The 62,866-nt window shown below is 45.9% G+C and overlaps 4 protein-coding genes across 6 annotated transcripts in view; all 4 read right to left on the bottom strand.

Annotated features, from left to right (window-relative positions):
* Nucleotides 1-5,871, bottom strand: part of LOC131266199 (obscurin) — a 22,509-nt gene extending 16,638 nt beyond the window's left edge. Inside the window, exons 1-5 of the mRNA XM_058268593.1 lie at nt 5,793-5,871; nt 3,751-5,639; nt 3,010-3,639; nt 2,049-2,946; nt 773-1,867 (exon numbers count right to left, since the gene is read on the bottom strand). Of these exons, the coding sequence (XP_058124576.1) occupies nt 773-1,867; nt 2,049-2,946; nt 3,010-3,639; nt 3,751-5,639; nt 5,793-5,856 (4,576 nt within the window). The 5' untranslated portion in view covers nt 5,857-5,871. The remainder of the gene's footprint in view (nt 1-772; nt 1,868-2,048; nt 2,947-3,009; nt 3,640-3,750; nt 5,640-5,792) is intronic.
* A 19,595-nt stretch (nt 5,872-25,466) lies between these two features.
* LOC131266200 (uncharacterized) lies at nt 25,467-31,775 on the bottom strand. Its single transcript, XM_058268594.1, has 2 exons — nt 27,012-31,775; nt 25,467-25,610 (listed from the first exon to the last, which is right to left on the bottom strand). The coding sequence occupies exons 1-2, from the start codon at nt 31,773-31,775 to the stop codon at nt 25,467-25,469; spliced, it is 4,908 nt and encodes a 1,635-aa protein (XP_058124577.1).
* Nucleotides 31,776-53,737: 21,962 nt separating this feature from the next.
* On the bottom strand, nt 53,738-58,267 carry LOC131264755 (rootletin-like). The gene is made up of 9 exons (XM_058267024.1): nt 57,924-58,267; nt 57,131-57,842; nt 56,785-56,986; nt 56,207-56,322; nt 55,823-56,126; nt 55,725-55,759; nt 54,876-55,262; nt 54,477-54,627; nt 53,738-54,414 (listed from the first exon to the last, which is right to left on the bottom strand). Exons 1-9 carry the CDS (start codon nt 58,265-58,267, stop codon nt 53,738-53,740), a joined length of 2,928 nt encoding a protein of 975 aa, XP_058123007.1.
* A 3,318-nt stretch (nt 58,268-61,585) lies between these two features.
* LOC131262090 (vigilin) overlaps nt 61,586-62,866 on the bottom strand; it is an 11,397-nt gene continuing 10,116 nt past the window's right edge. For all 3 annotated transcript variants that reach the window (XM_058264010.1, XM_058264011.1, XM_058264012.1), the window contains exon 4: nt 61,586-62,866. This exon is cut by the window's right edge and continues 1,561 nt beyond it. In XM_058264010.1, coding sequence (XP_058119993.1) covers nt 62,797-62,866 — 70 coding nt within the window. In that variant the 3' untranslated portion in view covers nt 61,586-62,796.

Here is a 62,866-nt window from a genome sequence, read left to right as displayed (position 1 = left end):
AGGATGATCGGTAGCGTATCAAATCGAGTGCGTAGAATCAAGTAATTGGTGTTGTGTGTTGGTTTGGCAGATTGTTTGTTGTTGTGGTGCAACATATTTAAGCCATCCATTAGGCAATAAAATATGTGTGTTTGTTTAGTTTTTCATAGACAGATCGTGGTATTCAAATGATTCACATCGAGTGGTGTGGAAGAAGGATAAAAATTAAATAAAAGCATACGATTAGAAAAAGATCGAACATAGATCCACAGAAACAGAGAGAAGGATAGCTGGCTTTGAGCGAAGAGAGAGAGAGAGAGAGAGAGTTTACGGTGCATCATGAAGGATGAAAGGAATGAGTGGTAAAAATAGGTTAGCTAGTAGTTGAGGAGCTTATGTAATTGTTTTATGATACGGATAATAACAACCTAATTTCTAGATTAGCAGGTATCTGACTTAGATTTTCCTTTCCATCGCTGGTTTTGGTGGTTAAGCATATGCTAAGATAGCACAATATTACATGCAGCTGAAATATAATATAGCTTGATTATAACATAAAACAAAGAGTTGTTAAACAGAAAGCCGGAGAATAATTTTTCTCAAGGATGGATAGCCACTAGAAAAATGCAAACTACATCAAAATGCAGAGTAGTACGCTGGTTGAAGGTAACAGATACATTGAATTAGGACACCGACCGCAGATGCACAATACACTGAACAGATTCGGGGCCTCTGTCTAGAGATCCTCAGTAAGTGACGACAGAGAAAAATACCAACAGAATCGTCGCAGTACCTTCAGTGATGTGACTTCTGCGCGAAGAGAGGCGCGAGGAAGTGTACCGCGATTGGGTGGTACTATGCTGATCCTCCATCGTGAGCTCCCGCTCGATCAGCACAACGTTCGGGTCAGCCGTGCAGACACGCGCCCCTGTAACCGGATCCTCGACCGTGTACTGATACTCGTACGCAGGTTCGCGTGGACGCTTGTCCTCCTCCGGCTCCGGGATAACGATACTATCGAATTCGCCCTGCTCTGCCTTGGTGATCGTATCCTCCGCGTACAGGACTGTCTCGTCCGCCTTCTTGTAGATGTGCTTGATACCCTTCAGCTTCCGGTGGGCAGCCGCAATAGAGAAGTCCGGATCCGGTTCGTTGATCTCGCCGTCGAAGAATGCCTGCGTCTTGCGCTCTAGCTCGTCCGTGTTTACGACCAGCTTGCGCGTGATCTTCGGTGGTGGCGGTGGTGGAGGTCGCTCCTTCTTTACAAACACCTCGATCGTGGCGTAGTAAACCGGGGGTGGTGGGGGATCGAAGAAGGTAGGCAGTTGCAGGGGCGGTGGGGTGCGTTTTTTGTCCTCTCGCCCGTCACCGTTGCCTTCGTTGCCGTTACCTTCGTTGGCGTTTCCGTCACCGGATGCAGATTGGTCGGCTCCTTGCTCGGCCCCTTGTTCACCACTGCCGGCGCTGTCTTGGTTTGACGATTGATTGTTCGAGTCCGACTCGGAACCTTGCGCACGCTGTGTATTGCTATCAGCGCCACCGCTGGCCGCCGCCTTGGTTATCTGGGGAAGCTTCGGATCGACGCTCGTCTCCAATACGGAGTGCACGAGATTACGGGTAGCGGCGATCTGTTGCAGGAATTCGGATGTTGTTTCCTTGATTTGCTGGATCTCGCGGTTGCTACGCTGTTCGAACTTGCGCCGGATCTCTTGCTCTTCGAGCTCACGGAACCGCTTTGCTTCCGCTAGGGCGGCCTTCTCACGGGCGTAGATTTCTTCTAGCTTACGGTTCAGCGCCTCCTCGCGCGACTTTTGCTCGACCACACCTTCAACCGACGCGTCAGCCTCGGAGCCCGCCGCAGGTGTACTGTGACCTGTTGTACGGTACGGCATCCGTGGCGGCAGGTGGCGGTAGTTTTGTTTGGCAATGGAGAATTAAAATGGGAAAAATATAGTTCCTATCCTACGTTTAAACAACTAACAACGGTTCGTAACGGGTGATGTGGTGTGAGTAAATGAGAAAGCTGCGAAAAGCGTATAGGAAAGAACGGAAGTCGACAACAGAATTGCACCTACCTTTCTTGGTCGTTGTGGTTGATACCTTACTCACACTCTCACTCACAGCCTTCTGAGTTGTTTGCAGAATTTCAGTCTTCTTTTCCGTTACTTTGACGTTGTCAGTCTTCTTCTCTGACAGTTTTGGATTTGGTTCGGATACCTTTGCAGGTTCTACAGGCTTCTTGGAAGCTTCAGGAGCCTTTGCAGGTTCTACCGGCTTCTTGGGAGTTTCAGGAGCCTTTGCTGGCTCAAGAGGCTTTTTAGGTGCTTCAGGCACCTTAGCAGGTTCGACAGGTTTTTTGGGTGCTTCAGGAGCCTTGGCGGGCTCTGCAGGCTTTTTGGGAGCTTCGGGAGCCTTGGCAGGCTCTGTAGGCTTTTTGGGAGCTTCGGAAGCCTTGGCAGGCTCTACAGGTTTTTTGGGAGTTTCAGGAGCCTTTGCAGGCTCTGTAGCCTTCTTGGGAGTTTCAGGGGCCTTTGCAGGTTCGACCGGCTTCTTAGGAGTTTCAGGGGCCTTTGCAGGTTCGACTGGCTTCTTGGGAGTTTCCGAAACCTTTGCAGGCTCTGCAGGTTTTTTGGGAGCTTCAGGAACCTTTGCAGGTTCGACTGGCTTCTTGGGAGTTTCAGGAGCCTTTGCAGGTTCGACTGGCTTCTTGGGAGTTTCCGAAACGTTTGCAGGCTCTGCGGGTTTCTTGAGAGCTTCAGGAGCCTTTGCAGGTTCGACCGACTTCTTGGGAGTTTCTGCGGCCTTTGCAGGTTCGACTGGCTTCTTAGGAGTTTCATGAACCTTTGCAGGCTCTGCGGGTTTCTTGGGAGCTTCAGGAGCCTTTGCAGGCTCTACAGGCTTCTTGGGAGTTTCAGGAACCTTGACAGTCTCTAACGGTTTCTTGGGAGTTTCTGCGGCTTTAGTAGGCTCTGCTGGTTTCTTTGGAGACTCCGCAGCTTTAGGAGCTTCGCTGGTATTTGGTCTTTGGACTTCCGGAGTTTTGATTGGCTCTTGTGGCTTTGCAACCTCCGGCTTCTTCACTACCTCCGGAATCTTAGTTGTTTCAGGTGCTTTTACTTGTTCAATGTTTACCGTTGTCGGTTTCGGTGCCACGTCAGTCTTCTTTGCTGGTTCAGATATTTTCTTTGACTCTTCAGTCCTAGCAGCTGGTTTTCCTTCTGCTTTTTTGGCCGCTTCCACCAACTTTGGTTGTTCAACAGGTTTTACCGGTTCGATGGGTTTTACATGCTTCTCATCCTTCTTCGGCACATCCGGTACCTTTACCGGTTCAACCTTTTTCGGTTCTTCGGGCTTCTGTTTTTCTACACCCTTAAATGGAGCAGTAGCGTCTTTCTTTGGCGATGGAGATTTCGGAGATTTGGGTCTCTTGGATTTCTTCGGCGAGTCCGGTCCCTTTTCGCTGGCGGTCTTGTTGGCCTGCTCCGGAAGTTTGATCGGTTCGGGGATTTTCTTCTTCGTATCCGCTACCTTGACCTGCTCGACTTTAACCTCCTGGGTTTTTACCGTGTCCACACTCTTTGTTGCTTCGGTGGACTTTTTGGTTGCTTCCTCTAGTTTTTTAACTTCTTTGACGTTCACTTCAGATGTTTTTGAAAGTTGCTCGGCGGTTTTCTGTTTTTCTACAGCGGTGGTGGTCTTGGTAGTCTTGCTGGCTTCTACTTTCACAGCTTCCACCGTCTTGGTAGAATCAACCGTTTTGATCTCTGGCGCCTGTTCTTCTTTCTTCACCGGAACCGGAAGTTTCGATTCGGTTTGCACCTTCACCGCATCATCAACGTTCAACGACTGCAGTCGCTTGAGAGCATATTTCGCTTCAATCTGCGCGATCTTAGATTGCGGCTCTTCGGTTGCTTGATCTGAGGCGGTGGTAGCGGTGGTCTTTTCGGTTTTTACTTCCGCAGCCTTGATTTCCTGCAACTGCTGCTGCTGACGTGCTTTAAGGGCTGCGTACTTGGATTCAATCTGTTGTATCTTAGACAGCGACTCGGGTTGGGGAGAGTCCGGTACTTCTGGCTTCACTTCCTCGGCGGCGATTGTGGTCTGTACAATTTCAACCGTTTCCTTGACAACCTCCTTTGCCTGCTGGCGATGGGCGGTATATTTCGATTCAAGTTGTTGAAGCTTCGAAAGAGGCTCCTGGTTCTTCTCACCGGTCGGCGAGGAGACAACAGTCTGCTGCTGTTGCTGTTGTGATTGCTGCGTCGCGGCAGTTACCTGCTTGGTTTCAATCTGCTTCACAGACTCTTCGCCAGATGGACCACTGAGGGAAGATTTGCGCGCAGCGTACTTGGACTCGATCTGTTGGATTTTCGAGACCGCTTCCTCTTGCTTCTGGGCGGCGTATTTAGCTTCGATCTGCTGTACAGCACTTTGTTGTTGTTGCTGCGTAACGACCGTTACCTGTTGTTGATGCTGCTCCTGCAGTAGCAGCTCCTGTTTCTGCTTGAGTGCGGCAAACTTCGACTCAACGATCTGGAACTTGGCATCGACGATGTCGTTCTTCTGTTCGAGTTGCTTCTGCTTGAGGGCAGCGTATTTCGATTCGATTTGCTTGATTTTAGTTTGCTGATCAATTAGCTGCTGCTGCGTTTGCTGAGTTTCAGTGATTGCCTCCGCGAAGGACGCCGACGACTGAGAGGATACGCTGCTGGATGTTGAGACGGATTTGGACTCCACCTGTACCTTGGAGCTCTTTGATACGCTCTCGAGCTGCGCTTCCTGCTGCCGTTTGACGGCAACCGACCGGTGTGCCTCCTGCTGCACCTGTTGCTGATGCTGCTCCTGCTTGATGACCACGGACGAGGTAGACGAAACCGACTTCGACTCGGACTGCTGCACAACCTGGGTGGACGACTGCACCACCTGCGTGGACGACTGGACGGTGGTGACCTGAGAAGACTGCTCCTGTTTGGTGTGCGTGAGGTCAAGCTTTTTGGCCGACTTCTTCACCTCGAACGCGGCCAAACGCTCCTGCACCGAGGCTGGCTTCTCTTCTTCCTCCTCCGTCTGGACCGCCGGCTCCCCGGTGGCGATTTGCTGGGGCAGATGTTGCTGGTGCTGCTGCTGCAGGTACTGTATCTTCTGCAGCGCCTGGTGCGATTCGTCCCGGCTGGTCTTGTGCTTGAACACCACGTAGCTGTCGGCGATATCGGACGGCTTGATGTTCTCGTCGGTCTTGTGCGCCTCGATGCGCTGCGGCAGCTTGATGATGCTCTCGTCGATGTTCGTCTGCGTCGGATCGATGCGCAGATCGTCGTTGGTGTGCTCCTGCAGCGCGACGGCGTTGCTAGCGTACTCGTCGATCTCGTAGATCCAGCGCTGCTTCGCCTCCTCCGAGTACGCGATCAGGTGCACCGGGTCGCCCTTTGCCTTCGGCTGAAGCTCGAACGCACGCGAATCGATCTCGCGCAGCTGACAGTCCGGCAGGCGCACGATGTCCTTCAGGATGAAGATCGACCGGTCGTCCGAGAGGCGCTTCGACTTGGTGATCAGTATGCGCGATTTGAACAGGAACAGGTAACGCTCCTTGATCTTATTTTCCTTGTCCCGCACGCCAAAGTACTCGTGGGCAAGCACGCGCCCAAGCTTTTGCAGGTTGCCTGGTGAAGTAGCAGAGAAAAGTTTGATATCGATCACCACCCTCGCACATACACGCACACACGCACACACGCGCACACTCATACACTACTCGCTTCCCGCAACGTTTCTCGCGGAGTCGGAGTCCCCCGGCCGCACACGACCTGTTAGCATACCTCTGAATCCTTCGATATTCTCGAGAAACTTGTTGTTCGCCGCTCGACTCGGTACCGAGAGCATCAACTCTAGGGCCTTCTGGATGTCGAGCACGTTCTCGCCAAGCGCGGTCGAGTACTTGAGCAGCTCCTGTTTGTGCGGTAGCGAGATGGACAGCGGATAGTGAATAATTACGTCAACAGGTGGGCTCGCGGCTTCGAGGAAGCAACCAGGGCGTTCGCCTGTGTGCTAAACTTAGAGCTGTGCGGATGTTTACAAACTCCTGCCTCTGGCCATTAGGTGTGTGTATATGTGTGGGTGTGAGGTATGTGAGAATGGGTTTTCTTTCGGTCCATCAAACCTATGTTTTTCGTTGCGCATCCCGCGTTCTACTTATGTCTCCCGTATATCCATCGTTTTCCGCCGGATTCCTTGGGTGTTGGTGCCGTTTTGCGGTAGTTTTTGTTTGCTTTAACCGCGGTGTGTGCTGCTTTTTAAGGATTCTATCGCTCCCTCTCCCTCTGGGTACCACGGCTAGTTGTGTGAGTGTGCTTTTTGATCATTGCAGCAATTTTATTGCCAATTTTGTTTAGTCTTTGTTTCAACGTGAATTGAGTGAAACGAGCTGTAAAGTGTGGTTAGGGATCCTGCTTGCTGTATGCTGATCGTGTAAATTGAAATGAGACATCTGGTGGGACAATAGATCGCACGTAGATGCCTACATCATCTCGGGTTAGGCGTGTATTTCAAGCTAATTTAAACTAAGCGTTATATTAGCTATTGTGTACTCAAGGCCAAGAGAATTTTCTTTTTTTTTCTCTCTCACCGACCCGTTGCACCTACGGGGTGTAGTATGCACGTATACTGTTTAACCTCGTCTCATCAATCATTTTTTACCATCAACGTTCTCCATCATCGTGTGGTTCGTGACTAATGTGTACGCTAGCCGTACGTTACCAGTTTTGCGAATGCGTACGTCAAAGCAGAGCATCTTTACGTCATGAGCTGGGAATAGACACGATGATCGTGCAAATGAAAAAATGAAGACAGCAAAATAACACATCCCGTACGAACACAGTAAAAAGGGGAGAAAAATACAACAAAATCCATTTGCTCAGAAGTGCACTTTTAATTCAATCGTGCCGATTGTGTACGCATGTAAACATATCTCTGCATTAGTCTTTAAAACATACTGGATAGGTCAGTACATTTTCTCTTTCGGCATTCGTGCACATACGGCAACGAACCATCTCTTTAGTAACATCGGCAAAAGTTCATTGGATATTTTTGGAGAAACCATTTTCCAACCGAACAAAACGGAAGGGTTGTGTTTGTGTTATTTAAAAAATGGAGCGTCTACCAAACGTTATGTTTGCTATACCTTCTAAATATAGCTCCAAATGAACTGTACGGTGTTGGTTTTTCCGATCGTTCCCAAACCGGCTCGATCGAAGGTTATCGATTCACATTTTTTTTACTGCAGTCCATTGAAGTGTCTGCTAGTTTATGCCTTTGAAGGTCAAGCGCAGAGCATACAAAACGGTTTCCTCTCAGTTTCAGCTTTTGTTTTTTTAATGTTTGTGTGGTTGAGTTTGAAAAACATTCTGCTGGATGATACAATAGATTTACAGGAGTTTCTGGTGCTGTTTGTGTAACTTATTCCACTTTCTCGCTTGATTTAGTAAGCCAAGTTTCTAATGACATGCTTCCGTTCTGCGCAGCTGATTAGTTGCATCGTGGTTAGGATGAAATATAATGATTTTAAGGTTGATGTGTCTGATCTTCTTCTCTTTTTGACTCTCTGTTTTACAACCAATGAAGCATATTCACCAACGTGATCCTTCCGGGACCTTACCTTGAAGAGAAGCTTGTAATCGTTGATACGCTGAATCGGAAGTTTCAGATGCTCGGTGAGACTTTTATCGTCGTCGATTTTCGCTGAGAGCTCCTGCAGGTCGATCAAAAAAAAAGAAGAAGAAAAACACGTACACATATACACGCACACGCATTTGCTTTAGTAACGGATCACATTTTTCACATTTCAATTGACTTCGAGAAATGTATCGAAATTTCACTTGCAGCACACTAACGCTCTTCGACACCAGATGGAATGTTCCCCAGACTCCATTGAAGCTAACCCGCACTGCCCGTAAATTTCCCGCTTACCAAGGCACAGATTTTAATGCCTCCCCCTCACAAACATATCCGTGGTGGTGCGATTTGTCTAGAAATAAATTTTCCACTGCCATAGATTGTCACTCGGAATGGCGATGTTCAGGGAGCACCGTTGGTTGTTTTCGTGCGTTAGCGGGTGGAAATACGTCGAAGCAACGGATAGGGCGGGGTGCATGTTGGTCGGGGTTGGGGATGTTGTATAAATAGTGGATTTGATAAAACGGATCCCGAAAGACATTTTCGTGCGGAGGTAATCGATCGAAGCGGATTGAGGTACCTTAACGGATATTTTTGGACGGCTTTCCATGGACGGTGAATCGTGTGTGAGAACATTTAAGATCAGAGATCATGCTTGGTTTGCGATTGGTAAATGATATTTGGAAAAAGAGGAACTAAAGCGCTTCAAAAACGAATCAAAAGATCGTAAAATTAAATATTTTATCATCTCGCGATTAATCCGTTTATATTACCATAGCAAAATTATCCAAATTCTTTGCACAGGTGTTGCGAGAAAACTACGTCTGTGACAGGAGCTAAACTGCTTTAAAAAATATCATTACAAATTTGCAATTCCATTTGAAGAACGAAAACTGTCTGTTTATTTTCACGATCACGATCGCAATGATGATCACCATTACCGCCCACAGTTTTCCCGCGCGGCGGTAGGCGGCTTTTGATCACACCTTCACGGAGATCTCGGAACAGACGAATGGGCCGGACTAGGTCATCTGTGACCTTTTCCCCCAACCCGGGAGGCACGTCCAAAGCGGCATTAGTCACCAACATTGGGTAACAGTCGCCGTAGGTGGACTAGTGGGAAGTTGACAAAGAGCCAACGTGGAGGAAAAAAAGAAACAACAAACAAAAAAACGCTAGGCATGAGGTAATGTCAGCTTTACACCGTACCTCGGCCGAATTTCTACTCCGAAATAAGTAACAAGGTTGTTTGGCAAGGGCGGTAAAGAAATAGAAAATTATTCCGGCCAACGTTTTGGTCGGCCCGAGGTGACCGGAATCTGTTGGCCATGAAAAGGTAGAGAAACGACATAAAATAGAACCTTGAGTAATGGAAAATGTGGAGCAATGTCTGAAGAAACGTTTTTGGAACGCCGCTCAGCTTAGGGATGTTCACACCCTCCCACATATTTGTGGAATCTGATGCAGGCTCTAGTAAAAAATTAACAGGGAGAACATTTTTTTAAAGACGAGTTAGTAAATCAAAATCTATCTAACGGACCTGCATATCTTGATTATTTTTAAGTATTATATAATAAACAATACTTTAGTTTGTTTAGAAAACACACTTGCTGTATGCACATGGCCTGATGGAGTTTCAATATGACATTGCACAATACACACGTCATTGTATTTCGAATAATAAATAACAAAAGAATTGACGCACATCGCCTGTTCCAAATGCTATCCGAACTGGTCGATAATGCTATACTTTTTGAAAGTTGTAGGATGGGGGCGCCTGGTTGTTTATTACAAATAACCCAAAAATTATACCCATCTAGTCATCTTCTGATGCATTTCATTATAATCATCATATATACGTCATACGTAATTTCTAATGTGAATCTTGTTGTTTATGTTTGGCAAACTATTTAGATAAGTAAACTGCATTTTTTTAAATAAAACTTGTTTAATGCATAAATAGCAACCACTTTAACAGATTGATTCATCACATTTAATAGATTAAATTTACTTAAGTATTTCTTATATAGTCATCACCGGTATCGTCTGATTATTATTTTTGTAGTGCCCGGTAGTTTGTTATAAATAGTCTTCAAAGCATACATATTTATATTATACTACATTTTCAGACATCAATAATCGACAAATTTAAAATAAATTCCAATTCGATTTATGTTGTTGATTCTTAGTAATATGTTTAGGCCTTGGAAAAGTGATTTCCATATATATTTTTTTAAATTTTCGCCCATTTCCAAAGCCACTTTAAAAAACGTATATGTTTGTACGGTTTTATATACAAATAAATGAAATTGCGGTTTCTTCTATTTCTACACTGAGAACGTCATTGTACTTAAAATAATAAATCTAGCTGAATTGACGCACATCGTCTATGTCAATTGCGGTTCGAAGTGATGGGTATTACTTTTCAAAAGTATGAAAAAACTAAGATGGAGGCGCCTGGTGGTTTGTAAACTAAACTGGAAAGAATGTCCATCTAGCAAGTCATTTCAGAACATTGATACGTATGCTGAAAATGATGAAAGTAATTCCGATTATGACTAATGTTGCCGTTGTGTTGGACTAATTGACATGGTTTTCTTTTTCAGTACAAAGTATAAATTGCACGAGCGACCTGCGTATTGCATTCTACAAGAATTGTTTCAATTTGTACATGAATGACTTATAAAGTGGCTATCCACGTTAATCGGGGACAATTTAAAATAACATTACACACTTGGGTGTTTTGGCAAATTTCTTTGCCTTAGCGATAACGAAAGACGACAAGCCATCTTTTATCACCCCAACCACAGGGATGGTCTAATTTTCCTCCCTCAGGAGCCAACGGTCGGTTGGTTGGCGGGCATTTTTCTGGCGCTTCTTCTGGGTTAGTTAGTTGTTATAAATAAAACCCCATGCCGTCGCCGCTTTGGTCAATATGGTGCAATTAAACCGAACGTGAACACGAACAGTTGCGTTCCGTTTTTTCCTTCCTCAATTCAACCGCCCAAAGGAAAGCCAATTCGCTTCTCAAACAACCGGGTGAAGGAAATATTCCGACGGTGGAGCTTGACGATGAGCATTCAAACGTTTTACTTCAAACGTTCCGGGAGGTGGTAGTTGAGAAAAGTTTTCCTTTTTTTGCAGGAGTAAAAAATCTTAGGCACCCCAAGATCTTATGCGGATCAGAACATATATCTTCCGATGATGATGATTTGTTTTCCTCGGTGCTTCGTCATGAGCCTGGATCCTTCCGGATGCCGCGTGGGTGGAGCGTGACGTAAACGCGGACGAGGTACTTTTTTATCTTCAGTTTTGCGCACTCTCCTTCTCCACACGGACGCGAGACTTTGGAGGGTTAAATCATAGCTCGATTTAGACACACTTCTTGTATTTTTAAACGATAGATCAAGACTTTCAAAAGAGCACAAACATTTGGCATAACACATTTTTCCACAAACTTCACTTTGCATCTATTTTTCTTTTCGTATTTTCTTCTGCAAATTTTCCCCCGTCGTACTTCTCGCACTGCCCGATTTTTCGAAGACCCCAACCTAGGGGTTAAATAAACGTTGGTAAATGTGGTGCAATATATCTTTCCTCTTGTTGGCTCATGAATAAGGCATCGCATACACAAAAATAAAACGAAGCCTTTTGACAATTTTTCCCACGAACTGTACACCACAGACGCACAAACACTGGCGTGTACTGGCAACGCAGACACACGTCTTGTCAGCTAGCGCTGATATGGGCGGTTATGCAATGACTTTTTCTTCTACGGAAGTCACTGGTTAACGATTGACACTCGAGAGGCATTTGTTAAATATTTGATCGTGATATTAATTTGTTTTCCATAGAATTTCACCATACACTTTTCATATATTTTTGAGCTCATTAATTTATGCACAGCAAACTTATTCGGTCACGAATCAAAAAAGACGAAGCGTTTTTCGTACGCTTTGACACTTTATGAACGTCTCCTATACTTTTACAAGGACTTCGACGTCAAGCGTGACCGCGTGGCCTTCGACGCACTGGAAAAGGGGTTGTTCAAAACGCCTCCCACTTGCTGCGGGAACCAACGGTCTTAATCCACTTGTCAATCCCGATCGGAAATCGATCGATACACCAGAGTCGGAGAGCATTGGATGCGCGGTAAAATTAAATTTCAAAAGTTACAACTAACCCGATACTAACTCCGGGAAACCGGGTCCGGCCGGAACAGCACGGATGGCACGATTTCTCCCTCTCTCCCTCTCGTTCTTTCACTCTCACACACTATTCTGACGGGGGTGCGCGCGCGATCACTGGCTTTTCGATCCTTCCGCTGGCAGCTGTGAAGTACGACTGAAGTTCGGCCGGCCCTAGTGCGACCGTGAGCGAAAAATATAGATATTCTAAAATTACGTCCGAACCGAAAATTTTTCGCTGTCCCGCCACTGCCCGCGCACACGTACGGGGCATGGTATGCGTGTGCGCGTGCGGAGAGGGATGATAATTCGGGTGGGCAAAAATGGGTAACGTGGCACCGCACCGGACGTAACGCAGCGTAACGCGCGCACAAACCGGGTGGGCCATTGGCCGTCGTTCGGAAATTTGCAGGGGGTTTGGGCTGCACGTCCCCCTCAGACGACGATTGGGGCCATTTGTCGGCCATTGCCCACACGGGCGGTGATGGGAGGAAGCGGAATTAAAACGGGAGTGTTTGTCGGGAGCGATGGTCCGCTCGGGGCGACGAGTGACGTTTGAGCTTGAAAGCGATTCAGTCCTCCTTTGCACTGTGCTATGGAGCAGATGCTGGATTTGGCGTATTTTTCTTGCCGTTTTTCTTTAGCTTGACACCTGTTTTTGTTTAATAGACGGGCGCCGGCGGGGCGACAAAAATAAGGGAAAACAGGTGGACAAGTGATTTTTCTCGCTGTGGAGCAGCACCGTTTTTACAAGGTTAAAACTGGTTGGGGAGGAGTTAAGAGGGCAAGGGATTAATGGCATTGATTTTTGGGCACGCCTTGTGCACGCGAACGGTCTGACGCCGGACTGACGAGATTTTTGGTGCTCTGCCATGGTGGTAGAAAAAATAGCCAGAGAGATGCGCCGTACGCAAACAAGTGCATCCGTAAGGTTGCAGAAAATTTCTCACCTTGACTTATATCCGTGTCAAAAGGGAGAAGCTAAAGGAAAATAAAAAATGGTCGGAAATGGGAAAGTTATTCGTTGCTACCATAAGGCAGGAATTTATCACAGTTGTGTCCGTGGCAATGGTGTCACACGCCGTAGTGAATTCTGTGTATGTGCATGAGTGCGAGTGTGTTGTTATGCGTTTGTTGTTTCATAAAGAAATCAGTTTCGGCAATTTTGCAACGGTTTATGGCGTAGGGATATATAGCTGAGAGCATAGTGACCACAATTTGTTGCCGTAAAGAGATCAGGAAAGGGCAAACTTGTTTTATACAAGGGAGTTTTTGTTAGTTACTTGCACTTACGTTATGTAAATCTTTACACAATGTCCTCTTTGTGGAAAAATTGTGAAACCAAGATTGTTACACAAAAGTTGTCATATTTAATAGACAATTGTTTGGCTATCGGTATGTATGTATTATCTTATGTAATTAATAGTTTGCTAACATTAAAATTGAAATTTAAAAGTAAACATGGAACGACAGTGTGTTTTTGGATTTAATATGTGTCAAGTAATTAGCAATCGTAATGTCATAATTATAACTTTTTCAATAAAAATTGTTGATTTCAGTGGTCATTTGACTTGTTATATTTAACCATAAATATCTTAAAACAGAAAATTTCCAAAATTGTGACAGCGTCAAAACTGGTTTACAATATCAGAAGGAAAAGGTCAGTCATTTTTGTTTCTATTCGTGACATTGTGATACGATAAATTTACTCCATGATTGGTGTTAAATTTAATTTCCAAATGTGTGGCATCTCAACCATAACATATAAATAAATTGATGCAGGGAAATAAATTTGCTTGACACGATCCTCCATGTTCTACAAACGAGCCGGACGTTACCGTTTTATTTTTAGATCGATCGCAAACTTGTATTAACGCAGGGTGAAAATCAAAATTGACCATCGTTACGAATGCAAACAATCTTTGACATGTTTTGTAGCGTATTTTCTGCATCTTACATGTTTTGAAGATTCCAATTCGTTTTACAACCTCACATAGAATACGTTCATCTTCCAATGGCTTGGATTGCAAAGGATGAAAACTCAAGAAAAGTTTCTTCTATGTAAATGTTCTCTGTTTCAATGTTTCAACTTTAGACCATACAAATAAAAAACCAGGCACCATAACGCTGAAAGCAGAGAGCTGGTCGAAACGCCGGGATTCCCTTGCACCATAGAACTTATGAGCTTGCAAAAGAACCAACAGCCATCGTCATGTGCTGGGAAATTACATGTTGCTTGCCTCAGTTTCATATATTCTTACAATAGAGTAAAGTATTTTCTCACCACCAGAATGGTTATTTGTTGTAGTTAACAAAGGAAAGAAAAACTGCTCCTAAAATTTAATGTTCCGACTTGCGGCCATTATACTCTCGTGTGGTGAAAACTGTGTCGTACTCGTGCCTGTGTTGGTACGGCTGTCGCTAATTTGCCGGTTGTGTAATGAACGCTGAACGGCGCTCTGTGACATAATCGAGATTGAAAATTTTGATGAGTTTACCCGCCCGAGCAGATGTACGGAAGAGAGAAACACAGCCTTCGCTTGCGACGAGCTTCATTGTTATTTTCGTTTCGAAAAATAGAAACCTAATCCCACCGGCATGTCTTTCGATCTCGCATCGCTACCGTCTTCCCTCTTGCAGCCAGTCGTGCTGTTTGTTTTGCGGGACTAGTTTCCGGCACGCGGGATTGAGTAAGCGAACCTTCACTCTCCTGCCTGGGAGATGGTGGGACATTAAATCGGGAAGCACTGGCTGCCGGTTGTTGCATCATTTGCGTGACAGCTGGTTCGAGTTGCGATTCGTATTGCACCGGTTGGTGAAATCTGGGCCGTGTTTGGCAGCGTTCGGGGTAAAACAGACATTGCTGTCGGGTTTGGCCGTGCAACAAACTTGCATCGTGTGGTTAATCCTCGGCTGATCCCTCCGATGCGGCACTGTCAGCAAGGTGTCTGGTTGCGATCGCGCCCGATTAGTACCAACCATCGAAGTTCTCGTTTCGACTAATCTCCGACGGGTTTTCCGGCATCCCGATCGGTTTGATCGCAATGAGGCGACGTTATGTGCTACATTTGTATGCTACAAGGGTGTTTGTGGCCAAATAGCATCCTTATACTCTTGCCGTAGACGAAAGTGCGGAGAGAGTTAGTCGTTGCAACGATGTTGTTCTGAGAGATTTATTTCTCCGTGCTCTTTAATCCAGTAAATACATTTACTTTCCAACAGATGGCGCTGCAAGTCAGGTTTGCGCGATCCTGCACGATCCCTGACAGATTTGTTTCCGTATAGCTTAAAATGGACTTTTTGGAAACTTGCCGTTGAAAAGCTCCACAAAATGGTTCCACATTCGATGACATGGAACTTTTATGGCAAGACTTACAGTAGTCAGTATATTGTTAATAGTTCTTTAAATTATTGCACTGATCTGTGTGCCTTATTTACGATAAAAAAGATACTCAGTTAAACCCCTACTCGATGTGAAATTTTCGATACATTTCAATTAGTCAAACAGGTTTTCGTATTTCATATTTCGTCACTTACCATAAAAAAGTCACGGATGTCATCGTTCGAAGCGAGGAACTCTTGCGCAACCGGTGCGTCTCGGCAATACCTCACGTGCTTGTCGAAGTCCCGCTCGAGCCGCAGGAACGTTTTGCCGATCATTTTCGGATTGTTCGCGTAGTACTTTACACCCTCGATCAGTACCCTGGGACCGGGAGCGGAAAGGGTGTGAAAAATAAAACCAGAACAGAAGAAGCGGAAACGTTTAATAGCTGGTATAAAATGATACTGCCATGCCATTAGGCGCAGATAAAATTACCCTCCCATCGTTAGCTTTCTATCCCTCCTCTCACGCGTTGAGTGGTTTCGAAAAAGAAAACAAACCCCGAAATCCTACAGCCCGACGTATACTTACGTATTGTGAAAGTCCGCTATCTGTTTGAAGTTGTTAAAGATGTCATCTTTATGATCGCGCACGACCCGCGGCACCTTGTTGTCCTTGTTGTCGATGTACTTGAGGTAGTTGTCGACGACCTGCTGGAGATCCTTGGCGAACTCCTCCTCCGTCTCGACCAGCTCGCGGACGACGGCTCTGGCGAGAGAAAGCACCGCATAAAGTAAGAGAACGTACTGTAAATTGTGATGATCCAGCCGCTGGTTTATTGCTGCACAAGTGGAGGTTTGGGAATTTGTTTTTCTTTTCGTGTTTGGTTATGGCTTACTCTCGTCTGTAGGCGGCATCGTTGGACTTCTCGCCGAAGACGGCCTGCTCGGTGTGCATGATGTCCAGCACGGACACCGGAATCCAGCCGGCCTTCGCATTGTCATCTCCATCGAAGATTCGTACTTTCCACCTAGACAGGGTCGAAGAGTACCAGTCAAAAGGAAAGGTGAGAGTGAATGCAACACAAGGGGGCAAGACTGAGTATTTGAGCTGTATGACTAAAGCGATAAGACATACATTAACATTTTTGAATTTATTTAACAAATTCCCCCTATTCATTGTCTCTAGAACAAAATGTTGTAATGAACATAATGCAAATTAAAAGTAAACCAATTTAGTCATAGATTTTTTTAAATTAACTCAAATAAGCAGAATTTGATTGTTAACTATTACACAGGCAGTGTTCAACTGGTGCTATGAAATGTTCAGTTATTCGGCATTAAATTCCACAAGGGCCATCTTCAAGTAGGTAAATGGGTGTTTATGCTCGCTTTTGTTTAATCATCAACGACATTGTTTTCTTTTGGGTCTTTATAGTAGACTTCTCGGCACGGTATTTTTTCAAAAGATCAATAAAATAGTACAAATCATAACTTGTCGAAGAAGATTATTCAAAATCACTGAAATACAATGTTTGGAGAAACATAAATCACTTCCAAATTGATTGTTGAACTGAAATTTCAATTACAAAGCATATAGGCTTTGCGAATTTTTACGCTGATGTTTGTTCGAGTAGCTACGGATTAAAAGAAAGGATGCCAAACATTCAAATAGGTGAATGGGACAAAGGATATAGATATGGAACTATGGGACGCCATCGTCTTTTTCTTCTGTTGAAAGTTCTGATAAAGACAATTATTTTTTGGATCATCACCTTCACTGTTAAAATCGACATACAGCATGTTCGAAACTAACAAGAACCCTAAGAATCTTAGAAAAGTGTAGTACTGAGAAGTGTGGCAAACACAGCCTTCTAGAAGATACTTCAACAGTTAGTAAATTTTGCCTGTTGCCTGTATCAAACACCACAATCAGAGGAATTTATCTAACATATTTTTCCGCGTATTTTTTTCATAACCACAATGACAATGGACAATGACAAATACCTCAAATGACCGCAGATAGGCAGCAGAGTGGATAATTCGACTAAGGATAATCGAGAGTCTACTGTTTTGCAAAAACTAGGGCCCTAATCGAAGAAGAATGATTTCTTATGTAAAAACTACGTTTTACCTGACGCATTAATTACACACTTGCATACATTACTAGCTCGACTACTCGCCTAGTAAAAAAAGGTTTAGAAAACTGAACAGTAGTAATAAAAGTAGAAAGACTCACTTCTCGTTCGGCTTCGGTTGGTAGGACGGTGGCTGCGGGCTGACGCTGCGCCGGTGGGCAGAGCTCTGGTGGTTTTTCTTCGGCTTCACCGCCAGCTTGTGCCGCGAGGCGGAACTGTCTAGCCGGTCCTCCGCCTGGCCGATGTTCATCTGCGGATCGAGCTTAGGCTTTCTGTGCATGCGACACGATGGAGGGGAATGATAAGGATCGGATACGGATGAGTGGCTGCGTGGACGCGTCCCATCACACGGACGAACGGATGCTACTTACTTGGCCGCATTGGCTGCCGACTCGCCCATATCGAGCACCTCGACCAGATCGCCGATTCGCACCGAGATCGAGTCCGGCCCTTCAGCATCGTAGTTTTTGTTCACCACCAAAATATCGTACATCTGCAATTTTCGGGGAAGCCAACCGAGGGAAAGCGTAAAGGAAAACAAAAAGGTTAACGAATGAAGCGTTGCATCATTGGTGGGGATAAAATTAATGAAAACAAATGACCTGGCCAACGAAACAGTTTCAAACATACACGCGCACTTCCTGGCACCGGCTCACAGTACTGAGCGATGCTATGGTAGGCAACATTTCCGGACCGATACCGCTTGGATGCGAAGCGGTTGGCACACCCTTCCGTGGGGTGCGAATCAAAGCCTGTAGCTGATCATTTATTTCTCTAATCGACGTTGACTAGTGGCAGCGCTGGCAGCAAAATAATTGTCCCCAGCAAAACGGCAAACCGATTTTAATTTGGGAATGAGCGATATAAGGTTCATGTTTTGCCTGAAAGGGATCTCATACCAGCTCGTTTGGCAGGTAAAAGTGACATTCGGAGCTGTGAGCTTAAGATCGATGAAGGAGAATTAATTTCCAGCGTAAAATGATATCAAAACCTCCATCAAACAGAGAAAAACATTGGAAAAAGGAAACCACCTTAGCCGTCCCGTGTAACAAATGAGGACCTTTTTAATTGGGCTATAAATCCGTCAACAATTTCCACATGATACAATTTATCAAATGCTTGTTTTTGTGTCGTTAAAGATCTTTTTCACACGTCCTGCCGAAAACAAGTATGCAATTTGGCGACCCTCCAGGTGCTCCCGAAGATTTTTCTTTCTCTTGATTTGTCAAACATATTTTCTACGTGATATGAAGATGTAAATATCGGTCAAATAGAGATTAATGGACGTGAGCAGCAGGTTATAAAGATCGAACATCTTCGAGGTTTTATATTTCATGATTTCCAATACACAGCACGACGACAACCCGGTCTGGACTAATTGAGATCGATCCGTTGCCTCCTGTTGGATGAGTTTCTCGGTTTCACTGCATTTTCCACCAAATATGCCAAGAACGCCGACCAAAATTAGTGCCATTTTCAGACGTCATCTTGCTGGCTGGCGTGGGAAGGAAAAGATTGACTATTTTTGAGTTTTCTTTCTGGGGTGAGTAAGAAAAACGTGGAACATTTCAATTTGGACAATGGCGTATAGAAAATGTGCACATTTCATGTTTGGATTTTGCGTCCTTCCGTCTAATTGGTGCTTCGGTTGCCAGCGGGCGGTCGTCAAGAAGAGACGTTCGTCTAACCGTTTTTGGCGAACGGTTCGAGCTTGGTTCACACGAGATTGGTACAAATGCAAAAAATCTCAGTTTGGGGAAAATGGTATCCCAAGGATTGCCCGCTGGGGAGACGTCCGCAAGGTTTGAAGTGACACTTCCTGTGACACGTGACCCCTTTTTCCCAAGCTAAGCTTACCAATTTGTCGCGTTTCCACGAAAAATCAACACGTAAACAGGTAGAAGGACGTGACGGTGATGAAAAGACTCCTGTTTTTCTTAACTTTGTCCTCCATTATTTGACCTAGTCATACCAAAACATCCTTGACCGTGGTGTTGGTGTGAGGTTGGATGGCTTTAGTTTTTGACAAAGCACCACCTTTACCCTCTGGATCTCGCATGGTAAACAAATGGCAACCCTACGCAGTGGGGCAGGTAGGAAAGGTGATCGTGTTGTAGGAAAACACACACCCAAACAACGTTGCACGGTGGTTAAATTTAGCCGAAGGTAGTGCTTTGCCCACGCATAAGTAATGCCGATAATTTGTGGTTGTTACTCGTGTCTGGATAGTTCCCTGGTGCGGCTGGTTTTCCTTCGGGATGATCTTTCTTTCCACACATTGCACGGCGCCGTTTTTCGTGCAATCTCAAACGAATGTGACGTCCGCGTTCCCTGATCTGCAAAGCGGACGCCATATTTACTATCGCCCTCCGCGGGGCGCGCTGGGTGATGATCGTGAGGGTTTAATTGTTTTTCCTCACCGGTGGATGAGTGGATGTGTGAAATGTGGCCTGATTGAATTTGTTTACCAAAGGAGGAAAAACAATGTGGTTCCATCGCCTTACACCGCTTCCTTTGATTGGGGGCCGGGGGGGATGTTTGATTGGAGCCATAATTTGTATCTCCAATGAAAGCAAGTAGGTGCATTCCGGCCCGCAGACAAATTGTCTGCATTCTTCGTGCAGGTTTGCAAGAGGCAATGAAAGTCAAGGTTAATTGGCAAAAGGTATTTCAATTGAAGTTTTTAATAAATAAACATTTTTTAAATTATAAATAAGAAAAATTGGATAATAGTTACTCCTACATAGCCAAAACGTGTGTAGCGAAAAAAGTAACTAATATATAACTTAGTTATATTCTTTTTAATAATTCAAACCACATATCAAATCATAACCACGGTCTTAAGTCGTAAATTTTACTGTGTTGTTAGAATATCAGCAATAATTTTCCATCATTGTGTTTGCACTAAAGTACAAAACAAACTACCAGTTTGCATCTCTAGTGGATTTCCACGCAAACTAAATTATTTTTACACTTTCTGCTAATGAGACGTTCGTTGCCATTGAACCTTACTCCTCCAGGCGATGTAGGCGTAACGTTGGAAGAAAAGGAAAAGGGACAGTTATTTTCGTACAACTCACTTTTTTCAACCTCCCACTTTTGCAGCCATTCCAACCGCGGACGGTTTTGAACATTACTTTCGTCGTTCGAGCAAACAGTGCAGTTCGTTGGCCCGTTGCAAGGGCAGTTTTCCATTGGCCAAAATGTTCCTCATTAAAACTCATACATGGAATATCGAAGAGTAGCTCGAGAAGATCTCAAATTTCCTTCCTAAAGGTACCATCGTTGATAATTGTATATGTTCGGAAAATCGACGCCTCCTTGGACTTGTCAATCAAGCTAGCAAAACGAACTTCAACTGAATCGAAAATCCATTCAACCGTTGAGGATGGCAGATCGTTTTAAGGAGAAACGAAAAGTCATGGATAACGGGTGGATTCGGAAAAACAACAAACCTTGGATCTAGCCAAGGGAAAAACGATTAAATCAAAGCGCATGGCGAGGGTGGAAAACGTGACTCGAAGGTTGGACCCCGTTCGAAGGAGTGTTATGGCTCGGAAGTGTCGATCACATTTCCCGAACATAAATGCCAAAACGCCACAACATCGGCACCCTGCCCATCCTCCACCCACCGTCGACGATCCTCTATACCGAGCGTGGGGAAATCTTGCCTGCGTTTGTCCGCATTTTCCACCGATATTTATACGCGTTCGGCATCAAATGGAAGGCTGCTGCGGATAGTTAAATAATAAATAAGGTTTATTTTCAGCGTCCGTCTGAGTGGGGCAGGCACGCAAGACGGTCGACTGACTTTTCCAGCGTGATTTCCCACAATGAAGTGGTTTTCGCGTCTGCTGGGAGTGAGTGTGGTGAACGATTTTTTTATTGCCCTCCTCCCCCAATTCCCCGCTCAGATGTGGTGTAGCAACATTTTGTTTGTTTGTCGCAAGCGAATCCATGTTTTTCCGAGCGCATGTGTTTTCCTGTGGTGTAGGTCAAACACGGACCTGGCGTCACGTGTCGACGATCGGACGATATCTCGCCCATTGCTACACGCATACCCACAGCCGGTGAATCATTTATCCACCGTGACAAAAACGGCTGCTATATTTTTCGTTCGTGAGAAAGTTTTAAAAAAATGGTTGGAAAATGGGAGCGGAACAGAAGAAGAGGCGTTAGAGTGGAAATCAAAACAACAACAGCGTATCCCGGGGACATCAGCTGAGATTGAGTCATTGCGTGTCATCGTCATCTGTTTGTGTGGCGTAAGCTACACGTGAGAGACGAAGACTGCATTCGATGAGCATTTTTATTGCAATAAATAAGCAATTTTTTCATTTCATTTCATTTGTTACGAAAACGGAAAAGGGGTGATGTTCCAAATTTGACAAACCAAGGGTAACAAAATATGAACATAAATATAACAAATAAATAAAATAAATAAGTAAGACGCGCTTTTGCATGGAAAATAAAGAATGTATTCTTGTCAGGAAGATACAATGGACAACATTCGTTTACATTAGGAAACTTGCAAGACCGCGGTGGGAACAGTTTATTTTGTCTGTTGCATTCTAAATGAATTTAAATGATTATACAAACCAACTCTTATGTTTTTAAATTCATATTGAATTGTTTTGTTTTTTGTATAACTCATCTTAACCATTATTAATATTGTTTATCTTGTGTATTATCTTTATCCAATATAGGAAGAAAATAATTGATATTTCTTATTATTTTCTAAAAAAACTATATTTGAACTGCCTAGTGCGCGCTATAATTTGAATATCAATAAAGTAAAAAATAAAAAAACTTCTTAAAGAATGGTTACAAAGAGAAGCCGAGCTGACTTGTGGCGATCAAGTTTTAGGGTTTCCCATCTTGTCATATTTTTTACGAGCACAGTTTATCAAAGGGGTTTTGCAGTCCACTCGCCGCAATTGGAGAAGTTTGATTTATTTCGGAAGAAATAAATCTAGATCATTCGAAATGCAAAGGCCAGCCAGCAGAAACACGGCGAGCGCTAGCGAGTGCCATTTAGCATTTCGTGAAAAACGCACAATATCATCGCGGCGAGCTGGCTCATTCATGAAACGATGCTCGGGCCGCACATCGCCGACGGGAGCCATAATTTAGGGTGAATATTTTTAGCCCACAAACACCGCACCCAGGTGTGAAAAGCCGGCGGAGAAAATTAAGCACGCATCAGCACGGGCAATGGCAGAGAAAAGCCGCATCGGCCGCGAACCGTTGATGATCAATTTAGCCCCATTCGTCATGCCACGCGAACCCTATGCCCCTTGCCTCGTCACACATACACACACACCCCAACACGTGCCCCTCGGATCGAACAGAATTTTCATCGTCCAACGACCACCTTATTCACGCCGCCAAATCATCTGGAGTTCATTAATTGTTTAGTTTCTCGCGCCACCTCGTTACGTTGTTGCCAGCGGCCCGTGACGTCATTGTGCTGCGTGGGTAGACTCGAGTGAACCACCTCCGGGACAATAAACCATCTGTAGCTTTTAAGAGCCGTTCGGTACACGCGTTTGCAGCTCATCCCTAAGTAAAACCGCTCGGGGTCCATCTTACGCACGGCGCAAAGTGGCAATGCGGTTTCTGTGCGTTTTTCACCGTTTTTCTTCCATTTTGCGAGAGTTTTCCTTTGCCAGGGAAAACGTGCGTGACGAATACGATGATAAAGTATCACGCTAAAGCGGCCATCCTGTGTGTAGCGCTCGTAATATCCATCAGCGAAGGTGAAATTGGCGCAGCGCGACTTTCGCATTACGTCTCCAAGTCCAAGTCGATCGTGAGTCCTAAGAACCGATGTTTTCAAAATGATTGCCAAATCTTCGAAGAAATCGAAGTTGTTTACGGAGAACTTGAATTAACAAATCCAGTAGACGGACGTCAGTTGTTGGCAAAAATTAATAAGTTATGACTCTCCAAGTCTTGGAAAAGTCACACATTTCCTTACGAGTCGTGTACCTAAAACCTAGAGTTGGTGTTGAGTGCAAGGGATTCCGAAAACTTTTACCTATGCTGTACTGAAACTATAAAATGGGTTTGACTCAGTAGTTTCAGTGAAAGGCACAATATAATGGTGGAATAAATAACACCCTTGACAAACTTCTGGCGAACTAATGGTAAGACTATCTCATGCTACCCAAAACCGATGACTCCCAATTGGAGAACCTTGTACGCAAGACTCACGGTGCGTGCGTTCGTGCTTGCCGGTGAGAAACCGTCCTAGAGAGAAGTTGGAGGATGGTTTATTTTTGGAATTATGCAACCAACCACCGCTTCGGTCCGCTTCGTCCCCGAAAGATCCTCATCCCCGATGTGCGCTCGATGCTTCGTCCCTTGCTAAGGAGACGTCAACGACTGACAGGCTGGTGGAGAAAACAGCGCTCAGACAAACTGGCACGCACTGGGAAACCGGCAGCATCACCGGCAGAGTGCAGTGTGAGCCGTAAAGATGATGGACGCACACGACGACGGATGATGCTGCGAGAAACGGCGATACGAGTTGGTGATCGTTAATCCGCTAATAGGTGTGCTCTCAGGCACATATAGCATCGGGACAAGCCCAGCAGGCTGATGACCGTAACGCCGGTCCGTTGTTGGTCCCTAAGTGTCCCGTTCGTCATCCACGCCAAGTGTCACGCACCGGCGAGCAATCATACTGCCTTTAGCTCGACGCGGAGGGAGAGTGACACATGAGCCAATTTGGGTCCGATCCAATGGCGAATCGTCTAATGAGAGCTAATGAAACAGCAAAATGCTATTTACACCACCGGACTAGGGTGGGCCCGGCTCCATAAACGATCTCATGTACGCATATTTATTTCACGCCACCGGGCGGAAGACATCCCGCCGTAGCGCTGCATCTCGTGACGTACGTGATGACAGAGCGACAGGGACACTCGGGGGCCCCGGGAGGGTTCGCAAGAAGCTGAGCGAATTTCAATGAACTCCACCAAATTGGCTGGCGTTTATGTGCGCAAGAAAACAAACATCGTTTCGATCGAGTTTTACGACCGATCGTTTCGGGGCACTGGCCTGCGGAGTTGTCTGCAAACCGACGAAATGGTCGGGTGGTGTCGTAATGGACGGATTACTATGGATATTTACTTCCCTTTCTTTCGTTCTGTAGCTTTGTTTGTTCCTGAATGGAGTATATTCATTCCAAGCAGTGACTTCAAAGAAGTACCAAGTGGAGGCGCAATGTTATACTTTTTCCTCCCAACATCGATACCGTTTGTTTAGATGTGTATTCTTACGTTCCTCTCCACGGGATCGGGTGTTGCATAACTTACAGCTACACGCCATCCACCGAAAGTGGGTCAAGCGCGGAAATATCTGACATTTGCGAGAATTTCGCCAAAGTTTCTTGTAGCGTCCTGTTATGACAGCTTCGCTTCGCAGCTTTCCGGGTAATTCTAGAGTTTGCGGTCCGGTGACCCCATTATGTGGTGTTACTTTAAAATTTGCCTCAGCATTGCGTGTAGATGCATCGAAGTTTTGCTAAGGCACCCTTCCAAATGTCCCTTGAAGAGGAATCTAGGCGACCTTGTCGGACATTCTTCGATCCGAGACCGTTGAAGGTAGGTGGAGGAATCTCCAGCGAACTACGTAGTCTACCGCATGGTCCATTACGTCTATTAGGACAGACAAGCCGTGATTTATGTACTGTAGGACACAACTTCATTCGATGAGTAATGACTTTATGAGTAGACCTGTTTGAGGTCCGCTTGAGTCACCAGATGGGTTTGAATAGCACTGATGTCCCGAAAGATGAATGTGTGTTCAGGTGATATATCACTTGCGCGTGTCACAACGTTTCATTGGAAAGGACGAAATGTGGCCTTAAGTATCTTAACGAAAATCGAAAGAAAAACACATGGTTTAAAGAGTACTTTATTGTAGTTAATTTACATCTCCACGCTCTGGTCGAAATATGTGTACATCCGTGTAATTTCAGTTCAGCATTTGTAGTCGCAACTTTTCAATCAAGCGATTAGATCACTCGCATTGGAAGCTTGGTATGCACTACACCTTATCAAACTAGTTAGTAAACTAGGCAAAAGAAATGTTTAAAAATAAATGACATGCCCTAAACTTAAACACTAGCACGGCAGCGGTAAAGCAAATGTATATGCGTGTCCTTCCATCACTTCCAGTTCCAGTCGTGCACGTTCGCACGGGACGGCGTCCGATGGATCGAGTCCCGGCTGCTGGATCGATAGCAGGTTGCCGGTTCACGACCCTGCGCAAGCGAGGCCTTGATCGCTATCCTCATTGCCATCGGTAGAGTCTGTAAGAGGAGAGAGAGAGTGGCCCCGGTGGAGGAGCAGTTAAGATCACGTCGATCGTGGTAGCATAGATCATTAAAGTCGACGAACCGCAGATGTTCAGCTGTCGGGAAAGTGCCTTCCTCGGTACAAAGTGCGACCAGGAAGAAGGCAGACTAGACTGGCTGGAATCAGTTTCATCGCACAAGCAAATCGGTCGATCCCAGACGGGCCAGCCGTTTCCTCAACCGCTTCCTTCTGCTCGGATCCTTTCGAGAACCCAACATACCCTTTTAAAGGCACTATTTATAGACGACCCATTCGACGACGCGAGCGAACGCGTGCGAGCTGAATTTTATATCGATGTCTGCGTGTACCCCTAGCTAACCGAACCGCCTAGAGTCAACGAGACCGAAGATAACGGCTAGTTTGCACACGAAGCCGGTAGCATGATCCATTACTTAGACCACTGATGAGTTTTTCGGACGAAAGGAAACCATGCGCAATGGTTCAGCAAGGTGCTGTAGGCAGCATAAAGTCACTTGGTTTTAATTTGCGTGCGTCTTCAAGAGCCGTACAGTGCTAAAAATAGTCTTCGAACGAAAGCAACGAAAAAATGCCTTCACACAATATCGACCATCCACGTAATGTTTGCCATTATCAACGGCGCGACCGTGATGTTCACTAATGGGTGATTTTCGGTCGAATACTGACGCGTCGAGGGCAGGGGTTAGAGGAGGTACTACAGTATTTTTTTTTGCTTCTGTTTCTCTCTCGGAACAGTTGCGATAAACAAATGCAGATGTTTTTGGTTCCGTAGTTGATATTTTTCCGAATGCAAACTGAGGTAACAAGTTCTAAGGCGAATGAACCTCACCGTGCTCTGAGGATGCATACTGACGTGGAATGTTGTTTATCTATCCATCATCGAACTGAGTCGATGATGTGTGGGCAAATTCGACGGATCTATTAGCGGATGGTACCGAAACCAGCGATATGAAAATATCTTTATTTTGCGAATTGTCAAACTCTTTAAAAGAAAAAAAAAAAAACTACGAGCCTGGCATTTTGCAGTCCCCGATTCACGAACCAATAAAAGTGTGAAGATTTATCACCAACAACAAAACCGTTCTCGGAATTCGATATCTAAACTTGCGGGGAATCGGAAATTCCCCGAGAGATTGTAATTTTTCTACCGTCACAATCCATCAAGGAGCGTAGGTGCTGCCAAAGGTGAGGGCTAGCCCCGAACAAAATAAAACCTGTCAACTGTCAAGCGGCTGTCCTTCAAACGCGTAGGTCGGTCGGGCGGATCGTCTATAATTAGTGCACACACAGGCGCACCCGTTGGCGCTGTGTTTCGGTAGTTCGCGGGTTCTCGGGATGTAGGTTCCGATTGTGTCAATGGCTCTCGCGTGTCCTACCTTAACATTGTCTGCCGGTACGCTCGGGTGTGCGTACAGCTTCTGGTGTGCGATCGGACTGGGCTGCGTATGGCGCTGCTGCTGCTGGTGGTGAAATTGCTGATGGTGGTTTGGGACGGAAGTGTGCTGAAGCGATAGCGGCTGATGGTGAAGATGCGGAAGATGTGGAAGATGCTGATGCAAGGGGCCGCTGCTCGGGTGGAAACCATTCATGGGTGGAAATTTACGGGTCACTAGACGCGGACTGTAAGACTCCTGGCGTTCCAGCTTATTGCGCGGTGTGCTGCCGATTCCGTTGTAAGTCTTAGGTGAGGCCGTCCCGTTGGTGGTTCTCTGTGAGCCACGGCGAGATAGGGGCGGCCGGTAGAAGTAGGCAGAGTCATCGAGCACGTCTAACCCATCGTGACTGCTGCTACTGGTGCTGAAGGTGTCGCACGTGTCCGGTTCCTCCTGGAACTCGCAGGTGTACATCGAGAAGCGGTGCACGAACTTGGGCGTTATACGTAACGCCGACAGTACATTGAGTGGCTGGAAGTGTCGTATACCGTCCTCATCAAGCACGGTATAGGCGATCTTGCCGGCTAGAACTTCATGACTCGATTCGCGTGGTATTACCGCCTGGAAACCACGTTTGATGATCAGGAAGGCCCGAGGGCAGCGTCGCAGCGTCTTGCCACCAACACCACCGCCTCCGCTCTTCAGGAAGAACTCCTCGATAGCGAGTTGGTTGTTGGTGTAGAACAGCGAAAGAGGCACGTCACGAGATGTCTCGAGGGCGAGCTTACGGGCAGGCGCATACGACAGCGCTCCACTTTGGCGGATCAGTTCACGGAGCTTATCACTCTTGGTGGCGTGTCCGGGTGTCTTCTCGAGCCCATCCATCAGCTCCCGATACTCATCATCGTCTTCGGCTAGCTGCTCCATGATCAACACCCTGTTTATGATGGTGAACAGCTCGTCTTCCCGGTGCAGATCGCGCAGCGCCTCGGGATGCGTTCGAAGGTACTGGAACGTTTCCGCCTCCTTTGTGTGCCCCAGTGCCTGTGCCAGTCCTTCCGACTTGCGGAGAAGTGCACGGAGTGCATCCTGCGATCCGCCATCTTCCAGCATTTCGCCAAGCGCAGCCTGCGCACGATCCTGAATACCCTCGACCAGTGCCGTCTGCAGGATCTCCGAGATATTGACGCTATCCTCGACCACGCCCGAGCTCTTCAGGCTGGTGACAATCGACTTGAACAGATGCTCGTCCTTTTTGAGTAGGTTAACAAACGCCTCCGACATTCCTCCGTTGTCCAACAACTGACAGAACTCCTCGATGGCGTCACGGTTCTGCTCCAGTGGCAGTTCTTGTTCGATCGCTTCCCCATCACCGCCTCCGATAAGCGCAGTCAGTGTTTTAAGCTTCTGGTCAATGTTGTTGCGCACGATCGTTCGATTGACCACGCCGAGTAGGTAATCCACAGCGCCAGGAGACTCCACGACGTGCTGAAGTTCCTCCACCGTATACTCGCCAGTCGATGCCTTAATGGCGTCCGCAATGATCTCGTACATGGTGCGCGTAGGTGCACCGTCACTCGGGACTTCGGCGAGGATCGCAGCTAGGTTGGAGGCGAGTGACTCCACCACTCCAATTGAACCGTTACATACACCTCCGTCCATCGGTCCGTCGGTGGTGGCGTTGGCATTGTACTGTAGCGACTCCAGGTCCACCTTCCTGCAGACAGCCTTCAGCCCATCGAAGATGGTCTCGAGTGCGTCAAGGCCTGCACCGGGTAGGTTGTTCTCGGCCAGGAAGTGTTGCAATGCTTGACGCTCCTTGGTGCTTTCGAGCACGTAGTCGACGGCGGATGCTTCCACCTGGCGGCCGATCGGCATGCCGGACTGAGCCAAACTAGCTAACATTGCCGTATCCAGAGCGCTCACTACCAGCGATGTCTCGCCAGGAACTCCGTCAACAAGGGTTGGTCCCGGACCGCTCGGTTTGAGTAGCTTCAGCTCTTCTGGTGTGACGGTGAAGCTTTGCACCAGGAACTCCTCGTCACCATCGTCGGTATCTTTGAGATCGGGTGCGACAAATCTTGGTCCATCAGCCGTCTGCACGATTCGACCCGGGATGAAGGTAACTTTGTCGGCCGACTCGACCACACGGCCTGGCACAAAGCGTGGCCCGTCGTCGGTGTCTACGATCTGACCCGGCACGAACCGCTCTCCATCGTCGTCGGTGCTGATCACCTGGCCCGGGATGAAGGTAGGACCGGCGCGTGTATTGATGATTTGGCCCGGAACGAACCTCGGGCCATCCGGCGTCGCCATTGTCTGACCCGGAACAAACTTCGGCCCACTCTTGGTCTCGATGATCTGACCCGGGACGAACTTCATTCCCTCGGACGTTTCGATCACCTGACCCGGTACAAACTGCTCGCCTTTGTCGGTCAGAACCACCTGACCAGGTATGAACCCATCGTCTTCAGTCTTGATGCCCGGGATGAACTTGGCGTCCGCTTGTTGACGCACCAGCTTACCCGGGACCACCTTACCCTCGGGTAGATGCTCGCGTCCGATGCGTTCCGGGAAGAACTCCACCCCGGCATCGTTCTGCACCAGATGGCCAAAGACGCAGATTGACGGTTCGCTGCTCTCTAACCTCTCGCCATCCACCACCAATCCCACCGGTGACGCCTCACTGAACCGCACTGCATCGATGGTGCGGGCAATCTCGAACTCCACAACTCCCGATGGACCGACGCTCGTCGTTCCCGGCATAAACACCGCACCGTGCTTCGTTACTACCACCTGTCCCTCGACGAACTTGGAGCCCTCCTTGGTGTCGATGTTGACTCCGGGCACAAACCGTCCATCCTCACCGGCCACGCCTGGAACGAACGACTCTCCGACGTACTGACCTGGCACGAACTTGGCTCCCTCCGGCGTAACGATCGTTTTGCCCGGCACGAACCGGTCCTCTACCGTTTGTCCCGGCACGAACACCAGCTCACCCGGATGGTCCGGATTCGGTACGTTCTGGCCGGGGATGAACCGTTCCTTGCCTTGCACGGTAATGGTTTGGCCCGGAACGAATTGTAGTCCCTGGGGCGTTTCGATGGGTTGACCCGCAACAAACACTCCCGTCCGCTCGTCCGTCACTCCCGCGACAAACTTGGTAACGCCCTCGGGTGTCACGATCGTCTGACCTTGTACGAATCGAGGCTCCCCGCCCACGGTGAGCACCTGTCCACAGACGAACTGGCCGTCGATGGCTCGACCCGCAACGAAGCCGACCTTCGGCTGGACCTCGCCCGGGATGAACTGCACCGTACCGTCATGCCCGGTTATCGTCACGCCAGGCACAAACTCCAGCGTACCGGGTGGGGAGGCTCCCGGAAGCGATTGTCCCGGCACGAAGGTGGCCTTACCACCGACCATCACCATCTGACCGGGCACGAACACCGGCTGATGGTTCACGACGAGTCTCACTCCGGGAACGCCGTTCACTTCCGTTGGTTGGGCTTGCGCGAGATGTGCTACGATCGAGGCGAGATCATCCAGGTGGGGAAGCAGTTCGGCACCTTCGCCACCCGCCAGCCGCTCGTCAACGTGGGCCAACGTGTCCAGCACCTCGGATCCCAACGCGGCCAGCGCTTTAGCCCGGTCCGGTCGTAGTTCTACGCGAACCGGACTTATCACTCCAACGTAAGAAGCGGCTTCGAGTCCAGAGCAGCGTTCCAGCTGGGAGGGATCGACCTGGGATCGTGTCGCGGGTAGCTGCACCGGGACCACGTTCAGGACCTTCGGCAGTACCTCCACCGTACCCCGTACCGCACCTCCAGCACCCTGTTCAGCCGCCTCACGTTCGAGCGTGCTCCAATCCCAGGATTCGATCAGAGGCTTCACCAGATCGGCCAGTTCCGGCGGACCCTGCTCCAACAGGTGCCCATTGAGCTGCAGTGCGTGTAGCTTCTCGGCCCTCTGCCGCTCCCTGCGCTCCACCGCAAGCCGGGCCGCTTTCTCCCGGTGCTCCTCGATGAACCGTTGCTCCTCTTCAGCCGCCTCGTCCTGCACCTTTTCCTTTTGCTCGAAAATGTTCGCGATGCTCGACAGTGCCGCACCGCCCTTCGGCCGTGGCCGCTTTGCCTCCTCCTGTTCCCGCCGCTTAATCACCTCCGCCCGCGGGCCCTCCCCTTCGTACAGTTCGCCGAGCATCGACGACGCCTCCTCGACCGCACGCAGCGGAACGCTCACGCTGTTGCCCTTGCGCAGCTTGATCAGCAGCTTGTCGGACTCCTTCGCCAGCAGCACGTCCCGCACGTCTCCATCGCGCACCGCTGCCTCCAGCCGGGCCGGAAACACCAGCCCGTAGCTCCGCTCGTCCACCCGGTACACGTACAGGCCCTGCTCGAGCGGTTTCGTCTTCGCCTGCAGGATGGCGCTCAGGTTGCGCTGCGCCTCATCGTCATCGTCCAGCACCGGGAGCACGTACCGGAACGCGCAAAGTACCGTGTGCTTCCGGCAGCCGTACGCGTCCGTCGGCTGGTAATGGTGCGGATCCAGCTCGGCCGACACGTTCGTCACCCGGCAGCGGTCTTTGCCAGAGCCGCCCGCACGCACCAGCGACACCGGGATGAAGTGGTGCGATGGCAGCCCATACGCCTTGCCCGTCACCCTGCAGAAGCGTTTGGCGGCGGCCGGTGAAATTGGCGGCAGCATCGGGAAGTAGTTTGGTTTCGGTAACGAGCGACATTTTCCCGTTATCCTACAGAACGACATGATTCTTGAGATGTGGGTGGAACTCGTTCGACTCGTTGACTCACTGCACACCAACACAATTGGCCACTTCTTACTCTCAGTTCAAATTGGTTGTTTTTTACAACAATCCCTAAACTAGCAGCTGTTGTTGTTTGTCTCGTTTGTTATCGCTTTATTTGATGTTGTTTACGTTCCTTAAAAACTGATTTTAAGTTAACTGCACCACGAATTTGAGCGATCACTTTTTACACCTCAGAAAGGCAGTACGAATTTTCTCACCGGAGCTTGTATATATCATTTTCCAGACCACCACGAATCGGTATGATCACGTTCCTTCCAATTGGCTTAGTAATGCGTGTGTGCGTTTTTAATTCGTTCCTTCTCACGTGTTGCTGTTCTCACGCACTTAATCAAACACACACACACTCACACTCGCTACAACTCGACCGCCGGTGAGTCAATGTAAGGAGTGTTGATTTCCGCGTGCGTGGAAAATCCGATGCGGCCCGGACCCTAGGGGGATGAGTGGACGGGAGGGATGTTTATTTTCGGCCGCCGTGCATCAATTTCCACCGTGGCTCAGGAGAAGGTGCGTGCGTTCCCGTTGCGTTGCATTCGGATAAACGGACGCCTGCCCTCCCCGAAACCAGTTTCCCAATCCGAAACCGATTCAACCCGGAATTCGTTCGCAATCGGAACGCGCAATCGATCGGGATGCTCTTTCTCTGCTGGCCCGGGCAAGTGGTTGCGCCTGTTACGTCTGTTGCGTTCGTGCGTTCCTTTCCGTCAGCAACTTGAAGCCGGGTGCGCCCGGGAGTTTATGGTTCGAAGGGTGGCGATCGTAAAACATGCACCAAAAATCGCTGCACAGTTAAATCGGGGTTGGACTTTCATGGATTTTTCGTGTTCGCTGGTGTTCCTCAAGCCAACGAAACCTCTTTTCTCCTGCTGTTTTAGGCTATTTGTAGCACGAATTTTTTACTGAACTAGGTAGAGCTTGGAACATACACTCTATGTTTTGTTGTGTTTTAGTTTCGTACTCGTTGATCGGGAATCGTGTTTACTGCCTTCTTGCAGTATTTAATATTCCCTTCGGTAACCGATTTGTTCCCTCCTTCAAAGGCGAAACGACGCACAAGACAAAAACGCAGCAAAGGGGAACTAAAAATATCACAAATTCTTTCCTCGATTCCGTTGCTGCCTTTGACGGACTGACTGACTGATGGTCGCCAAAGGAGCAAAACAACGCGACCAAATGTCCTCGGGGGGGCTTTTCGGTTGCAGCAAAGTGTCGTGGGAGCCAAAAAATATCGCTGGCTCGACTCCGGGTCGTCGGGTTGGTTTTTGTTTGACAGGACACGACAGCTAGCGAGCGGACGGTGATTTTTCCTGGCAGAAATCGTTCTTCCTTTTCCCCGGGTGTTTTTTTTTTGTTTGCCACGTGTGACACGCTTGCTTCACTTTCAATTTTCGATAATTAATACACTTGTTCTCCCCCCGGACAACGATGCCATGAAGGGCGAGACAGTTATAGTCCGTCTCCCGATTTACTTTTCTTAGTTAGTTTCATGCACTAGCCTTTTAATTGAAAAGGTCGTAAAGCTTTCCTTTCGCCTTTAATACATTTTTCACCTTGAGTGCATTTATCACATTTGAGTGTAGCTTCGTTTTCGCGTTTGAGGCACTATTTTATGGCACTTTTTGTTTTATCACACTTTTGACTATCTATTAACACATTTCATTTTCGTTTGATCCGTTGTCCCGACGCGTGTTCACCATCGATCGAGCAAACCCGTCCAACTCGTCTCGGGCTAACTGACTGACTGGCTGACTGACTGGGTGAATTTTTCCTTCACTGCCCCGGTCTCGGAAAACTCGCGTATGCCTTCGGGAGCGAACGCCGGGTGTTTAAATATATATCATATCTGTTTTCCCTCCCGGTGCTGGGCGTACTTTCTCGAATGAAGATCACTTACTCTCAACTCTCCCATTCTGTGTAGAGAGAAAATGAGCATCGGTCGTGTCTCTTGGATGCTTCGCTTGTTGTGGGTCGTTTTTCTGATGTTACAAGGAATGATCACTCACCTGACCGGGGAGAAATTTCCCCTTCACGATCGGCTTTTCTTTTTCAAACATTGCGTGGCGAGCACGTGACTCATGCCACCGGAAAATCTACTAGTTGGGACTCTTAATCTTTTTTTGAAAATTTAGCTGAGAATCAAAATCCTCTCTCCAATTCTTTTGGATCATCACCTTTGCATCACGGAACGGGAACTTTTCAATTCATCTGCCACGAGCTCAGGTGAAAAAGGTGAGCAGTTTTTTTAAGTTCCTTTTTTGTTCGGTCCAACGCCGTGTTCTCGTGATGGGATGAAAACATTCCGAGTGAGGGTTGAAAAGGTGTAAAATCGTCAGTCGAGCGTTCAGTGCGGTTAAATTGGACCATGATGGATGATTCATGGCAGGGATGAGGGTTGAATTTTACTGCTTCTTGTCCCTAAGAAGTGGGTGAACTGTTGTGGTTATGAAAAAACAAGTTTGTGGAAGATTTGTTTTTTGTTTGCTTTTCGTGAAGTTTACATGTCTTTCTTGGCAAACCTTGAACCGTGGAAGCAGATGTGCAATTTCGAACGAATTTACAAGTATAATCAAGAAAGTGCTGGAGTTTACCCCACCATCGGCCACGGGATGTGACGGAAAATGGGAGCATTTGTAAACAATCAATCCTGTGTTCTATAGCTCACAGAGATTAACATTTCCCTTGAGGAAATGGGACTGAAATCTGCCATTAATCATTCACAGATTGGTTCGATGCTATGTTACCAAAGAACAAAGCACCGATATATGAAACCGATCGATTGACAACGGGTGCTTTTCTTTTCCATTTTGATTGGTTCCCGCTGTGATTAAGAGATGAGTCTGCACAAAACCTTTATTTTGGACGTAAATAAATCTGTCCGAGCGAACGGCGACGGATAGGAAACATCCTTCGGTGTTGCCAGTTTTCCGTTCAAATAATGTCATCCAATGGTGGAAAATCCAATTAGCAAAGCTTCCCCGAAGATGCATGCTATCGTGGTTGCACGAAACAGTTGGTGAACAAGAAAGAAACAACTTTCGAGTGGGGAAAAATTACTCACCGAACGGTTCTTTCACGCACGGTTTTTACAACACATCCACAAGGAAAAACGTTGCTAATTGTAAAACATGACGGGCAACCTTGTCAGCATCGCGCACCCGGCGGTTGCAGATTTCAATTAATCAACCAATAAAGAGACAGTGTTTGTGTCACCGAGTGAATGGTGGTTTCGGGTTTCCCACACTTTTGACTTTCCAAAAAGAACCAGTTAATTTGTGTCCTTGTGGCAGGTTTCCCGTTCATTGCTGTCGCAGTATTTCTTTAAAAAGAATATACCACAATTTTTAAATCCGTTCCACTGGCGTCCCTGTAACATAAAGTAATCGTTCATAAATCGCTTATCACATGCCTAAAACCGGTCCTTTGGCCACTTAAAACCCACAAACAAATGCATTTTTCTTTCGCGTTGGGATAAATCTGTCAATCCAAGCCTGATCATTGTAAAAAAACGAAACAAATCGGAACCATCTGTGCCGTTGCGTGTTTTCATTTGACTATTTTCGTCGGCAAGGAGGCTGGAAAAGTAGGTTGAAACCGATAATCATTTACATATGCTTGCTTTATTATACGATTGAAGATTCGCGATCATCAAGAAAATCTTCACAAACATTGCGGCGTATAACGTAACGAAGTATTTCTATTTTTGGCACGTACTTTTAAAACTGAAATCAAAAATTGGATACTGTTCTCCCCTACGGTTCCGAAATACCCGTAGAGAAAGTTTTTTGTACTTGGAAAAGTTCCCTGAAACATGAGCGCCACGTTCGAGCGCCTAAACTAAATGAGCCATCACACAGAAAGGATGAATGCTGGTTCCTGGTTACCGGTTTAATTTTCCCACCGGTTTTCTCTTTTGCTGTCGTTGGCAACCGAAAGGAAAAGCCGGCTCGGCCTGTCAGACGTGCTGGCACTTCGTTCGTCGCACGACGCTGATTGATTTACGATGCTCGATCGCGGGAAGCAAGTTGAACTCGATCAAGGTTCGGTGCGCGGCAAAGGTCACCCTGCTTCGTTCGGATTGATGATGGAGGCTTGGTCATCACCTCCATCTTGGGTGCAGCTCATTTTTCAGATGACGACCATGCCGGAGCGAGACGGCTGATGGATGGTATGTGACAGTTGGCCATTTATCCGGGTTGGTTTCCGTTTTTCTTAAATTACGGTACACAACCGCGAGCTCGAGGCGGACGTTTGCACTCCGGAACCGACGGGAAAATTAATGCCACCGGTGGCGGCGTTGCACCCGGATGCAACCGAAAGCGGTGCATGTCGCTAGGTGCAAGCTATCAACCGAAGGCGTCGACTGACTGATGGCAGATTAAGTGCACCATCGCGGATGGAAAGGTGAAGTTGCGTTTCTTTTTGCATTTTTGTAATATCAGGCGTGTTTGTTTTTCTGCCCTTGCTCGGAAACGATAGCACGCTTATGAGGAAACCCCTTTTTTTCGACGCTTTCCAAGATGGCCTTAATTTTTCTCCGTCTTAACTCGCGGTTTAATGAGGGGGAACGGTGTGATAAGTGTTCCGGATGTATATGCGCTCTTAAATTGGCAAATGTGACAGTACGGTGGTGGACAGGACGACGTTGGTGTAAAAATACGTCAACCCTCAAATGAAGCGTGCCGGAAAAGGGTGAGCGTAAAAAGTGAGCAATTGATGCGAATCAGTTCTGTGCAGTTTGTTGGAGAAGAAAAGAAAACATTCTACAGCTACCTTGACGTGGTTTAACCTCAAGTAGAAAGAAAACCCAACCTAGAGGCACGTGGATCGGCGATCATGAACAGGATTCGTTCATTAGTTGTTGAAATTTGAGCAACATATCATTTAACATCATTAAAACTACAAACATCCTAATAAAGTCACTTTTAATGCAATGAATCAGAGCTCACATTTCGCGTCACTCACCACGCCAGAAGGACCTAGAACATTTTTCGCGTTGTTTTCAAATCTGCATCTGGCAAGAAGTTATTGTTGTGCCATCGTATGCTGCAGCCGTAGCCAGCGTTAAGCGTTTTTGGCGTCGTTGCATGCTGAAGATAAATTCTTTCCGCTCGGCTGTGTGCTCGCTATGGCACAACCAAACATAGCGCATCCGCCCAAGGGCACTGTTACACATCTGGCATGCATCATGTCTTCGAACTTCCTTCCTTTTTCACAACTTTCTTTCTTTTCGCTGCCGTGATGAATAGAAGCACCGGGCTGAAGATGCTCTACACAAACTACCTCTGGCAAATGATCAATTCGGGAAGAGAGGCACTTAAGGTGAAACGGTGATAAATAAAATTGCAGGTCTTATATTTGAAGGATCACAGTGCGAACTAACTTATCACGTGCATGAATCATAGGAGATCATATAACGTTCATTAATTAATCAATAAAGTTAAACAACATTAAAGAGAACACGTAAAATTATATTTTTTTTTAAATTAATCAACTCACTACCCACGTTATCTGATTTGAATTATAAGGTTTACATACTGAACTGAAAATGTAAAATACTGTGTTTAGAGTTTTTTGGCAACGGAAGCTAGTATAAATTGTAGATGTCAAATGAGAGCCAAAAACGACCATGCGCCTCCATTGACCATGCGCCTCCATTGACCATGCGCCTCCATCGGAAGTGAATCGAGGAGCGTTTGCTTGTAATTTAATCAAAAAAAAAAAATGTAATTACCACTTCAACAAGGACCAATGTATATATCAGACCACCACAGGGTTGTGGTGGCTTTGGTCTATGATTTATTTGATGTGGAAAAAAGGCACAGCAATGATTTATGGTGCATTAAAAGATATGAAAAGATCACATTTATTCCTTTTTGATGGATTGAAAACACTCGAAGCGAACGAGTCAGACTTTCTGCAAAAGAGTCATACGATATGGTTGTACAAAAATAGAACGAATTCAGCACGAGCTAATTGCGATTATTAGTACGATCACAAAATAAATTCCGACCCACGAAGCTCCCATACGGCACTGATGAAATAGGTACTGGATGAAGTCATAGTGTCGTGTTGCATCGAACTACAGTTAATCTCCCCCTCCGCACGATGACACCTCGCTTGTTCGTCTTGTCAAACGATACACGAGCGAAAGGACGTCTTAATCGGGCGTGCGTCAAACGCACCACCGGTGGCGGATGCAGTTGGGCTTTACTTGTCAGCCGGATCAAGCCCCGAAAACAGGTGAGCCAGAGTTTAATGCGACCCATGTGCCGCTCGCCACCCGTCCCGATTCATTACACTTCCCCTTCTAAACGCTGCGTATAAAGCGGCGATGAGCCGTGAACGATTTAACACTCCCGCACGCCCGTGTTTTGCTCCCTGCCAGATGATCCTCGCTGGGGCCGGCCGATTAGCAGCTTAGGTCACTGCTCTGTTGAAATTGCATCGTTGCAGTGAGCGTTTTCCTTAATGCCACTGAATGCTCCCAGATGTCGCTAGTGTCGCGCAAAAGTTCGATGCATTCAGAATGGTCGCCAGAGTGCGCTAGCAGCAGGCGGGAAAATGTATAAGTTTTTCCACTGACGGAAAATGTATCCGACCACACGCAGCTTTAAATCTTGCGCACAATGTTCGCGTTGACTCGACGGCTCAGCGAAAAAAAAGTGCAAAACCAAGACACGATCAAACGAGATAATTTATTTTTAAAAACAGCCACCTTCATCACTTGCAAACCGTCCGCAAGAGGTGGCCAAACCCGAGACCTGCGTCCGAGCTCCTGTCTTCGTGGTCCGGGGTGTGAAACCCCCTTCGCTGTGGGTGCGGGACGGAGGTCGGGAGGAATGTGAAAATCGTTTAATTGCTGTGTCGCCGACGGACGCCGATCATGGTGTTTTTTTTGTTTTTTTTTCTGCAAGTTGGCGCCTCCGCTTGTCGAACATTCTTTCGCCCTTGGGCGAAAAGGAATGTATCGAGTTTGAAAAGGATTTTTATGACCCTCACTGAACGCAATCCATTCGGTATCGGTCCGAGTATGACGAATGCGACGAAAGGTTAATATTTCGCAACAAAATGTAGAGGGGACGATTTGAAGGACCACCGATTGTCACCTACCTTAAATCCCTCGCTGGGATTGTCGTCGTCGGATTCGTTGGGATCGTTGGAGTAGCGCAGGCCGGAGGGTGTCGTGTTGCATGGACGATAGTGGTAGATCGGTCGGGTCGCCAGTCGCTGGGACTCAGGACGGGCCGCAACACATTCGGGCTCCCGAAGTCGCTGCGGGGCGGGCTGTGTTGGCGCGGGGTGTTTCGGTGGCGAAACGGCGGGGGACGCCTGCGATGAGCGGTGCTGGCGTTTCGTCGGCAGAAGGATGTCTTCCTTGCTATAGGACACGCCGAAGTCTGCGCGGTGTCAACGAATGCGAAAAGAAATAATTAGAATTAATTTCAAATGCCCGCATGAAAAATCATAACCCACACGATGAAACCGTTTTAAATCATTCACAAACAAAAGTTATTATGGGACACCAAAACAACATAACTGTTTACTAATACACTCAGCTTCACACGAATTTGTTTCCATCGCTGTTAAATGTCTTCATAAGTCATCGGATTATTTACGATCGTCACCTCATCCGAAAACACGCACCATTAGTTCGGGCTAGGTAATAATTTGTCCGGGCACTAGATTCCGCTAGTTAAATCCATTTTCTTGTTTCTCATTTTTGTTACCCATTTCAACCGGTTTTCTCTACACCAACATTCACGTAACTCATAGTTTCTGTACTTTTTTGTTCGTCTAGATGCTCTCTCGCTCGCACACAACACATAAAACGTAAAACCTACGAACACTCGACACGAAGGTGTTAACCACGCGAAATGCTTGTTAGCGTAAAGTTATTTCTTTTCCTCTGCGGCCGGAACCGAACACATAAACGACGCTGAAGATAGTGACAACGAGCCAGCTTTGGCTATGGATCGTAAAATTTAACGACCTCAGCAGTAAGAAAGATCGGTTGAGTGTGTCCCAGTCGAGCCGTGGTTGCTAGGATCGATGGAATTTTAATCACAAACAGTTCGGTGTTTTAACGCAACGGAGGAGCATTCGTAAATACGGGCAAATTGATACGTTTTGCTGGTGGACAGTGCTTCACAACAAATATTTTAAAATTAATTCATTTGGAAAATGTTTGCAATACGTTTCATGGACATTTTAAACTTTATGTTTTAGATTATTAAAATGGAGACGCCTGGTTGTTCACTTCCATGCAAACATTTCGATAAGGTGTGGTTTGAAAAATGTCGTGGCCTACTTTCATTCTTGCTACTGATAATTGAAGCAAAGAAAAACTAACATTGCTTCAAGTGGTTGGCCATATTTCCCGGAGCTTTGAGGAAAAACAGCTCCGTTCAAAAATTCCCATGCAGCCAAGCAAGTCGCACTGCTTATTTTCCGTTACGATTCGTTTCCCTGCACGCCATAATAAACCTGACCAGCCACTCATACGTATCCAAATAATCAATCGCCGCTGCCACACAGACCGCGTTCCGCAGCGCGTTGTCAAATTTGACAACGCAGAAACTACTCGATTTGCTTGATCCTAGCACGTTTTGCGTAGCCGCGAAGCCTCTCGCTCTTTCCCAAAGATGTTCCGTTCTACCGAAAGCTCTGATTTGTCTTTTCAAAACAATTCAAATATTCAACGTTAACTATAACGGACAACTAAGCGATTGTTCTAATATTCTCGTATCAATGAAAGGGAAACTGTATTAGGTCGTTATAAATGTACACTTATATCTTCTTCTTCTTCTTGGCGTAACGACCTTGTTGGTCATGCCTGCCCCGTAAAGGGCTTACGAGACTTTTTACCCTATGCGTACGTGGATAGTCAGTCCTCTCGTACAGGGGAGGGTCCGGCCTCGGTTGGGATTCGAACCCACGCCATCGAGGTGGTGAGCCTCGGCGCTCATGGACCGATTTTCTAACCGACGCTTCCGCTCGGCTGTCGCGGACCCCCAACACTTATATATGCGACGTTATATTTTTCATCCTATGAAGACATTCTAACGTTTACTGATAATGGTTTTATTATATTGGTAAGACGTAAACGAAAGGATGGGATGGAGACGTTATAGTCAAACAGGTGGCTAGAGCTATTGATGGAAGACATGGCGCAGACAAAATGGATCATTCTGGGAGAAATGTGTACGGCGGGTGGGAATAAGAAGAGGTGACCTTTCCAGAAGGATATAGGAAGGGACGTAGAGAGGAATATGGGACAGGGGTTCCGGAGCGTCAGTGGAGTGTAGGAGATGTTGGGCGATGAAAGTAGCTTGAGTGTTCCGGTGGCGAGTCTGAATCGAGGATAGCCCCAACAATTGACACCGCGACTCGTAAGCCAGAAGGGAGTAGGCATTGCAGCCGAGAAGACGCCTTACGGCCAGACGCGTGAAGCATCTCTGAACCCCTCAAACCGTCCCAAGGCAATGACACCTGTTGGAATCCATACCACGGAAGCATACTCAAAGATCGGTCTGACCCAGCAACAGTAAAGCGCCAGCAAGCAGCGCGGGTCCCGCACCTCCGACGCTATGCGAGAAATAAGCCGCAGCGTACGGTTGGCCTTGAATACCTTCAATCTGCACGCAGAAGGACAAGGTGACGTCCAGCCATACCCCAAGATCCTTGATAGCCGACACCCGCGACAAAGCCCCCTGGAAGAATGGCCAAACAAAACGCTTGGAAAGTGCGTGGCGAAAAGTTTACAGAAGCCTTGAGGAGAGAAAGCGTTCTCTGTGGTGAGAGACATGGAATGGGAAAGGCGGGAGGAACCGTGCTGGGTGCCGGATGTTAAAGTACCCCCAAACATGAAAACACATCGAGGGAGTTAAATAGTTTCTAGAAGTATTCCTTCCATCCTTTTCACCACGGGAAAGTGAAATCAAAATAAGAAACATTTATTATTCACATGGAATTTTGGAATAATAAACTACTAAAAATATCGCGAATAATGAAAACCATCTTAACACGAACAATAAACAATAACATGGTATCGTTTATTGAATAATTAACTTCATATCAATAATTGTAACGTCCCTTTTTTTGAAATTGAAGGCATTTCTGGCGTTCAAAAAAGTGCTCGATCCAAATTTTTTGACAACGCGCTGCGTTGTCATTCCCATACAAAACGAAAAACCCACCATTTCTGGGTTGAATACTTGACGCGGTTTAAAAAGCTCTGGAGCGGTAGAGCTTGAGATGCTGCGGCAACCGCGGTGTGTGTGGCGTGCCCGAATCACTGTTTTGGTCTGCAGTGTTTTATTTTTTAATATTTTGTTTTTCCTTGTTGTTTTGACTCGAAAACTGAATGTAGGATTTCGCTTTTTTTTTGGTTTGAATCGAAACCGTATACCCGAACACGTCGTATTTGTTTGCGAAAAGTTACCGAAAGCAACGATCTGATTGCGATCGTTGCAACACGACATGCAGTACGTAACGGCGCCTGTCGTACGCGCCAGAAGAAAATTGCTTAACCCCTTGTCTGCTGTTTGCGTGTTTTTTAGGTTGGTTTTCCACCTCGCAAGTACACCCTGCATTGCGCCTGTAATTCATTGAAGGTGGCGGGTGGGCAGCAAAGGACGCAATGGATGTGTGTGAATGCAAATAAAAATGCCATAAATCACGGGCATTGGTTTTAATTATAAGCAACCACACATCCATCCGTTACGTCCACTTTTTGGCTTTTTGCTTCGTTCGAAGAAAATCTGAATGCACCTAATTTGCTGTACGGTGCGGTTACTTTTCCTCGGTGTGTGCCCCGCTTTGTGCAAGTGTGAGGCGAAAAATATGATGTTTCGGCGCTTGAAAAAGGCTGCAAAACCATAGACTCGAAAGCGTGTTTGATTCAAGCCAACGTTTGTTGGGTTTGTGAGGCCCAATTTGCTTTACGAAGTGAGAAGAAACCTGTTTCATCCACTTCATTTTGTCTTGGTCGTGTTCAATTGCTTGGCCAAATTTGCAGCATAAAATTAATGTGGCGTACCGTGAAGGTAGATAAATCAGTCACGTGTTGAACCGTTTAACGCATCGTGAAACGGGACACCAACCCGGTGGCAGGTTCTGGGAAAAATCTTGGCCGTTTTGTATGGTGGTTGTTTTGAAACTAAACGCCACGCCACAGGCATTTCAAGATGTTGGCGCGTTCCGGTTTTTTTTTATTTCTGAAAAACATTTCGAGGGAAGAATGAATGCAATCGGCGGGAAACCTTGCCACCGGAAAATCGCCCATTTCCCTTGAAAATCGGGTGCGCCCTTGAGCGCATCGTTATTGGATTGGGTGTGAACATACAACCTGTCAGTAGCGCTGCAAACCTTCCCACCGACCCATGTCACGTTTCCTGCCGGGAAACATAAATCGAATGCGTTAAGGACGAACGACGAACAAAAAGAAGAAAAACAGCTTTTAGTCACACGCCCGGTCCAGGGACAACAGGGAAGAAAACCACATCGACAGACAGCAGCTTCACACGTTACCAGGCTTGACATCGGCGGTCAGTGTTTCATCTTTCAGCGTCATCTCGATGCCGTTCTCGGGTCACTTCGACCCGTTGCCACCCGGAGAGGGGAGTGGGCAGGCGCCTGGGCGGTTACCCAATCGCCGCGAAAGAACCGGGGAAAACGAGGTTTGGACGGGTGGGGGAGAAACGGGAGAACCGGCCTGCTGCCGGGGTTTTCGCGCAAAGCAATGCGAGTGCGCTTGCGATGCGAGTCGAAGATTGTTGTTCAATTATTCAGGCGAAGAAAAATATATACACGATGGACACAACAGTAAAATGATTTAAAAAAAAATACACACACTTCACAACGATTGCTACTGAATTTCAGCCGGGAAAACTTTTTCGTAGACGGTGGCGGTTAAAAACCAGAAGAGAAAAAACACCAACTCACACTTCACTCACTCACAAAACACAATACGCGCTCGTTTCACACGTGGCACTCGTTTCGTTGTTTACCACCACCCTGGGAAAACCCTATCGGAGACGACGGCAAGGGAGGAAGGAAATAGTGCGCAAAATTGAATAACCAAGGCGTTTGTGGAAATGAATCGGGCGTCTTTTGCATTACAGAATGATCGGGATGGTGTGTAAATGGTACTGGACGGGAAAAACTGGCATCTAATAAGAAGCTGTGAATTGCGAAACCAGCGCAGATGAGAGGATGTCATTGAATTGTATAGTGAAATTCAGTTTTGATCGTAAAGTAAGAATAATATATTTGTTTTACATTTTCGAATCATCTGTAAGCTAGCCTCGGATACCAGAAAATCCTGACCCTGAACAGTCTAACTTAATAAATAAGAACAGAAGTTAATTTTACTCTGTTTTAGAACGCAAGGACATCCCAATTGGAGCTCAATGTGTAAACCTTCAAAGAACTAATTTAAAATTATTTATTTCAACTATTCGCTTTGATTTGTTTGTCAATAATTTACAACATCGCCACACTGTTTTTAAATTGATGGTATTCCCACTGTGTTTTTAAATATCCAATGTTTTTAAAATACAAATTTAAAAAAATTGAATTAAAACTGTTGTTTCCAAAGCATAATATTCCAATTTATCTCCTAAAATATTATTCAAAAACCTCATAAATTCTAAAGTATCTCAACTGAATTAAATATATTTGTTAACCATGTAAGCAGTTTCAAAAGGAAACGTAAAGAATCTGAGGTATCTATCAACAGCTCATACAGTTGAGCTATCAATTATCTCTTTGATCATTCGATAGTAGATTTTCTGAGGGAATCGTAAAAGAGCTTTGGGTCAATTTGATTACGATACTTCTGCATTCAGTTCAACACTCGCCTCACCAATGAGTAGATAAGATTTCAACACACCAACAGCGTTGATGAGAGAAGGAAAGTCATGTTGCTGTAAAACAGGGTCGTTAAACATTGAGCCGAAGACAAGTCGATGATGATCTATTGACGCAACGAGCCGTATGAACTTGCTGGCGAACAAAGAAATAGGCGCCTTGGGATGTCTCTGTGTTTTTTTATGTCTTTTGTGCATCTAAATTTAGTTACAATCACTTGTTTTTTACTTTTCTATTTGTGTTATGCTTCTTGAAAAACGTTAGTTTGCAATAGACCTGCGCTGGGTGCATTTATCTTTGATTGGATCTATTTCGTAATTTGTTTTGTTACGGGTGCCCTAGTCATCTCGGTCAGTGCAATCCTTTTCGGCACAAGGTGAATCGAGTAAAATAACCTCCGTCATCGCGACGACGCCGATCGAGCAACTGATCGATCCGAAATTCGCCAAGGAAGCGAATGAAGATCGTATTAGGGTCACGTCGTTCAACTTCGATGGGGTCGGCGGGGTCGCACCGATCGAAAAAAGAAACCACTAAACTGATCCACACGTTCGGGTAGGTTTTTTTTTCGCCTCGTTTTCGAGCAAATTTTATTTACGTGAAGCAGGTGAGCGGCACAACGAATTTGTGATCGTGCAAGCTGTCGATTTCACACCTGGCGTTTAAATTTGCACCCGGCGTTTCGGAAGGTAAGAAAGGCCGTCAAAACACACCGACCGAATCAGACACATTTCCACCGGCCCAACACCCACACACGCAACGGTAGGTGTCGGAAATGAAAAATGTGAAATTCCGTATCTAATCCCGGCTCCCGGCGGGGAAAACTAAATGGAATAGCGAACAGAAAAAAAGCGCCGCTCGTAAATAAACCATCAGCGGCCATCGAAGTCAAAGCAACCGTAAAGGGAGCGCTCATTTCTGCACTCACTCACTCGGCAAGACTTGCAATGTCGCATACCCTTTTTTGCCCTGTTTATCGCGCCTGCAGGTGTGTCCGTGTGTCCGGATGCGAGCGCAGAAGTATTAATAATTTTCAAGATCATGCCCCCAAATTCCTGGTCGTTCGTAGAAGAGGCAAACCACCTTCAAGACATTTGTGTGGTGCTACAACACAAACACGCACACACCGACTTTCAGTACGCGTTCTGGATGCAAACAGCCAAAGCGGCTCGTCGCGCAAGGTGTGAGTAATGGTTGGTCATTTGTTTATGAAAGCCGTGGGATAGAAGAAAAAGAAATCTCCGTTTGCCACGTCAGCGTCTCCGCAGGCCAAGGTATGATTCAAACACACGTGGAAATTTAATGAAAATCATCTTCGTGCTGCGCAAATTATATTACATTCGTTTGTAGGCGGTTTGCCTTCTCATTCGGCGTAGGACGATAGTTTAATGTTTACAATGTTGTTCGTTGGTTAGCTTGTTTTTTTTTATTTTTCCCTTTCTTCCAACCTTGTATCTTTCTAGAAAATTAAATTAAACCGTTCCTTTCAAATTTTGTTTTTAATTAATAAACTTAAAATGTATCTTCTGTAGCAAAATAAACGAAACCATCAACGTCATATCAGTTCACTTTTCCCGCCCACTAGCGAGAGCGTTGCCAACCAGCTCGCGTCGGTCCAAACCCATTCAAAACTTGTGCAAATTGTTGCAACGGTCGTCTTTTGAACGCGCTCGTTGTTTGACAAGCTGTGTCGAATGTGACTAATCTAATCCTGCAGCGTTATGTAGGTTGTAGATCACGTGGGCCACCCATTTGAGAAATGTTTGCAAAAATTGGCAACCAATGCAGCGGTTGACACTGTGGAGGATTTGCCCATTACCATCGATATTGTGCACGTTGTTTTCCTTTCACGCGGCGTGAAGCGCAGCGTGTTATTGGATGCGTGCCCAAGATATTAAAAACATCCACAGACGAAGGCAGCCGGCAGTGGGCCGTTTTCGGGCGGATCACTTAGTGCGACACCGCGCTTTCGAACATGACAATGGGATTTTATGTGATGAGAGCTAAATTAAAACTGGGGGAGGCTAGAGTGGAAGACTTTCGTGCCATTCGACATCATTCCCGATGGGTATTTATCTCCCCGGAAACATTTCTAGGCAATGTTTTCAAAACAAATATGCATTCCGCAAGCCATTTGATAGGGCTTTTAATTTGCTAAGAGATTTTACGATTTTCCTGTCAAATATAAATTCAACTCATCTTTGTGAGTAGTCATTATAATCCCTTTTTCTCTTTTTGTTTTGGTTTAATTTATTATACAGACCGGTTGACTGAATTTTATTAAAAAGAAAAGTACAATCCAGAATCTCTAATGTTTCTTTGTATTTTATATTATAAGGAACCGTATTGAATATTTATAATACGAAATATCGTTTCATACGTCATTAATGTTACTTTCATATTTGAATAAGTTTTCTATTGAATGTGAAAGTCTCAAATCTTGCCTTGTTACTTTTTTGTAAAAATTAAATTTTGTAATAAAGTAATTTATTTTTATTATGTCCCTCAAATGTTTATTATTTTGATTGTTATTTAATGGAACTAATAATTTTAACAAATAAAATAACATATAATAATTCATTTTCCCAACAACAAGATCAAGGTGGTTTAGTTCTCAATCCAAGGTTAGAAAGGTTTTTGATATTATAAATAATTGGTACGGATTGGAAAGTATGTCTCATTAAACTTCCTTCCTAACATTTTCGTTATATATTTTCTAGCGATCAAATTTCATCTTATACGACCAGCTCTTTATGCTCTTCCCATTCCTCAGGGTAAGACATGTATTTCACAACGAGCCGATGAATGAAAATTGGCTGCCCCAAACAAAACGTAGCGAGAATGTTGTTTGTTTGCTCCCGAGAAGACAAAAATATTTAGCTCCCTCTTATCACGAGCGACACATTTCGCCGGCTTCGGCGATCCAAGATCAAATCGAGCAAAATCCGACTTCCGACACACCGGCTGGCAGTAAACAGCGCCGCCGGAGGTCGTCGTCGTCTTTGTTTGAAAAATTGGCCGTTACTCGTCGGTGGGTTCAGCGTGTTGAGCCACGTTGGCAGGTTTCGAATAATTTTTTCCCTTTTACTTTGCGCTAATTATAAATAACGCACACTTGCCCTAGCGACGCAGGCAAATGGGTGTGGTGATGCCGTCGCAAGCGTTTCCTGCTGGTGCGATTTTAATCCGATCCGTTGTCTGTCGTTGCCCGACGATTAGGCACAATTTCGTTTTCCTTTACGCCTATTGGAGGTTTTCTTTGCCAGCGTCAGCCAGGCAGTTGGTTTGGCCCGCAAAAAAGCGACGACCGCGTTCTGCAATCGACAACAATCACGAGTTGGTAGTCGGTCCGTAGTCCACCGCTACCCGACGAGGGGTCCGAACAGCCCACCAAACCACCCGACCCATCTGGGTCCCGTTCTCCAAACCTCGGCCTGCGCTCCACCACCTTTCGGTAGTCTTCGGTGTGCGAAAGCGAAAGCGACATTGTCGCACCGAAGGCAGTCGTGAAATTTCAATTTAAATTAAAATACCATGTTCTAGATTCTATAAATTGTTGGCAAGCGGTTAACAACACCGTCCGCGGGGAGGGCTTTCGAGTTGCACCCGTCTGCGCGGCTAATGTAGCACCCATTTCAGCTCAACGGCACAACAACGAAGAGTAGAAAAACAAGAGCGAGGGGGAACTTCGAGAGAGATAATCGAAATCATCGTAAGCCATCGCCGGTTTGTGTGTGCGATTCTTTTCGCCAGCATGAGGGTATGTAATGGTAGGCTTAACCCTTCAATGAAATGTTTTGTTTTTAATATCAAAAGAAAAGAAAACTTCTGAAAATGTAAACCTAAACTACAATCAAGAATGAACTATACTGAAAAATTAAATAAGAAGTGCCATGAAAATTGTATAAATAAGATAAACTAATTCGCACAACAATTGCAAAATCGACTAACATGCTCTGGGGCGTTGCGTGTGTTTGAATCGCACCTGAGTCAAGAAGACCCTCTCCTGTAACTAGCTTAGTAAGACTATTATGGAACCTAAGAAGAAAAGTTTGGCTAGTGCCCCATGATTAAATTCGATCGTACCCCAATGAAGTACGATGAAGATTGAACTAAAAGGTTATTAAGAATGGAATGATTTCTCCGGTTCAATTCAACCCATATAGGGTTGAATTTGATTTAAAATACAAGTTGTTTTGATGAGTCGTAATAGAATTTTTTTTATACTCAATTCTTTTTGTCTTGGTGATTATTGTGATAAGCCGTTATAGGAACAAAATTTCTTATGTGTTTTCATGCGTTATTCTTTTTATTTCTTCATCAACATAAGCCAAAGATGGCTGACAAATATCAACCCAAGAAAGTAAAAGAGTTGAACCCTTTTTGATTAAATTGCTCAAGCAACGGAAACGAAAAATATTAACAGTTCACCGTTTTAAAAACCTCGTGTACTAGTAGAACATATCTCAAATAAAATGTTTTATGTAGAACAAAAATGAAAATGTTCCGCTTGATTGGATTTTTAAAAGACAGGTTAAACAGTTTATAAAAAGATCAACGAATTGGATCATTTTACAACTCATGTTTAGATAGTGCGATTCAATTAAAATGCCGAAAAACAGACTTATCCAGCAAGGGTTAATCGACTGATTAACTGCGTGAGTGCGTGTCTCGGTGCACCGTGCACGTCTGCCGGGTACGGGTTAATGTTTCGTTCCCTACTGCTTTGTCCATCATCCCATCGAGCGTGTCCCTTTCCGCAAAGTGTCCACCACGAAGGGCCACGCGTGATGCCAGCTGGCCCAGCGCGAGGAGTCCTGCCAGATGGATGAACACTCCACTGATGCGTGACAGAGTTCCGTTTCGATGACTCCACCTGGCGTCGGCTGTGACGCCTCATCGCAGCACGGTTTCGACAGGTTCGCAGGGTGATTGGAAAAATACGGCACGAAACACAGGCTGACGGGCGCAGGGTGAAGCAGAGTGCGGCCAACCATACACGCGGAAACTACCCGGATCGAAAATAACACTCCGATCGGCTGGTCTGGCTGATCGGATGAGTTCACGAACTTTCCGTTTTCCCGAGCGCCGCCGACCTGTCAGGATGATCAGGCTTTTGTTTGGTCACGATCACGCCGTCACTGCCACCATTACCAACACTATCACAAAGGCATCACCAACCGTACAACGCGCCAAGTGTGAACGCACTTTGGGGAAATTGGCCGCACAGTAGGGAAAACCTGTTGCTGCTTTACATTTTGGCTATCCCAGCCAGGCGCAAGCCAGCCCCGGCTGTGCTTGGGCGTATGTGTGCGTCGGATGCGAGCGGCAAGCCGAGGGTGTTCGCCGCACAAAAGAAAAATTAAAGGAAAACCCCGCACTTCAATTCACTAGCCGTTTGATTATTTCGTTTTATTTGCGGCCTCATCCTCGATTCTCGCACTCTTCCTTGACTTGGTTTCCCTCGGCCCACTCCCGAAAGGAAACCACCCGTACCACCCGCTGTGCCTCGGTACACACGGGTGACATTCATCTTCACACTTGCACGAACGCACTCACTCACGCATCCAATCCCCGAGCATCATCTCGTCGCGAGGCGCGTGACCGTCTTCGTCGCCTTCGCCGTCGTGGGTGCGGCAAATCCGATCTTCGAGACGTCTCGAAGGGCCATCGATTTCGTATCGACGTTTTATTTTATTCTTCTCCCTCCTTTTCCTCGCACTTGCGACCATTATGTGATCAATTTGCACTTATGTAATTCGAACGGATTTTACAGAGATTACTCAATCACTTCGCAGAATCCGCTGGGCAACGCTTTTCTTTGCACGAGTTTCTCGTTTCCTGGAGTGCGCCTTTCCTTTTCCAACGGATTCCATTCGATTCAGTCCGGAAAGGAGGAGGGAACCATTCCGGAGGAAGATATTTAAACGCAGTCTCAACATCTATGCACCGCAGTTGTTTCAGAACCGTTCGGGGATTTTTCCATAGTTTTTAAAATACACAAGCATTGTAATTGTTTTGGACTCAAAGTAAACACCATTTATTGGCTAGTTCGTCTCGATTTTGTTCTTTAATTTATACTTTTACAGGTTTTATATTCTGACCACGTAACACTTCACAAAGTGAATATTACATCCTTTCTTCACATTTAATCATCAACGCACGTTGTTTAGTAAAGCAATAATTGGGTTTTTCCAACATGCAATAAGCTGCTTAAGCAAGAGCACGTAACACTTGGAACTCGAAAGAATTGGTTGCAAAGAAAGAATGCAAACCAAGTGGCTCTGAAAACCTTACTCCTAGCCTACCACTGCGGCTGATAACTCACTTTTCTGCTCGAAAGCTCGACTGAAACTGAATCGCTAGGCGAGACGATTCACAGCTCGATCCGCCGGACCACGCGCTGCGAATTCACGAAGGTCCACGATCGTCCCTCAGCGCACGAGCACGATCGTTCGGTGCGTCGGTCGGTTCGGATTTTATGGATGACCTCGACAACGCGAGCTCCTGGCAAAATCCCGCCAGCCACAGCACGCGATCGCTCTCACAAATAATACGGTTGTATAGGTGAACGTATCTTGCTCGGATTTTGGCGTGCGTGAAGCGTCACCGGTAGTTTGGTTAATGATTTGTATTCGTTGTATCGGGTTGTATTTTTGTTATTGTCACCCGGTTTCTTTTCGATCTCAGGCGTCAAGTTCGATGGACGATTTGGTCTGATTTTAGCTGCCAAAGAATGGTTTCCGAATCGAAGCCGGGCGAATTCTCACGGCGTCTTGGTGTCGGTTTTTACCCCGCGCTCCTAACCGATCCGATCCGGTACGATAGCATGAGTGAACGCACGAGCGACCAGGCGTCTCCATCCAGGCTGAGCTACTCGCGAGATTTCAACTTTATTTGCTCTGCCATTTTGGTTGTGTTCGTGTGTTTTCTTTGCCACTCAAACCTGGCCGAGAAATAAGACGCCAGTCGTTTCGCGTGCTTGCATAAATAGTGTTTGTGTTGTGTATTTTTAATCCAAACAGCACTTGTTGATCAACGACGCCTGTCAACTGTTAGTAGTTTGCAATTATTTTTTGTATGACAAGCGTCTACGCGATGTTTTTAATGAACACGGCGTTTTTCTCCCATTGTTGACAGGGTATTCATAGCCATTTAAAATTTAACTTATTCTTTGAAAACTTTATTGTTGCAACATAAGAATTCTCGAATTATTGAGAATTCTGCAGTGGATTCACGTGTCAAAGACGAGGGTGTCCAACTTATACGTTTTTGTCTTATACTTTGTTGGTTTCACTCATACTCTACGGTCGTGATATGAAACTCGTTTGATCTCGCATCTCGCATTTCCTTCTGAAATAGTTTTGCGGGGCAAAATGAAGTATACGTAGTCGTATATGGATTTATAAAAAAAGGTTCTTATAAGCTTGCTTTTAACTTAATAGTCGATCATGATTTACACTTTCACGATTTTTAAATATTATACTACCTGTCATAAATTTGCTTTCAATCCTATCAAACATTGTATTGACTGTATAAAATTTAAACATCATCATCATTGTATTAGCAATTTTCAGCAAATATGAAGATATAATAGGTAAAAGAGTAAATGAGGCCCCGGGCTAGATTCTCCTCTTCCTACTTGTTCACATTAAGCGCCTGAAGCTATGCAAAGCGCGACGCATGCATACTTTTCAAATATTTGATCGCTAACGGTTCGCTTAAAAGAACATAACGGTTTAAACTAATCACGCAGTGGAGGGTGAATGCGGGTTAATATACTTTTACATGTTAAGTTACTGTAAGTTACTAGTAACTAAACTATACCACACATGATGGACAGCATGAAACAATGAGTTTAGCCGAAGAAATGATTTGGAAACGGCGGCGCGCCCGCAGCGAGCGAAGCGAGCGGACTGCGCTAGGTCTACTGAAAAAGAGAGTTTGTTATAGTTTTGAGAAATAAGGGGGGCCCGTGGGCCCCCCTCATACCGCACCCTTAGGTTGATTGCGTAGCCGAAATTAACGGTACACACTACGATTCAAATACTCGTAGGTTGAATTTAACAAATTAATGTATCACCAATTGCATACATTCAGTTTAAACGTCCACAAGAGGTGTAGCCACGATCGAAAACATGGCGGCCGGGGCCTCATTTACTCTTTTACCATATAATATTCTCGACATCGAACTGATTATTCGTAACAGTTTATAGTATTAAAAAACGATGAATATTAATCCTGATGACTTTCTTGTACGTAAACATTCATGATAGGTGTCATGTATTGATCACTGTACCCAAACAAGTTGTTTCTCAAAAAACAGGTCAAATGTTTACGGATAGTTTAGGTAAATTTGAATAGTTTGCAATATTTTTTAATAGAGTGCAGCTTAAAGCTTAACCCAGTTTATGTAAACTTCTATTTTAGATTTGTTTTTGAGTAGACAGCCCTTTTACTCATTTGAAACGGTGATCAGTAAAAGCCATGATTACTTATTAGCTCGTCTCGTAAATCTGTGAAAAAGGTTTGCTCTTATCAACCGTCATATATCGGAATGATATGGCTCGATGGTGAATATCACTTTCTTGTACAAATTGTTTAAATCAACGGTGGTTGAGCACTTTTCCTTCTATTAAATTCACAGGTCGTGGAACCACATTCACAAAGAAAGAAAAATTCTATTCAAACGAAAGCCAATACTAAAGGATCAAAACCATCCGTATTGTTTCGAAGGGGTCGCGGGCCGCATTCATCGTTCTTGCGGGGCACAGGATCTCTGCTATAGTGTACGGGAAGCAAAACGATATTTATTAGTTCATGCATTTTATCCGACATGTGATGGAGTATTGATTGTGTCACGTAAGACAAGACAAATTATAACATGAGTAATTCTTAAAATATTAAAACTAAGCATTAGCAATTTTGGCATAGTTTCAAAGAATCCATACAGCAGATAGTTTTGAAGGTTTAATTTATTCCGCTTTCCTGTAACTGTTGTGAATTTAGAATATTTCCTCAAACAAAGAAATTACGATAAATTTACTGTTTCCATCATCAGCGATCGCAACAGCTTGACGTTTCCGAGCACAATCCTCAGCACGCCTAATTCATCATGTGGCGCGCAAAAGTCGTAGATGATTGCGTCGACAACCACCGATTCCTGCTGCTCCGTGGCGTTCAGCAGTTCATGCCTCAAACTTACCGACGCATACCCAATATCCTCGCCGGACCTATTGTTGCCCTCGTTGACAACTACGAATCTCACGGCATCGTGACCTTGTCCAGAGTTCAGCAACGTTTTCAGTTGCTCTCGTCGTTTGCCGTGCACCTGTCCATCCAATTCGATCGTTACGGAAAAATTAAACTCGTGATACAGCTGCTGTTGAAGCATCCCTTCCAGCATCGTTTGCAGTTTCGCCGACGGAACCGTTTCAAGTCGATGGCCGTGCAGATCGAGAAAGGCAAACTCAACATAGTACTGCGTGACCTTTGCTGCCAGAAGTCGCTCCAGGACCGTCGCATGCCATCGCAACGAACGAATCTCTATCGTAATCATGTCATCCGGGGGCGAATTTGGTACACGCGTCGACGATGGTGTAAATAGATCGATCGGCGTCGGGTTCGCTACGATGTTGTGCCATATAGTTGGAAGATTGTGGATGTTGAAGAAGCGAGCGTAGTTTTCCTGCACGAAATTTGCCTCATCTGTGGATTAGCAAACGAAATGATCTACCTGTTGGCAAGAAAAAAGAAACCAAAGCCTCTACCTTTCGTTGGCGATTCGTCCGTGGCGGATGACTCCACGAATGATATTTTTCGTTTATCTGAGGTCGTCGAGCTGACCGAGCTGCGATCGGCATTTCTACTTCGAACTTCTTGCTGCATGTCACGAAATCGGTTATCCGCGCGAAACGTTTTCTGAAATAATAATCGATTTGGTTAATTGATATGTGTGTATTGATGATGTTTATAAAATGTGATTGATTGACTTGTACAAACATTCAATATTGTATTGAGTTGCAAAGGAAAATCTATTATTTTTTTCCCACTTTGCATCGATATGCTATTTTTCCGGTTTTAACGTACGAACAGTGGTTCTGCTTTCGTTGGGGAGCTTTTACAAAAGATGGCGCCACAATCGTTTCGCTTCACTTGGGGATACTTACGTCGAGCGCGGCAGGGTAACTGTTCGCCGTGAGCAGCTCCAGTTTGCTTGGTTTAGCTGGCTCGTCAGTGCGATTGTTCATGATGTGTGACAATTTCGGAATCATCCGGCTTACATTGCCAGCCTGCTGGAACACAAGATGAGCCGCTTCGGCCATTTCATGCTCGTGCCGTTCACGACTAACCCTCGCGGACAACCCTCGTGACCGTCTTGGCGGTGGGTCAACCTCTTCATACGCGACTTCCCCCTCTGTAGACTCTCGTTGTGGCGGTGGTTCTTGTACCATCATGAGCTGTTTTCTTAAGATGTTGCCGTCGTCAATTGGGCTAGTGACGAAGCTGTCGGCAACGGTTTGTACCGAAGCGTCCGCCACAGTCGAGGGTTTCTGCTGGTAATATAATAAAACAAAAAAAAAACATTGGAAAGGAACAACAGAACGTTAGCATCGATATACGGTGAAGTAGTAAGAAGTAATGATTTGTCGCTCGAAGTTGGCTTTCGGTATGGTAAAGGAAAAACCAAAAAACAAACGAACGAACAAACAAAACACGCAAGCACAACACACCCTGCAGCGAGAGTGGCCCATCGAAAGAGACAAAATGATTCTATTATCACACTTTTGCATCAGCACAGTACTAACTAAAACACTACTGGTCGTACGGTCGATGTTAGGGTTTTTTTTTTAATTTGTTGGCTTTCGGATAGTAGTAAGAAAGGTTTGGTAACGTTAAGAAGCCGCCTGCTGTTGAACCGTGAGCGCGTTTTGGGAACGGAAAGTTGTTTGAAAGTATTCCTCTGAGGGTGAAAGGGGTGTTGCTGGTGTTAGTAACCCCGGGTGCGCCTAACCTACCGGAGACAATGGCCGAATTTCTTTGATAGGAGACGCTGAAAGGGAAGAAAAGAAGCATATTAGCAATCGATAAATCACATAATCAACACCAAACCTACCTTCCAGACTCTTCAGGCTCAGCTCCAGCTGAGACCGCTCCTCGGCGAGCATTTCGTTTTCCGTGCGCAACCCTTCCAGCATCACCGACAGCGTGTCGTTGTCCTGCTGGAGAGTTTTCAATTTTTCCAACAGCTCCCGCTGCGATTCCTTAGTGACCAGCTCTTCCTCGCGCAAGGAATCGATCTGCTTCAGTAGCTCCTCGTTATGCCGTCGCAGCTCGTCCAGTTGGTACTTGAGCAGCTTGTTTTCGTCAACGATTTTGGTAAAGTTTTCCTGCTGCCGCTTCAGAAAGTCTCGTTCAATCTGTAAGAGATTAAGGTAGTAATTTTAGTGGTATTTGATGCTTGTATGTGCTTTTTCACACACGAATCCCTGCTTCTCACCTCTACTTCAGACATATTCTCCTTCAGCTTCTCTATACTCTTCTTTAAGCGTTCACATTCCTCAAACAGTTCAACATTCTTGTCTTTCTCTTTTCTTATCTGTGCCTCGAGGTCACCTGAAAAAAGGGATAACACATTTTAGATTCTCTAAAGAATTAATATCAGAGTGAAGAGAAATAGTAAACTAAACATAGGATCTCTTTGAAAAACTATAAACAATTCAAACCACTCTAGATAAATAGATACAACGCGGAAATATGCACATCAAAACAACGAAATGGAATCAAGCTAATAACAGAGAAAAGCAGTAGAGCAAGGATTTCGGTTCTAGCTTACAATAAAAAAAACACACCCAAGATAGTTCATGACAGATTATTGGAACAACAGCATAACGGAAACCCTGGCAACTCTTTCTCTTATCAACATGTTATCGTCATTCGCAATCGATTGAGCTCGAAGGGCTTTCCGTGAAGTCCACATAGTTGAACACTTAAATCCCAGCCTGCTTTACTATCCCCCCCACATACACCAAAACACTCAAACAAATACACTTTGACTCAGTTTTCACTTCCGCCTACCTTGTTTGCGGATCTCATGCTCCATCGAGCGCTTCTGCTCGTCGACCTGTCGCTGCAGCTCCTTGGCCAGGTCGTCCACCTGTCGGTTGAGGTTGACTATTTCCAGGTTTTCGGCCGCGTTGCGCTTCATGATTTCGTACGAAAGTTTCTCCTCGAGCTGGCGTGCAAGCAGGGCACTCTTTTCTTTCTCGTTTTGCAACTCCTACGACGGAGGCCACGAAGGCGCATGGAAAAGGTAAGAAGAAAAGTGTTATAAGAAGCAGCTCCCGGAAGAAACGACATGCCATTCCAGCTCATATCACGGAGGTTCGCACGTGTGGCAAGAAAATCAATACTACAGACTAACCTTGTGAAGGTATTTGATGTTGAGTTTCATTTTCACGAGGTCGGTTTCGCGTGTCAGATGCTCCGTGCGGTGCCGCTCGCAGTCGGGACAGTGTTCCCGCACCGTCCGGGACGTCCTTGAAGCTTTCCTCGGTTCCTTGGAGTGTTTCGTGCGGCTTGCTCCACCGCCAGCCGCCGAATCCTGCTCGCGATTATCATCGCTTCCATCCGCACCGCCGCACGATACCACGTCTCGATCCTCGTCCACCTCATCGTCTTCGTCACCGACCGCTCCCAGTTGTTCTTCCTCCTCCCCCTCGTCATCATCGTCGTCCCCTTCATCGTCTGCCCCGTACGATTTTCGGTGGCCAGCGCGATTGCCGCCCTCGTGCGTATCTTCCTCTTCGTCCTCGGTGCGATCGGTACTCTCGTGGTTCTTTCCAACACGACGCCGTAATCGTCGTACCCGCCCGCTGCCCTCGTCCTCATCGTAGCCATCGTTCGAAGGCGAGGAAGACTTACACTCCAGCCTTGGGTCACGTTCCTTCTCTCGGTGGGCACTTTTTGCCCGGCGATAGCTGCTCGTCGACGTTCCGGGTCCATGCCGAGCGGTTCCATTGCCGGTCGATCGACTGGCACTGCCCACCCGTCCGCCCTCGAACGTTGTGGCACGCCGAAGCGCTTCCAGCTTTTCGTGTAAATCCCTACGTTGAACTTCCAGGTCGTGAAGTTTGCTGAAGAATGTAAAAGACATGGACGCGTTAATAACTCCAGGAAAGCCCACATCCCTCGCAATCTATTCGCTCAGAACTCACTTGTAATGTTCACTCGACGATAAATCGAGCCGCGACTTGGACCGGACGGTGGATTCGCTCGACAGTCGCATTAACCGTGTCTTCAGGCGCTTGATCTGATCCTCCTGCTCCAGAAAGCGCTTCTTCATGCTGTAGTTCTCGTCGCACAGGCTGATGTACTTGTCCTCGAGCTCGCGGCGCGTCAGCTTCGACACCAGCAGCCGATGGTTGATCAGATGCCGCTGGCACAGATCGATCGGCGGTCGATAGTGCTCCGAGTACGGCGAGGCACTGACGGGACGGGGCGCTTTCTTGCTTCCCCCACCGACCATGGTGTCCTTTTCACGGCCCGAATCCTTACCCATTGCTTCACAGAGACCGGGGAACGGAATTGGAAAATTCTGTTTACGCAACAGCAACACTAGCACGACTGGGGGTGTTAATTCCGAACGGTAGGTCGGTAACTGGTAGCCAAATTTGTTAGCAGCTACATCCGTAGCTGCCGAACGTACGTCGTGCTGCCATTTTTTCACGCCCCCGAATGAATAGTAGGCCAAATCGACGGCGCCTTGTGGTGGGAGGTTACGGGAAAGTCGACACCAGGCGTCAAAACACACAAACACGGCACTGGTTGAAAACTCTGTTCGAGGTTGCAGTTGCAAGATTTGATTTGTTGGTGTTTTTGTTGGAAGCGTTGCCACGGGTAACGGGCGATGTGTGTTTGTTGTTGACACGAATTTTGAAAGGACGAGCTGCGAACAATCAAAGGATGATTGCGTGCACTTCATGCAAGCGGATCACTTTCATGCAAGCGGACAGAAACCTTGGTTGGATTGTATGCAATTCTCCGTTCGGGAATCTATTAGCAGATAAGGTTATTTAAAATAGAATTCGGATCTTTGTTCCATTACAACAACGTGATAAACGTACGGAAGGAACACATCATGGTTTTACAGAAAATGTAATAAGTTTTATTTCACCACAAGTTTCTCTCCTTCGTCGGAACGCCATCCGGGCGTCCAGCAGTGAAAGCAGCGATCATCTGCTGTCCCAGCAGCCTACACGTTTCTTCCTTGCGGCACGATGCACAGGATCGCTTCTGGCCTGCCCACCTTCCACCTGCTGGTGCTTCTACTGTTGTGGTGTATTATTTCACTCGTTATTTATAGTGTGAAGGAAGCTTATCATAGTTATCATTCGTGTCGCGTGAGCAACACACCGCGCACCCGGAAAGTCTGCGCTAAAACGCTAAATTGCATCTCATTATCGTTTTTCTTCTACTTTAAACGATTCCCATCCTTCGTCTTTTTGCATGTTTACGTTCCAACCATAGGCATTGGTAATCGGCCATCGCCAACACGAGGCGGGGGAACAGTGTATCGCATTTTTCGATAGTTTCATTCGCGTAGTTTCACTCTCGTTCGTTCCGTCACTTTAAGTGTTTCCTCTAACTATCCAGCAGATTGTTTCATAAACTGATTTGTATCTGTACTCGCACCGATTCGCTTTTGTTTTTGCTCTCGAACGCGATCATTAATTGCACCAAGTTAAGTGCCCGCAAATACTTGAGTTTTCCCCTCCTCCTGCTGTTCTATTCCTTTGCACCGGTGCCTTAACTACACCAGTATTGATTTCATTCCTTTCGCTTTCTTAGTGTGTAGTTTTCTTTTACTGTTTCATTATTTTCTCTATAGCTATAAGTTCAATATATTGTTGTATAATTAGTTTTCTTCTGCCGCGGGTTACACGCCAGTAATTGTGGCTTCCATTTTCTTTTTTTTTATTACGTTATTCGCTACGCTACCAGCCGCCACATCCTTCCGAAGCTGGGTTCGCTTTTAGTCCCCTTAGTTTATTCCGTTATTATTGTGTTCACAATCCGTTCCTTGTTTAGAAGTTTTCAATATTGTGTTGTCCCAGTGTGTTAGCGTACTTTTCATTATTTCTTCATTTTTCTGCAATATTTTGTAGCCAGACCTCCTTCATCATGTTCGTTGCCTGGCGACATCCGCCAACAGCGCATTCCTCCATCGCCTTATTACATGGTATTGAAAATAATATTTGATTATCAAAATATGTATATATGTGTACGCATGTGTGTGTTTCTGTGTAGTTTGTATATATATAATATATCTTTCCTAACTTTTGTTACACTTTTTGTTTCCTCTGTTTCCCGTTCGCCTAGTTTCACATATCCAAATGGGTAAATTGCAAATGTTACATGTGTTTTCTTTTCCTTGCTGAAAAAAGGTACACGCAAAACCCATTCCAAGAACCGCAAACGATGTAAGATTAAGACGATAACAATTGATTGAGGTAAGAAACACACAGTACAAACAAAAGCTTCTGCATCGCTAGGATTACAAAAGGACATCTAGGACTTCAAAATAAACGGTCGGTTCATGGGGTTTGCAGTTTGTCGCAAAATGATTCTGCGAATGAGCAACTTTCTATGTGGTTTTTTTTTTCATTTAACCTCTTCTTCCCAATCGGTCTCTGAAACATTCTTCTCATTTTTCAATAGCATTCATTAGTACGATCGCATTAGTATCGATATATCGTACCGTCCGTCGGTTGAACGTACAGTTAGACTCACTATTTTGAACTAAGAATTGAAACGTTTTGTGTCCATTCGTTGCGATTATCAACGGTGTAATGAAGGACATCGCACCTTGAACCTGTTGCCCTTAAAACTACTTTCTCCTATTCTTTTTCCATCCTGCCGCACACGATCTGCAGGCTTGAGCTAGGCAGGGAGTGTGGCCACATCTGTGTGTATACGCTTTCCTCAACAACGGGCCCCGGAATTAGCAGGGATGACTTTTGTTACACTCGTTACGCTACTTAAATGGTATGTTTTAACGGTCAACTGATTGCTTTTAGAAGAGGGTTTTAGCTGGTTTCTGTTTTCCCATCGATAGGTTTTTGCTTTAGAAACGATATGGTGGATGGGAAACTTAGGCATGGAAAAAACCACAGTCCACATTCGACATTCAAACTCACGCAAAGTGGAAGGGTGTGTGTTGGTAACAATAAACAAGGGAAATAAAAGATAGAATACTAGAAAGAAGGACACAGAGAACACATTTTCATAGGCGAAGATGTGTGCACGCGAAAAACTTGTAGTAACTTGCAGGGAAACAAATCATAAGCGGTCGCTCGACATTTTAACAACCCATCGAAGCACACAACCAAAAGAAACGAAAGAGTTGACAAAATGGTACGGTTGTACTTGGATCAAACATTACTACAGTACGATCGAACGGTTCCACCTTTTAGAGTGAGAGCGGTTCGTTCGCCATCAGTGCCTAAATTCTAAATGTTCCGATACATATTCGTTAGAGAAAGGTCAAATTTACGCGAAGCAAAGTCGTTCAACACGGGGACTATCCATTCCTTCCGTGTTGCGTCCAAGATGATTCATCCAGTTCAAGTGTCCATTTCCGTTTTCGCTGCATACTTCGTTTTCCATGGTATCTTTTTATGATTGACTTACACTTGGGGGGTAAACAAATGTTCAAGAGAAAAAAAAAAACAAAAACCGTTAGAATCTTTCCTTGGGGTGACCAACGGAGCCTGATTGTTCACAAAACACTCATGCAGAAATTCCAAAATGGTTTTAACAGAACAAAACAAAACAAAACAAATAATAAAAATACATCAAACAACAAGACAAGGGTTACTAGGTTTTGGTAGAAAAGTTCCACTATTGTTTAGTTTCCACGAATGAATCTAACAGATTGAAAGGAAAAGAAACAAAAAAACAATCGTACAAGACTCGTTCGTAGTACGCCAAAGTAAAACATTATTTGTATGAAGTAGATAAACTCTCGCATTGCATCCACTTGCCCTTTCGTTATGCTTTCCTTTTCGCTATCTTCATTATCTCCTCTGTTCTACATTATCTTCTCTATGTTTCAGTGGAGTTGTTCGCACTTTCTGCGTTCCATGAACATCTCTATTACTCATCTCTTTTTCGCCTGGTGGTAAGCAGTGTGTGTTCTACTATTGTTTTAACAATGGCGCAGTCGGCCTTTCGAAGATTATTTCAACTGCTTTTGAGCTTAAAAATGACCACTGCGAATAATGGAACAAGCATTATTAGATTGATTTAGGTTGTTCTCAACTACATAATCCACTTCTCAACCCTCTTGTTTCCCATCGTTTTCCTCTCCTGCATTATTTACATTAATCAACGGTCGTGTCGTCGTCGTGCTCTAGTGCTTGCGTCAAAAAAAAAGAAGAAAAACAGAAAAATGCAACACTCTTATACTATCTGTCTCAGTCCCGTTTGCCTTTTGTCCAGGTTTCAGTTGTGTTCCTAGCTGCGTCAGTTACGAGTCGATCCGATTAGGAAGTCAATTCCGGAGTGTGGCAATAGGGCAGAGGGTATCAGAATCGAGTTGGAAACTCGGCTTCTGGTCCAAGGGTCTGTGGTGGATGAGGGGTTTACAGTTCGAGGGTGGTGTGTTACAAGGAATATCATTACTAGGACGACTGATCGACACGAAAAACGTTGACTCTTTCGCAACATACACACTAAAACACGCACTTTCTCCTTCTCTAGCTTCCATTCTCTAATGCCTGCAAAAAACCACCTCCGCTTGAGCTCTGGCCGGTAATATAATGTGGACCTTTATCGTATGCGCCTTTCCGGTGTTGTTCCTACGTGTGTGTGTATTGGGAAGTTTCGCTTAAGGATCGAGATATTGTAATATTTTCGTGCAAGTTCTGAATTGCATTTATAAAGCACCCCCTTCTTCTTCTACTACTACATGCGCTGCGCGGTTCCCTTTTCATTTCGATTTATTTGTCTGTGTTTTTGCGGTCGAAATCATTATCAGCCAAGCTGCTCTTACGTTTGCGTCACACTGAACTGAACTCGCCATCGTCTCTAATGCTTGGCGTTCCAGGCCGAATTGATCGGTCCCTGGGAGGACGAGTCGGCATTTCCGGCACCCGGT

This window comes from Anopheles coustani, chromosome 2 (assembly GCF_943734705.1).
Source record: "Anopheles coustani chromosome 2, idAnoCousDA_361_x.2, whole genome shotgun sequence".
NCBI classification, from domain to species: domain Eukaryota; kingdom Metazoa; phylum Arthropoda; class Insecta; order Diptera; family Culicidae; genus Anopheles; species Anopheles coustani.
The sequence above is the reverse complement of the archived record's forward strand: the minus strand, read 5'-3'. Positions and strand labels throughout refer to the sequence as shown.

Excerpts from the sequence above, each read along its gene's own strand:
- LOC131266200 (XM_058268594.1), bottom strand. The coding sequence starts at position 31,775 with ATGTCGTTCTGTAGGATAACGGGAAAATGTCGCTCGTTACCGAAACCA. Across the intron at positions 25,611-27,011 it reads TACCGGCAGACAATGTTAAG|ACTCTACCGATGGCAATGAG; the intron begins GTAGGACACGCG and ends CTCCTCTTACAG.
- LOC131264755 (XM_058267024.1), bottom strand. The coding sequence starts at position 58,267 with ATGGGTAAGGATTCGGGCCGTGAAAAGGACACCATGGTCGGTGGGGGA. Across the intron at positions 57,843-57,923 it reads TCGTCGAGTGAACATTACAA|CAAACTTCACGACCTGGAAG; the intron begins GTGAGTTCTGAG and ends TACATTCTTCAG. Across the intron at positions 56,323-56,784 it reads GCATGAGATCCGCAAACAAG|GTGACCTCGAGGCACAGATA; the intron begins GTAGGCGGAAGT and ends CCCTTTTTTCAG.